Source organism: Cyprinodon tularosa, unplaced genomic scaffold (assembly GCF_016077235.1).
Source record: "Cyprinodon tularosa strain WSP-4 unplaced genomic scaffold, ASM1607723v1 ctg51, whole genome shotgun sequence".
Lineage (NCBI taxonomy): Eukaryota > Metazoa > Chordata > Actinopteri > Cyprinodontiformes > Cyprinodontidae > Cyprinodon > Cyprinodon tularosa.
Window position 1 is genome coordinate 3,579,925 of NW_024039241.1, and position 54,621 is coordinate 3,634,545.

The window sequence follows — 54,621 nt, forward strand, 5'->3', positions numbered from 1 at the left end:
AGGAAGCAGGCTCCGCTCACATACAAAGGCCAACCGATCTTCATCAGACAGGATATGACCGCTGCTGTGAAGGAGATGCGCCGGGCGTTTAACGGGGTGTGTGAACTTCTTATCAAGAAGGAGGTGAGATTCTCCATGCGATATCCGGCTGTCCTGTCCTTTATGCACGAAGGGAAAACCCGTTCGTTTCGATCACCCAAAGATGCACTTGCTTTCCTGGACGAAATGAACTGAGACCATCTTATGGTCTGGTTGAATACACGCGTTGGTCCATTCCCTGGAGGCTGATGCTCCGCTTTTTCTTTCCTTTTATCTTTAGTGCCGAATCCTGTTGTTACGGTATGTGACTAATTCTTGGACAGATGTTCCACAACTCGGATTTTTGTTTATTTTGTGCCTCACAGGGATGAACATGAGTTGATTATAATACATGCTGGTTGCTGGGATTTCTCACCAACATGTTTAAATTGTTGTGGCCCGGGGTGGGGTGGGGGGGCTTAGCTTTAGGGAGGATGTTTGATCTTCTTTTCTCGGCGGCGATTCTTCTCGGGTTCATGTGCCCCCGTTTTCATTTTGTTGCTACGGTTGGCGGTCTAGAACCGCACAGGGGAAAGGGGGGCGGCGGGTGGGGGTTAGAGGGTTTGTTGGGGCCATCGTTTGTTGATGGCCGTTCTTTTGTTCATGTTTTTTTTGTTTTTTTTCTTTTTCTTTTTTTTTTCTTTTCTTCTTCTCGTTATTGTTTATGCCAGCGTACAATGTAAGTTACCTGTTTTTCATGTCAGAAAACTGCCGTTTTTGTCAATTACTTTTCCTAAACTCATGGAGGTATACTGTTATTGTGACACTCGCTCACAGATAATAAAATTATTGTCAACTTTATTATGAGTGATCTCAAAATAGTCTCCCTTAACGTTAAGGGAATAAATAATGTGATAAAAAGACAAAAGATTCTAACATTCTTGAAAAAGGAAAACACAAAAATAGCACTATTGTCAGAAACTCATTTAACTGACAATGAGCACCTTAAATTGAGGAGGAATTGGGTGGGCCAGGTGTTTTACTCATCATATAACTCTAAGAGTAGAGGAGTTGCTATATTAATCCACCGGAGTCTTCCCTTTACTTTGGAGAAAACAATAAGCGACAATGACGGTCGTTATGTTCTTATATCAGGCTATCTTTATGGAGAACACATCTTATTAGGTTGCATATATGGCCCAAATATATACGAGGCTACTTTCTTCCCAAAACTGCTGTCGGACATTGCTTCAGTACATACGCCGTACATAGTAGTGGGGGGGGATTTTAATTGTATTCACGACCCAGACGTTGACCAGTCTCCTCCCAGGTCTACTACAACTTCAAGAAAAAGTCTGAGATTACAAGAGTTCTGCCAAGACTTAGAACTATATGACACCTGGAGAGTCACTAACCCTAGGGAGAGAGATTATACTTTTTTCTCTCATCCCCATCAAACATTCTCTCGGATTGATTTCTTCCTATCTTCAAGAATGGTATTGGATCGAGTTAGAAACTGTTCAATCAGCACATGTACAATCTCCGATCACTCTCCTGTTATTTTATGCATTAGCCCCCCCTATGCTGATCCTGCCTCTCGCCACTGGAGGATGAATCCCTCCTTACTGAGCTACCCATCTTTTGTTGACTACATTACAGATCAGTGGAATTTCTTTATGGATACTAATAAGACCCCAGATGTCAACCCTTCGTTACTCTGGGAGACAGCTAAAGCTTTTATTAGGGGATGTGTCATTTCATATACCACAGCTCAGAAAAAAGCTGCCATCAAAGAACAATTACACTTAGAAAGAATAGTACAACAAACAGAGCTGCAATTTAAAAATTCACCCTCTAGAGTACTGTCTGAGAAATTAGAAGCAGCTCGCTCAGCTTTAAATCAATTACTCACAAAACAGGCAGAATCAACCATCTCTTTTGCTAAACACAGATTATATCAGACAGGGAATAAACCGGGCCGGCTACTAGCAAGGCTAACAAAGGGCAGAATGGAAGCAAACACAATTTCATCACTACAAGACAACAACCAGGACAGATATCATAAAACGACAGACATTAACAGGGTTATGAGGGAATTCTATCAAAAACTTTATTCATCTGAATGCAGCTCATCCGATGCTAAAATAACGGAATTCTTAAGTGGCGCGACTCTACCTCGCCTGACAGATGAACAACAAGAAGTCTTAGGTGCTCCAATCTCTCAGATAGAAGTCAGAGAAGCCATCGCCTCCCTTAAGGGTGGAAAAGCTCCTGGACCCGACGGTTTCTGTCCAGAATTTTATAAGAAACTAAGCCACCTGGTGGTAGGACCACTTACTGACATGTTTATGCACTCGTTTGGGTGTGGAGGTTTGCCACCAACCCTTAACCTGGCAAACATAAACCTCATCCTCAAAAAAGATAAACCACCAGACTCCTGTGGCTCATATAGACCTATTAGCCTTATCGGGGTAGATGGTAAGCTGCTTTCTAAATTACTTGCAATGAGATTGGAGAAGCTGTTGATTTTCTTAATAAACCCAGATCAGACTGGGTTCATACAAGATCGCTTTTCCCTCACAAATATGAGGAGATTACTTAATGTAATTCAGTACGCAAGCCAATCGAACTGTAGGGCTTTTGCTGTGTCTTTAGATGCTGAAAAGGCATTTGACAGAATTGAATGGAAGTACTTGTTCAATGTCTTGGAGAGATTCGGGATAGGGGGTGATTTTCTGAAATGGATCAAGATACTTTACAGTTCCCCATCAGCCTGTGTCATGACTAATGGTGTTCGATCTCCATCTTTCACAATACATAGGGGAACTCGACAGGGTTGTCCTCTATCCCCGCTTCTGTTCGCTCTTGCACTGGAGCCCCTAGCAGTGGCTATTAGGTCACAACAAAAGGTGCATGGTGTGATGATTGATGGTAAAATTCATAAAATAGCATTATATGCAGACGATATTCTGTTATTTGTAACAAAACCTGACATCTCAATACCAGCTATTTTATCCACTATTCATGAGTTTGGTTCCTTTTCAGGTTATAAAATTAATTTTGATAAATCAGAGGCAATGCCATTAGGTATTACTACGGTACAGGACCTACCGTCTAGGTGTTCCCTGAGATGCTCCCAACATGGCTTCACTTACCTGGGAATTAGGGTGTCCCCTAACCTGTCACAACTATGGAAGCTTAACTTCTCTCCAATAGTTAGTAAAATAAAAAGGGACTTAGAAAGGTGGCATGACCTTCCTTTATCATTTATGGGGCGTATAAGCTTAATTAAAATGAATATTTTTCCACGGCTATTATACCCCCTCCAAATGTTACCTCTTTGGCTATCTAAAAAAGTCATTATAGATATAGAGAGAGCATTCTCTAGATTTATTTGGCATGGCAGGAGACCCCGACAGAAAATCAAAGCTTTACAACTTCCTGTTAACAGAGGTGGCCTGGCTTTGCCAAACATCTACTATTACAACTGGGCTTGCCATGCTCGTTTTTTGTGGGAGTGGTTACAGGCTCACCTTAACTCAAACTCTTGCCTTGATTCGTGGGCCTCTAAGCCTGCTTCTTTGTGGAGCCTCACTACTGGAGATAGGAAGAAGCTATCAAGAGATATTAAACATAATCCAATTGTTTACAACACAATTAGAGTTTGGCAGAGGATTTGGAACCATGCAGGAGGTGGCCTCTGCTCCTCACTCCTGACACCTCTCATAAGAAACCAGGATTTTATCCCAGGCCTTAAGCCCAACATCTTTGACCTGTGGCATGGCAGAGGAGTGAGAGTGATCGGAGATTTGTTTACAGAGAACGTACTTATGACATTTCAACAATTGCAATTAAAATTTGGTATTCCCAAAGAAGACTTTTTCGGTTTTCTTCAAATTCGCCATTTCATTGGCTCTTTGGGGCTTTCCCCTTCTGGCTTGGTCACACACAATGAGATTGAGAAATTCTTTGTCAACCGGGAAAAACTTAGGCACTTTATTTCTGCTTTCTACGCAGTGCTTTACTCTCTCACCCAAGGTGGTGCCGGGGACATTGCGCGGAAATGGGAGGGAGACCTTGACACAGTATACATCGAGGATGACTGGCAAGAAGCCATTAATGTAGTTAATTCAACTTTTATATGTAATACGCTCAGAGAGACACAGTATAAGATTCTACATCGCTTACATATAACACCCTTTATACTAAATAAGATGGATCGGCAGCTTTCTCCCCTATGTACCAAATGTGGAAGAGAGGTTGGTACATACTATCATTATTTCTGGCAGTGTAAACTGATTAAAAGATTCTGGGCTGCAATCTCTAAAGAGCTGAGTGACATGTTTCATGTAAAGATCAGATGTGACCCAGGTCTGTTTCTTCTTGGCCTCCCCTCAAAATCAGTCACTCTGACACAATCACACTTCAAGCTTTGTGACAAATTATTGCTGCTGGGCAGAAGATGCATTTTAATTAATTGGATTAAGAATACGCCACCAACTGTCACACAGTGGTACAGGGAAATATTTAGGGTCCTCCCTCATGAAAGGATTTGTGCGGTTCTTAAGGGTAATGAAAAACATTTTCTTGATATGTGGTCTCCTGTGCTTAGCTATCTACCTAAAGAGTTGACACAACTGCTGATGAGAGGTCAGAATTCTATGAAGTGGAAGGTTTCACCAGGTCTTAACTAAAGGACACCCTCCCTTCGTATCACTAGGCATTTTTCTTTTCCTTTCTCTTACCACCACCGCTAGGTATGTTTGTGTTATCAGGCCTTAAACATGTCTATTGGATACATGATATTACATAAATGTAACACTGGGCGCTGGTCTCCCCCCTTTGTTTTTTTTTTTGTTTTTTTTGTTTTTTTTTTTTGTTTTGTTTTTGTTTTTTTTTCTTTGCATACCGATGTAAGACTATAAGCAGTACATTGTATGATCTATTGTTTTTATTTGTGAAAACATAAAACTAATAAAAAAAATGTTTGGAAAAAAAAAAAAAAAAAAAAGAAGCACAATTTGATTTTGTTTGTAGCTATGTTGTTTTTTCCTGCACGCTGCAATAACCTGCTATTACCTTTGCAAACTCTTTTTTTTTCTAATGAAAGTACTTCCTAGTTAATGTTTCTCTATATGTTGTCTCTTGTCTAAAATAAAACTGTTACCAGTGTTATCACTGCCATTAATTTGTGCTGTTTTTAGACCCAGGGCTGTCATTAACAATGTGTACTAACTTTATTGTTCTTTGCCAGATAAATGTTTATTTAATTGATTCTGTGTTTATCAGTATCTCTTACCTAAATGAAGCCATGCAGCCTTTGTTGCCAGTAACTACTGTATGTGTTCTTGCTTCCTCGAGAGAACCTCTGATCCAGCGTTTTTATATGTTTAGCTGTGTTCTTTTTCCACTGACACAGCTATAAAAGCTATTAACTCTGTATGGCCACTGTTTTTATTTTGATTGACAAGATATAACTCATTACCGTTTGGTTGCAGCTATGATTTTTTTTTTTATATTTATTAAATCAGAGCCTCAAAACAATGCAAACAGTTCACCATCTGCTCTAAATACAGGTCAGCTATTATCATCTCTAAGGTGAAACCATATATCTGAGCAAAATTAAAAATGAACCTGTTCAAGTTGATAATAACACCATCACTGATGTTTCCTTGCTCATCGACTGGTATGCCTCATGAGTACAGATGCTAAGAGCCATGATATTCACCTGCAAAAGAAAAGGTCTTTTTGTTTTAGATGAAATCTCCAAGCATCCATTGCAAGTTTCATTTCCCCATCTACGCTGTCTTGTCCAACAAGCATATGCACTGCCCATTGCTTTATATCATTGACCTCTGAGACCAAAATAACACCTTTACTCCATGCAGTTTCAGTGTACCTCCTATCTCTATTTTATTCACAAGAATGACAGATTTTAAGAGTAACATAAATTTACATGGAGTTTTTTCCTCCAGGGGCTGGTTTTGCCCCTCAGCAGAGGCTTACCTTGAGCTAATCTGTTGTTGATGATGCAAATGTACACGCCCATATTTGCTTAGCTTTAAATGTAGACTGAATATATTCTACATTAGTCAGGTCACATGTTATTGGGATCAGGATATAGCCCTCACTTTGATACTCTTTGATACACTTTGATAAGCCGGAGTGCCTTTTTCTAAAATGTTCAGCGTTATAATAACAGTAAATCTATAGATTTCTTGTGCTAAAAAAAAGAAGATTTCCAGTTTTATTTAGGAGAGAAAATTTGAACCCAAATCTGTCACTCAATAGAAGGCAAAAATCGAAGTAATTTTTTTCCTGATTAACTGATGATTCAAATGTGCAATCCTTTCTTTTTAGTTTCTAATTATATTGGTGAATGTACTACATTCAATTTGTATTAAAGCTCAAGTAAAGGTTTGAATTAGGTTTACTCAGCAAAAAAGATATGATTATGCAGACCAGAGGACTTAGACTATAACGACATCCTAACAGTTTTCCTATAGTGTTCCTTGCCAGTTTATCCTGACTGTATTTACATAATTTTGATTTGTGAAACTTTTACATAACTAATGTGAATACGCATTTTAAAACAGTTAGTGGTTTTAAATGTTTGTTTAGGGGGCAGGTTCAGATTCTCAAACCAATGGTTTTCTGTAAAAATAAATAAATGCATAAAAAAATCCTGCACTTGGTGCAGCGCTCAGGATTGCTGAAGGTGCCAAGGAGAAGCTCAACAGAACTACATTGCATCATTGGAGCATAGATACATACATATGTATTAAATGGAAATAAAAAATGTAGGACCAGAAAGTGGGACCAAAGAAATTAAAACTGGGTAAGCAATTTATTACCACTTAACTGAAAAAGGTTAATCCCCTGAACGAAAGAGAAACAATACTTAAAAAAAAAAAATGACTAAGTAATGAGTATCTGATCCATTTCTGTAATCACCTCAAAAATCCGTTACGATTGTTTGATGCAAGTGTTCCTTCAAGTGGTGAAGATGATTTAATGTAGGGCATCCACTGTCTGGAATTGGAATCCATTTTCTAAACTTCCCTTGCCAGAAGTGGCAGAGGTGGACTTTTTGTTGGGGGAGGAAGGTAAGGTAAGGAAAGTAAAAGGTTATCTCAGGGGGTCCACATGCTTTAAGAATGGATTTGTTTCTCACTCATTTGCAACTGCAGGTTCTAAACGATAAATATGTTCAAGAACATATTAGGCATAAAGGGATACGATTTGTGTAGGTGATTTACTAAACAATGTAAGAGATATAAAAACCTTTAACACAACTTGGCATATGTCAGCTTATTTAAGAATGGGTGACTGATAGACGCACGGACGGACACAGACAGACAGAGACAGACAGACAGACAGACAGACAGACAGACAGACAGACAGACAGACAGACAGACAGACAGATAGTAGAGGTGCTACTCAAATATCAGAGGTGTCCAATCAATAAGCAGTGAAGAGAGTTGGTCAAGATAATGAAGACAGGGAAGTGAAACTTTCTATGGAGGCTTGAAGATGGCAGCGATAACAGAAAATCCACTTTTGCAGGTCAACGTTATGGCTCTGAGCATCTGCACTCGTGAGGCATACCAGTCCATGAAGGAAAGAAACGTTGATGATGGGCACATCATCAACTTAAACAGATAGATTTTGATTATTACTCATCCGGTTCACCTTAAATATGCTAATAAACAAGGATGAAATTTGTTTAAAATTCTTTGTATTATAATAAAACACCTATGGGCTCATACTGTTCTCAGTTTAAAAAGTTAGACCAATATAGATAGATAGATAGATAGATAGATAGATAGATAGATAGATAGATAGATAGATAGATAGATAGATAGATAGATAGATAGATAGATAGATAGATAGATAGATAGATAGATAGATAGATAGATAGATAGATAGATAGATAGATCTCAATAGAAAGAGGAAATTTAAAGTTGTTAAGATTACTTGGATGTTTCTGTATAATATTGTTTTTACATTTTAAAACTGGTAGTCATGGAGGTGCACCTAAAGTGACCATAGAATTGAATTAATTTCTTCCTATAGGGGAAGGTTGATAAATAATATTATGATTGTTAAAGAAGTTAATTTCTGTTTAGGGGGATTGATCAGCCCAACATCTCTGTATTTCCTTCATCAACATCATCATCATGCACTGTAAAGTGTTTACAGTGCATGTACAGTATTTCATTTTTTTAAACTAGTCCCTATCATGTATTTATTATACAGTTTTCTCACATGTTTTTATTCTATTCTATTCTATTCTGTCCTTTTTTTATTCTATTCTATTATTTTCTATTCTATTCTATCATATATGCTTCAGAAATTCTTTTAGTCTCACTAAAACTGCTCCTCACTCCTCTTAATATTTTTTCACTGTAAGAGGTCTATGTGATCAGCTCTCATCTTACCAAGAAAAAAATTCTAATAAAGATCTGAAAATTAAAAAAAATCTAAGATTTTTCTCTTAAAGTACGTGACTAAAAGCCACTTTTAGTCCTAGGATCCTTTAACACTGGCTCCGATTTTAAATTGCATAATAAATGTTTTCCAGGCAACAGATTCTTCAACCTGAGAATTAGATCAAATTGAGTCAGTATTGCTGTTAAGCTGATTACTGCTTAACTGGACTCCTTACCTTACTGCATCCGTTTAGGTAAAAAGCCAAGCATTGGAAGGTTTGCAGGTTTATTGTTTAATTTAACCCTGCTTTAAATGTCTTTAAAACTTTTCCTCTAACTGTCTACTGTGTATCTTATTCTTATTGATGATGTCTTGTCTTGTCACTTATGTTTCTTAACAAACTTCTGAGGTCTCCCAAGAACAGCTGGAGTCATACTAATATTAAATTACACCTTGGCTGTTCACATACACTTAGCTGACTTCTATAGACAACTGTCTATATTGAACTCTATGGAAAAGACAATCACCAAATTAAATTAAGCTAAATAAAAACTGATGACTCATTCTCTTAGATTCTTATGTAAAAAAAAAAAAAGCTTCAAAACCATTTAACAAGTACATTCAACTTTATAATGAGCCACTCCTTTGCATTGTCTGGCAAACTTAACATAAGAAATGACACTGAAGACTGGGGTTGTAAACCAGTGCTGTAGGTCAACAGTCACTATGAGAGGCAGATGTTATTGAATAAAGGACCTTTAGCACACTAATGATTGATTCACTGTCACTTCTTGCTGTGTCATGCTTAAGCAGCACTCTAAATGGTGTGTATTAGTTCATTCATTTCAATCAAATAAAACAGTTTAACAAACTGTCCTCTTATGCAACTAAAAATGATATGCTTGTAAAAAATGAATACCTCTGCTCAGAAAATACAATAACAAGCATTACACATCTTTTGCACAGTTATATTAACTATTCCTCTTGTTTCATTGAGGGGCCTTCACACAATTTGTAATGACTTAAGGAATTAGCCTAAAAAAACATATTCCCCCCATAACATAGGTTTGTCTGACATTATATAACATCAAAGGAAACAACTATATGTTGACCATGAGGAAAGATTTGTGAAGGCCTGTTTTTGTTTCAAGTTTTAAATAATTTGCCTTAAAATTATTTTGTTTCAGAGCAACTATTCACTTAAAAAAACTGCCAAAACAAATCAGTGGTTAATGTCGTACTGAGTGGGGCTAAGGTAATTTTTCACTTTCACTCAAAATTTTCGTTTGCAATTAAGAGGGAAAAAGGAGATTCTAAAGTATAGATTTTCTTGAAAAATTCTCATTTATATGGCTTAGTAAAACCCATAGCCTCAGACAGGTTGTGTAACTTTCTAAAGCCTATGTTATCCAAACAGAAAGTTTGTCTGACATGAAGTTAATATGTGAACATAGAGTTCATGAGCTGGCCAACGTGCATAACTACTCCTTGACATTTCAATAGCAGGGTATTCATACTCAGTCCTCCCATTCTTCAGTCTTTTGTGTTTCCTCAACCCCACCCTCCCTTTACCTTCTACTTGCTTTTCTCATCCCTCCTCATCCCTTCATCCAATTATCCCCTGTGCCCTTCCTTTCATTCCCTCATCTGCGCCCCTTTTCCTTACCTCCATCTCCTAAATGCCCAAGCAACAATCATATTAGAGATATGATTATTCCTTATATCCCTAACAGAGCACTTTGCTCTCAATCTTCAGGTTTACTAGCAGTTACTAGAATTTCTTAAAGTAGAATGGGAGCAACTACAAGTTTTGAGGCAGACACCCTGTCTAATTTGAAGTGTAGACTTAAAACTTTCCTTTTTGATAAAGCTTACTGTATAGTTAGAGGGGCTTAGGTTATCCTGGGCTATTTCTATAGTTATACTGCTATAGGCTTAGACTTCTGGAGGACATAGGGGCCCCTATTTCATCATTCTATCTCTACTCTCCCACTCTGTAGAATCTGTTAGTTCAATCTCTAACATTATGCTCTCTCTGTCTTTTCTCATAGTAGCTTCACCTCGTCTGTTCCTGTTTGGCTGTGACACCATCCTGGAAAGAAATATCAGCTGTGCTGCTGCCATAAACACCTTTGTTTATAGATATTGGAGATCGGCCTGTTTTTCACTGTAGTCCTGTTTCTCTGACTGTGACTGGCTGGATGTTCTCAATCATCCTCTGACATGGGAGCTGGTTCGGAGCTCGTCTGCCTGGCTGTGTGTTTCCTGGACGGGGCTGCCTTCTACAGCTGCTTTTTGTATCTCTGCTTCTGTTTCCTTGAACCCCAGTCGGCCTCAGCAGATGGCCGCTCACTTTAAAGTCCGGTTCTGCTGGAGGTTTCTTCCTGTTAAAAGGGAGTTTTTCCTCTCCACTGTCACTACAAGCATGCTTAGTGTGAGGGATTGCCTTCGAGTCAATGAGTCGATGCAACGAACTGGTTTTTCTTAGAGAACTTTGAATTAATTTGACTGTATGATCTGGTGAATTGTAAAGTGCCTCGAGATGGCATGTGTTGTGAATTAGCGCTATATAAATAAACTGATTGAATCTAAGAACCCACTGTTGCTCTTTTGTTGCAGGTTTCATCTGGGGGATCCTATGAGAGCTTGGGGAAAGAATAGATAATTTTTAACAAAGATTTTATCCCCATGCTGAATCTTCATTCCTCAAGCCCCCGTTTCCCCCTGAATGTCAAAGTCAGCCTCAGTCATACCTCTATCCATTTATCCCCTTTTCTACTTCTGACAATTAATCTTTAAACTTATATTTTTTGAGGAATGCTACTTACTTATGATTCTTCATTATAAGAAAGAAGCTTTCCAAAACAAACACCATACAGTCATCAACATTATATAGCATAGTTTTTATTTGATATCTGAAATCTGAGACTGAGAACTGCATGCCAAAAGAAGGGTAAGTCGTATACAACCAAAAAGTAAAAGGATAGCCTTCTCATGAGAATGATGGATGAGCAAAAGGTTTTCAGAAAAAAGAAATTTGTGTAAGCATTTAAAAAAAAATCCTTTCATGGTTAAACACATTAAATAAAATCCCATTCATTTATTCATATAGAGTATATAAATAAAAAGTAATGTTTGAGGTGATAACAGGATCAAATGTGGAAAAGTAGGATTCCTCTTGCAGGGCACTTTAAAAAAAGCTCAGCATTGATACGCTACATCTTTAAAATCACAATTTTATTCCTTTGATTAAAGATTACAGTCATCAATTTCATAAATGCTGTAAATAAATCCTATGAAAAATGCGCTGTTTTATAAATGTAGTCATCAGATGGTGTAGCATCATGCCAGTTGCTCGACAGGTCGCAGCACAATATCTCCAACCTGTAAAATAAGGTGGTAAAGGTCAGATAACTATGGATAAAGAGATAGGACAAAAGTAAAACAGAAAGTTTTAGAAACCATTAACTACCTGAACATGAGGAGGAGCACTTAGGACATAAACGACGGCATTAGCGACGTCTATTGCTGCCAAAGGCTGTAAAGTAAGATAAACATTTACTACCTACTTTATTCCTGAAAAAAAAAGTCTAGATCATATTAAAGCAGTGCAAAATATTAAGAATATAATTTTCTAAAATCTTTACCTTAAGCATAGAATAAGTTGCCTTAGCTTTTTCTGGGCTGTCGCTGAAAGCCCGATAAGCAAATTCAGTCTCAACGATGCCAGGAGAAATGCACTGCAGTGAGAAAGGGAAAATAAGTTGACAGTTGAAAAAAACAAAACACATCTAAGCTACAATACACTACAGAACCAGCTAGGCCTGACACATTGATGATAAAAGTAAATAAAGGTGAAGGAATAAGAAGTCTTATTCATCATCAGTCATGCATTAAAAAAATAATAAATAAAAACAACAAAATCTGTCTTTTTAGAAACACAGCAGCTTGAGTCATGAGGCTTTACTGCAACAAACGCTCCTTAATGTGAAGATGACTGATCTACTGTTTAAAATGTTTTTACTTCCATAATATTCTCAAAGAGGTCAATATGGGTTGATCTTAATCTGAAGCAAACAAGTACAAAGACTGTCTTAAATAAAAAAAGGAATGAGGACTGAAGCCGTACTGTGGATCTGATGTGAGTCTTGGCCTCAATGAGCTCCTGCCTCAGGCCTTCAGTCAGCGCCGACACAGCGTATTTGGTGGCCGTGTAGAAATGAATATCCCCACTGTTAATTACAACGTGTCCACAGATGCTGGAAAAACAAAACAAAACAGACATATAACCAGTGAGGCATTTACTAAATGAATTTGACTGTTTTATATTATGGTTTTAAATGTTTATACTAGGGCTAAAACAATTAAACAGATTAACTGTGATTAATTGATTATTGAAATAATCATCAACTAATTCAGTAATCAATGAATCGTTAACTGGAGTATAGAGTAGAGCAGTAATATATGGAAAATGTAAAAAAATATATACACATTTTGCATTTAAGGAAAAAACAAAACAAAATAGTTTCTATCTAGAACTCCTTAAGTGGGAAAGTTTTGATTTCACCTGGTTTCATTTCATAAAAATTCTTCTTTAAGGAACCTATGGCTATCCGATTATTAATCAAAAAAATAAACAGATTCATCAATTTGCAAAATAATCATTAGTTGCAGACCTAGTTTATATAATTCCCCAAGAGCTTCTGGAAAGGTATGATTGACATCTTGAATTAAATTAAACCTACAGCTTGATTTTAAGATTAATCACGGGTTTAATTCTGGTTTTAAAACATAGGTAACCCATTGTCTTTGACACCATTGTATATTTGAACATAACAAAGGGCATTTTTATGCATTTTCTAAAGGAATGCGATTCTGAAGTAAGTTCCATTCAGGTTTTATGCTGCAGCAACAGCTCAGCAAGGGTGAGGTACTTCGTACCAGTAATAGATTAAGATTTCTGGGAAGACCTGCTGCCTGATTTTTTTGTGCCACTAAATTCAGCACACAGTCTGCGTTTAAATCTCAAACACACCAGCCTAGTGTAAAACATGCTTTCGTCTAACTTTCAGGATTTTATTTCTTCCAGCTTACAAGAAGTGATGCAAAACTTTCCTTAATTTCTACCATAGGTATTCCTGTATTATATCCATATTAAATGTATGATAATCTTGCTGTAAATTTTCTGTAAACCCAGATGAAACAACATAGAACCTTGAATAGTTTTCATCTATTCAAATTAGATGTAAATTTTCCGTTGTATTGTCATGAAAAATGTCTCAGTTTACTTTGAATATTTAAACATTATCATTTGGATATTTTGAAATGAAGTCCTGGATTCTCATGACATTATTAGGGAAGTTTAGGATGTTGTAATTTGTATTATCAACTCAGCTATGAGTCAAATACAAAAGTTAAGTGGATGCCGGGGGTGAAACTGTTATAACCATCTAAGTTTAGCTTTTGTTAATCAAGAGTTAATATTTTTTTTTGTCTTTTCTCTATCTTTCATTTCACAAAGAGTTCTGTTGTTGTTGTATCAGCTCACATATAGATAGAAAATGCACTTTCCACGATAAGATTCAGTGCAGTAATGCCAATTAAGGCTTTGCAATCTGTTAAATTATGTAAATAAATGGTGACTGGAAATGTATAAGAAAAAAAAGAAAAGGATTGAAATGGCAGAAGTTGTAAACATTCAAAGATAATGAAATTCTTTGGATTTTTAATTGGAACTGATCAGCAAATATCCATCATGGAAAGTTTATTAGAATGTATTATAAATGTTCAAATTCTACAGTACAGATGTTTAATCTACTTGTGATCTATCTATCTATCTATCTATCTATCTATCTATCTATCTATCTATCTATCTATCTATCTATCTATCTATCTATCTATCTATCTATCTATCTATCTATATTGGTCTAACTTTTTAAACTGAGAACAGTATGAGCCCATAGGTGTTTTATTATAATACAAAGAATTTTAAACTAATTTCATCCTCGTTTATTAGCATATTTAAGGTGAACCGGATGAGTAATAATCAAAATCTACCTGTTTAAGTTGATGATGTGACCATCATCAACGTTTCTTTCCTTCATGGACTGGTATGCCTCACGAGTGCAGATGCTCAGAGCCATAACGTTGACCTGCAAAAGTGGATTTTCTGTTAATGCTTCCATAGAAAGTTTCCTTCCCTGTCTTCATTATCTTGACCAACTCTCTGCACTGCTCATTGTTTGGACACCTCTGATATTTGAGTAGCACCTCTACTTCTGAAACTTTCACAGTTTCACATTTTTAGATTAACAGTGAGCTCTTACATCAAGCATGTTCTTCCAGGCGCTGGTTTTGCCGCTCAGCAGAGGCTCGCAATGAGCCAGGCCGGCGTTGTTGATGCAAACGTCCACGCCTTTGTGTTTAGCTTTGATGGCAGCGAACATGGACTGGATCTCCTCCACATTGGTCAGGTCGCATTTGAATGGGATCAGGACCCCGCTGTAGCCCGCACTTTTACACTCTGCAGCCAGCGCCTAAAAAAATGACAAGATATTTGAGATTGTTATTATAATTTGTGCTGAAATGATCATTTATACATTCATTTTTGTTGAAGAAATTATTTGAAATTGCTTCTAAATAGAAGAAGAATGTGTCACCAACATCTGTGTAATGTATTTTCTGACATATTCAGGTTAATGGCAACAACAAAATAGCATTAAATTGAAGCTATTTTGTTGAAAAATGTTTCAATTCCTATCCAGGATATTATTTGTGAAATCTGGCAGCTCACACTAGAGCGACCTATAGATGAAGCACTAATGTTCTTAAGCACCTGGAGGCCCATCCTATCAAGCATATTGCAAGTCACTGAAGCAGTGACGGGTTCGAATCCGCAACAGTCCAACAACTGCAGGTTTTTATGGTTTACAGACATTAACACTTAAAAACTCATGGCTTAAATGTGGAAAAAAAGCTAATATAATAATTATAAAAGCTGTACTTCTAACTCTATGAATTTGATGCCTTTTTGCTTTTAATATTAAAAAAGTACCATCCTGTCAGAATCATTAACTGAAACACATGCGATCATAGTTTTTCCTAAATGAAAAACTTAATGACTTTCTGGCAGATGATTAAATATTTACTACATGTAGAAAGCCTAATCTTATGAGGACTTAAGCCTATACAGGAAAAGTAAGTGTGTGAGAGAGTAGGGCCCTTCTTTTCAATCAGAGCCCATTTATTCCATTTCTAATACATTCATTAAACATATTTTATTCCAGAATTTTGGATTTTGCTTTGATCCATGAAACAACAATATTTAATAAAAAAAACAAGTCTGTTGCAAACCAGTCCCGTTTGGATTTTAACTGGAAACTATTCTGCTTAATCTATTGCATAACAGGACCCTTGTGTAAACGGGGTTTTGTTTCCTTATGAAAAATGCCAAACACGCTTTGTTCTCCTGATTATGTAATCGCTGCAAGAAAAAGAAAAAAAGCATCTTTCTTAAATATTATCAGACTCAATCACAAACACGGCTCAATGTTTGAAATGTTTTTTTTTTAGATTAATTATATCTGAACGTTTTTTTCTTTTTTATTATTATAACTTTAAAATACTTTCTCAGCATTTTTAGATGAAATTGCGTCAAACTTGTAACTTTTTCCAAATTTTCTCCTAAGAAGGCGCTTAAAGTGGAGCAAACCTTTATTTTGTCCACGTTCCGTGCGCAGCCCACAACCTTCATGCCGGACCGAACCAACTCTTTGGCGATAGCCGCTCCGATTCCGACCGAGGCTCCGGTCACCAAAGCCACCCTGCCCTTCCAGCGGTCCATCACAGCTTCACAGGAGGTCGCTTCTACAGGTAAGGAGGAGGACAGAGGGAGAGAGAGCTACACGGTCTGAACAGGGAGGGCTTCTTTATACGGTCCCTCTGACTTCTACACCGCGGAGACGCCTCCTTCTGCGTGGTGCGTTTAAGGCCACTCCTCGCCCTCATGATTGATATCTGGTTGAAAAAGTGAGGGGGGAGTTAAAAGGTAAGAACAGCAAAGTCATGTTGTTTAACTTGATTTACCACAAGTCATTCGTTTTTATCTACTAAATAAACTGATATGAATAAGACAAAGGATGAAGGGAAAGGGAGGGCCCTCCTCTGCCCACTTTATAACACGAAGGGGTTGCATCCAGCCTATTCATTTTATACATGCAGAGGTTAACTAATGATAATAGAAAACAATAAAGTTATTATACCAGAAAGAATGAGCTTGATTAGAAAATGGGGATGTTTAAAAGGATCAAAAAAGGCTACATTTTTTTAATCATTACTCTGTTTATAGTTGTGTTTTAGGCAGGGGCAGAGCTAGATGGGGGGCCAGAGGTGGCCATGGCCACCCTTACCCTACCATTTTTTTCGCCCTCTAATACAGACTCTCAGGGGGAATGTTTATTAAACATTTAAATTTTTCATATATTGAAAATCACTTGACAACTAATAATTATGCACATTAAAGTTGATATATACAGAATTCATGCTCACTTCAGAACTAAATTTTGTGTTATATGGGGTAAAGAGAAAATTCTCTGCAAGTCATCTAGGAGTCTTCAGTGAAATCCTAGATAAATTCTATCAAAAACCCTTTATTAATTCTACAAATAATAATAATAGTAATAATAATAATAATAATAATAATAATAATAATAATAACAACAATAATAGCTTCAATCAATCTAACCACAATCAATTTAATGTAGATATTAGTACATATAGATAGTAATTTTATGCAGAACAATTTTTGATAAAAGTAGGTACCGGTAAATAATGAAAATGGGAAAGATGTTCGCCACAAAAATTTGTCCACTACCTTTTACTACCTTTTATTTAGACAGCATGGATGTTTAAATATAAATGTCTATTTGTTAGCAAAGGCTGTAGGAAAGTATAGATTGTCTTTATTTAGAAAATATGGATGTTGTGCTCGTTCCTGTCGGAACAGTGTAGACTGACCCTGAGGGTCTGGCACCTATCCACTTTCGGCCACCCCTCAGTGTGCATTGGTTTTTGACTGGCCAACCTTTTTAAAATTTTCTGTCTAATCCTCTGGATTTAGGCTTTGTTTATAAAGTCTTCCTAGGGACAAGTGCTGCAAATTTGCTCACATATCCGTCCCTATCTAATAAACTGAGTATAGATAAATAGATGAAATAAAAAGCAGGAGCAGAAAGAAGGAAAGATGAACAGAAATACGATTTTGAGATACAGTATATGATTATACACCTTTTAAAATACAAAAACCTAACATGAGTGAGAATAGAATGAATCAGTAGAACATGTTATATCGTAATGTCTGATACATATACATGAAAAAGATTTACTAGAAGAGAATTTAAAAAAACATACAGAAAGTTAACATAATAAGCACATTGCAAATGTGTTTATGGAGCAAGTATTGTCAAATTATAAAAAAAAAATATGTACAAAAACATTGATATAGATACACACACTTAAGATAGGTGTGTAGCCTATAATCTCTGATCAGTTTTTATACTTTTGTTATTTTAAAACTGTCATGAAGCCCTTCATATACAACTTTGTTAATTCAAAATTTTTATATTTCCATATTGACCCTTGCCAATAAGGAGGTATGTTTTTCGTAGAGTTTGTTTGTGTGTATTTGTCTTTGTACAGGATAACATGAAAAGTTATGAATGGATTTTAATTACATTTTTTTTTATCATAGGTGTCCCTCATAGAACAATTCATTTAAATTTGGTAATGGTCCAGATCATGTGTCAGTTTTAGCTGCAGGCGTAAGTCTCAATTTGGGGGAACATTTGCTGCTTGGTGGAGGTCTGTGCTTTCTGAGTCATTTTTTTTTATTTATTCATCCTACCTGTGTGTTTGCTTATCACTATAAACTCGAATAAGTTCAGAATACTTAAAATATTTGTGGAAACCAAATACCTCAAAGTTTTTGAGTAAGATAGAATATTTAAGTTTGAAGTACTTACACTATATTGCCAAAAGTATTTGCTCACCCATCCAAATTATTGGAATCAGGTGTTCCAATCACTTCCATGGCCACAGGTGTATAAATTCAAGCACCTAGGCATGCAGACTGTTTTTACAAACATTTGTGAAAGAATGGGTCGCTCTCAGGAGCTCAGTGAATTCCAGCGTGGAACTGTGATAGGATGCCACCTGTGCAACAAATCCAGTCGTGAAATTTCCTCGCTCCTAAATATTCCACAGTCAACTGTCAGCTGTATTATAAGAAAATGGAAGTGTTTGGGAACGACAGCAACTCAGCCACGAAGTGGTAGGCCACGTAAACTGACGGAGCGGGGTCAGCGGATGCTGACGCGCATAGTGCGAAGAGGTCGCCAACTTTCTGCAGAGTCAATCACTACAGACCTCCAAACTTCATGTGGCCTTCAGATTAGCTCAAGAACAGTGCGCAGAGAGCTTCATGGAATGGGTTTCCATGGTCGAGCAGCTGCATCCAAGCCATACATCACCAAGTGCAATGCAAAGCGTCGGATGCGGTGGTGTAAAGCACGCCGCCACTGGACTCTAGAGCAGTGGAGACGCGTTCTCTGGAGTGACGAATCGCGCTTCTCCATCTGGCAATCTGATGGACGGGTCTGGGTTTGGCGGTTGCCAGGAGAACGGTACTTGTCTGACTGCATTGTGCCAAGTGTAAAGTTTGGTGGAGGGGGGATTATGGTGTGGGGTTGTTTTTCAGGAGCTGGGCTTGGCCCCTTAGTTCCAGTGAAAGGAACTCTGAATGCTTCAGCATACCAAGACATTTTGGACAATTCCATGCTCCCAACTTTGTGGGAACAGTTTGGAGCTGGCCCCTTCCTCTTCCAACATGACTGTGCACCAGTGCACAAAGCAAGGTCCATAAAGACATGGATGACAGAGTCTGGTGTGGATGAACTTGACTGGCCTGCACAGAGTCCTGACCTCAACCCGATAGAACACCTTTGGGATGAATTAGAGCGGAGACTGAGAGCCAGGCCTTCTCGTCCAACATCAGTGTGCAACCTCACAAATGCGCTTCTGGAAGAATGGTCAAAAATTCCCATAAACACACTCCTAAACCTTGTGGACAGCCTTCCCAGAAGAGTTGAAGCTGTTCTAGCTGCAAAGGGTGGACCGACGTCATATTGAACCCTATGGATTAGGAACGGGATGTCACTTAAGCTCATATGTGAGTCAAGGCAGGTGAGCAAATACTTTTGGCAATATAGTGTATATTTGTTAGGGCATTTAAATCATGATGTAAATCCTAGTCACTGTGAGCAAATGTTCCTGCGATAGACTGGCGACCTGTCCAGTGTGTACCCTGGATTGATGGATAGATGTGTGCAAATGTGCACACATTCACATTCAAGAGCTACACTTACCTCAAATAAAGAAGCTTGTGTAAGTATTGTATGTTTCCAGTAAAGCTGATCTTGTCCTATACTTTTCTGTCTTTTTTATTAGAAGCCCAACAAAGTTTGTAGCTAAGTGGATAACTATGATTTTTAAAATCTCCAGTTGTAAAATATCTATGTTTGTTGCTTTGGAGTAAGACGTCTAGTTTTTTTGTCAGAATATCTTACACCAACACAATGTCTGGGTTGGGATTTTTGAAACAACTTGAACCTTTCTTTTGGAAAAGTATTCAGAACCCTTAAACCTTTTCAAGTGTTATAAGATGAACACTGCAATATAATGTGAGGAGCAAACACAAAGTTGGCTATTGTAAAAGAGATCACTCAAGACAAACTCTCTAAGTAACACTTCATAACTTATATGTATTAAATAACCAGAAGACATGACAACAGATTCTGATAGAAATCGAATTTTACTCAGATCAGAGAAATTGCTTAGAGTTTACAGAATGGCAGCTGCTCACCTCACCTATAAGGAAGTGGCCCTGATTAACAGTTAAAAAGGCATTTTACACAGTCTACTCCAGTCTGCCACATCATCATATCATTACATCATACACTTTTAGCAGATGAGGAGACATCCATGGCTCCAGCCTTATCAAAATATTACACTTTGTTCTTAGCTGAAGGACACCGCTCTCACTCCATTTCCAAATCTTTGCCACCAACAGAATGAAGATTATAACTTATATCCAGACAGAGGAACTGTCTTAATTAGATTAACTATTGTGGAAAACATCAGTTCTGACACACAACAGGAAGCCAATACCAAGGTTTAATAAACTAACACATCTTTAATGATAATTATCCTAACAATTCCCCCTGAAAAGGTGACATTTTTTATGTCACCTATAAACAAACCCATTAATGTCTGCTCATGACCAGGATATTAATCATATAATAAAACTTTAAGTGCTGCTTCTTTCAATATCATTCAATCATGGAATAAACAATCAACAATCCCCCTGATTATGTAGCATTATTCAGAGATCAGAAGTAATCACAAATGTATATAGGCTTATATTTTGTTTTGCTTTCTATTACAGGTAACATGACAATGTTACGAATGGTTCAATGCTGTAGAACTTTACGCTTTTGTTCAGTTTAGTTGGAAGTTTTTTGGGGTACGTCTCTACTGGCACTCTACTTGCACAGAATAAAAGCAACAAACTAAAATTAAGATTGTTGCAGTATCAAAATAGGAAACCTATTAAAGCCACTGTGAATGCATATCTTGATCTGTCGATTAAAGCATCTAAAGTGGTTAGAATACATAGTCATTTACTCTTTTTGGTCATTTTTAATGTAATCATTGAATAGGTGCCATTTTTCATTATCAACTATTAAAGGCAGCAACTCTGATTAAGTCCACAGCCTTTGCCACACATCCGTATGTTGATATCCTTAAAAGCTGAGTCATGCTTAAGCTACAGTCTAAAGGGTGTGTATGATCTGTTGATTCAATCAATTAAAACCCATTAACACGATCTCCTCCCTTATGTAACTGAAAAAAAATATACTGCTGCATGCTCTCATTTAGAATACATAGAAGTTTATTGTACTCAAAGATTTCTATTAAAAATGTCTTCCTTTAAGCTAAGATCTAGAGGCACTCTGTGGTTAGATGTAGTCTTGTGAGGTTCAGAAAAAAACACATACAGACAAAATTTGAGTCAGGCTCCAGATTTGTATGGCTCTCAGATGTCGCAGACTTGGAGAGAGAAAGATTCTGCATTTGAGAGATCAATGTCCTTACTTAGATCCATAAAAAAAACAATAATTTGCTTCCTGGGCAGGAAATATAACTTTCTTACTTTATGCAAGTAACCTTTGCCTCAGTACTTGTACCAAAACACACATCATTTGAACAGTTCAATCTGATTGTTGCATTTGTTTGGATGAGTGCCACATAGTTAACTATAATTTGAAAGAACTGAAATATGCGAAGCAAAAGTTGCCCCCATCCTGGCATCCCTTTGCTCTTCCTAATCTTTATGGTCTTATCTGTTTTTGAATTTTAACAACTTACATAATGGAGCATAAAAAAGATCTCTGGATATACTTTGGCTGTTGTGGTTAAATGGGTCATAGAATGTTTATATGGGGTATTTGGTGCTGGTCCTTAAGCTCTCTGAATAAGGTGTGTAACAATGGTTCGGCTGAAAATGGCATATTTGCTGTTCTATGCACCCTGGTTAAAAGCCCTAGAATTAAGCCACAGATTTTTTCTTCCTTTTATGGTATGCTCATGAATAGTTAGATAAGCTGTGAGCTGATTGATTGGTCGATAACTAGCGAAGCTGCCGAGCAAAGACGCATCATAGCAACAAGCACTCACTCACAGAAACATCGAAATTGTAGATATGGTACGGTGACCAGACATCCTCTTTTTCCTGGACTTTTCCTAGGTAAAAAAAAATTTCCGGGGAATTTCTAAATCATCCAGGATTTTCGTCCACTACAGTGCAGCACGTACCGGTAGTCGAAACACACCAGGCATTCGAACTGAGCCGTAAACTCTGGGGCTGGTGTGGGAACCCCGGTGGAAAGGGGTGTGTTGTTTATGAACTCAGTCATTAAACAGAGTAGGATCCACCATGAGCATCTGCTCAACTTTTATTAACTTCTTGACCAGCATTAACAACCGTTTTACATCTTCCATGTCTCTTGTTCTACTGCCTTACTCCAGTAGTTGACATTGTATTCATAACTCAATAGAACCATCTAGTGGGCATATCCGGAACTACTATTGAATGCATTCTGCATATCAGCACATCCTCCTTTCTGTAAATCTAATGATACACTCAATGCTTACTTTACTCACTTATTCAATCTAACATATTGCTACTTACTTTAAACATTGCTCAACACATAGATACGTACATTTATCAACACATGAACAGTTTTAAACAAGCATTTTGTTTGTTTGTTTGTTTTTGTTCTTTGTTTGTTTGTTTGTTCTTGTTCTTGTTCTTTTTTTTTTTTTTTTTTTACAATAAACCAACATTCATTTTAGGCTTTTACAAGTCCAGTCTATCAGGTTTTTTTCTCTTGCGTCCAGATCTTCTCAGGACAGGTAAATCCACTTGAACATTACTTGTGTCCTCCTGTAAATGGCCATAATTTTCAGCATCTGATGCTGTGCTTGCACTGAGTGGATCAGCATCAATCTCTGTCTCTGTGAAAGTTTTTATTTCGATTACAGAAGGCTGCTGCGGTTCCTCCTCAGTCCTTCCTCAGTCTTCACTTCCTAAGATCTAGGTCCAACCTTCTGGAGTAGAGTTGCTTTCCTGTTCCATCCATCTTGATCCTGGATTCGTACCACATCATCCTTGGCGATTGGACTGAGAGGTTTTGTTGACTTGTCATAGTGTTGTTTCTGTTTCCATTTCATGTTCTCCAATTTTGTCTGTATCCCTGTGTTGTGCTTGATATCTGTGTAATAGGGAAGAGTTGTGCGTAATTTACGGTTCATTAACAGTTCTGCTCGTGATAAACCACATTCAAGCGGGGCAGCTCTGTAATTTAGAAGAGCTAAGTAAGGATCTGACTTGCTGTCTGTTGTTTTTCTAAGAATCTGTTTGATGATGTGCACCCCCTTTCAGCTTTGCCATTTGCCTGTGGATGGTGAGGACAGGATGTGACGTGATTAAAGCCATATTGGCTCACAAATTGCTGCCACTCTTTGCACTTGTAGCAAGGACCATTGTCACTCATTACATTCTGTGGTATTCCATGCCGGGCAAATATAGATTTTACATGCAAAATGACAGTACTGGCATTTGTGCTTGACAGCAGGGAAATTTCAGGGAAGTTGGTAGTAATCAATTACTAGCAAATTGTCCTTTCCATTGCAATGAAACAGGTGAGTTCCAACTTTCTCCCAGGGTGCAGTGGTAAGGTCTGGGATCATCATGGGTTCCCTTGCCTGTTTGCTCTGATACTTGTTGCATGTCTCACACTGTCCTACCATGTTTTCTATGTCACTATCAATGCCAGGCCGATACACAGCGCTCCTGGCTCTCCTCTTACATTTTTCGATTCCAAGATGTCCCTCATGTAGCTGTCTCAGTATCTCTGATCTAAGGCTGTATGGGATGACTATTCTATAGTCTCTCAGCAACAGTCCACTCGCCACACTTAGCTCTGCACTTATGTGATAGATTTTTGGACAGGAGCTTCTGGGCCATCCTGTTAGCATGTTGTTGATTACTGTTTGTAATTCTTTGTCATGTATGGTGCATGGATCACTGGTTGCACATCCTCTTTCAGTTGAATTGTGTTTGTGTATGGAAGGCAGCACAATCCTTTAAATACATCAGGGAAACATTGTACTATGTAGTCAACTGTGCTGTTGTGTGCCCTCACATCTTCTGGACAGCTGATTTGGTGGACTCTTCTCACCAGATTCAGATTCTTTGAGGTGACCCCTCCTATCAGTGACTCACAACCCTCAGGTACTACAGAAAACAACACACTGTATCCTTTGCTCTTCACAGTTACTCTTAGTCTACACTGACCTTTGCTTTCTATTTCTTTTCCACTGTAGTCTTTCTGCTGCACTGATTTCTTGTATATTTTCGGCTTTTCTTTTATAGCCCTGATTTCTGTCATACTGATCAGATTGGCTTCTGCACCCGTGTCAATTTTCAGCGCTACCAAAGCTCCATTTATTGGCAGTGAAACTATCCAGTTTTCATCTTCTTTGTGCCTTTCATGTTCCTCTGCGGCTTGCCATTTCTTGGCATATTCACATGACACCATATCTATGAAGAACGTCTCATCCAGGTCTGTTTCCTCAACTACCCTCACTGGCTTTGATCTGTCCTTAGTCAGGCACTGTTTGGCAAAATGATTTTTTCTATTGCATTTTGCACATCTTTTGCCATACGCAGGGCACTGCCTTGGCTCATGCTTTCCACCACGTCGTTTGCAGCCTGTTGCGTTTTTGTTAATTTTCTGCTGGTCATGTCTTTTTATCTTATTTCTGATGACTGCTACTTTAGCACTCTTATACACGACAGATGCACTCATGTCTGCAAACGTTTTAGCATGCTGTTGTGTTACTTCCTTAGCATGCTAGCATATCTTCTCAGCCTCATTCAAAGTTAGCTTGTCATCTCTTAGCATCCTTTCCCTCGTCTTTTTGTCAAGTACTCCATAAACTATCTGATCACGAACCATTGAGTCTTTCAAATCTCCAAAATCATATGACTGTGATTTCAGTTTTAAATCAGTCACAAAGCAGTCAAATGTCTCTCCTGCCTGTTACATTCCTGACCGGAACCCACACCTATCGTATACAATGTTCATTTTTGGCCTCATAATTTTCACGGCCCTCTAAGGACCCACTCCAGGTAAACTGGGTCCTTCGGAGGACGCCATGGGCGTAGGTTTGCATAGGGACCATAGGGACATGTCCCTACCAAAATTTTGAACCGACCTAATTGTCCCGACCAATAATTGGATGTGGGCAACATGTTTATCATTTACAGCAGTAGTTGTTGCAGCAGTGGCTTCTTTTCCTCTCGCAGCTCCTCTGCCTGGTTTCTCCTGTCCCTTTCATGTAGCAGCGCATGGAACTGTGCTGCGCTGTTTAAATCAACTCTTGGTTGTTCTGCCTTAAGTTCCACCTTCTCTCTCCTTGATAGGCTGTTTTCTAGTCCGTGTGTGCTTGGAGCACAAAATTGAAAATTTATTCACACTAGAATGCAGCGGTTGCTACAATTAATATTAGGCTACAAAACTAGTCCCAATAAAAAAAATGAATATCATGTACACTAAAAAAAAAAAAAAAACTTTTTTTTTCTTTTATTAAACGAAATATTCTGAGTCAGCCAGGAGTTCTGAAGACTGCTGGAAAAATGGGCAAATAAAGGCTGTAAGCCATCAACATTTCTGATTCTTAGCCACAGCCAACTAAAAAAGAAAATGTGAGGGTTTCCTTTTTACCGATATTTAGTTGATATTACTGTTTTCATTTTTTTTGTTTTTATTTTTACAATTTTGATATAATAACTGATCTAAGTGGGTTGCTCTGTGGGGAAAGGCACATTTTACATTTATATTACTGTATGTTTTAAAGTCTCTATACTCCAGTTAATGATTAATTACATACTAAATTAGTTGACGATTATTGAAATAATCAATTAATATGATTCATTTTTTTCAGCCCCAGATGAAATACAAGAAATTGGTTACACAGAGTAACTACAGCCCAGATGTTCTACTTTTATAGTGAAGTTAATATTTTAATGAATGTATTATTTTGCTTGATACAGAGAGAGAATAGTAGGTACAAATATTAGAGTGGGGTTTAACTCTGCACAATTCTATATCTTCAAAAGAAAATACTGTATTTACCTTCTCTCTTAGTCGTTCAAATGAAACCGTTTTCAAAGTGGAAAACAGTCCTAATTCCACATTCATCAGAGCCGGTGATACTTCAAACATTGATAAACAGCATCTAATGAGTGTAGTGCTTATATAATTTTTAATAATGGAGCAAAATGTTGCTTTTCTCTTTTAACAATGAATTCCTCTTATCAGTACGGATGCTCACATCGAGCATAAAAAAGGGCATATTGCATAGCACCAATGACACCCGACCAATAGTGTCCCTACCAAAGTTCAAATCAAACCTACGCCCTTGGAGGACGCAGCCACTGAAATCAAACTTAGCCTGTGTCTCTCAGCTTGGATGGAGTGCCTTGAGCTTCTCCAAGAGGAGATGGAAGTGTCAGAACTCAGAACTTTGGACCCAGAATCTCAGGCAGACAGACTGATGTGATTTAAAATAGCGTTTATTGACAATACGTCGAGTTTGTGACTGAGCAGCGGGGACGGAAAAGGCCAGAATCTCTATAGAGGGTAAAACTCAGGTTAGTGACGTAACTCTGATGATTACGAGTGTGAGTCACTAACCTGGTTTTAAGGAAGAAGGAGTGGAATCCGGCCGGATGATATCCCACAGGATGCGGCAGATGCCGCCCAAAGAGTTCTAGTTCCTGAAGACAAAAAGACTGGGTTAAGGAGACAGATCCAGGGTCGAAAGCAGGCAGAATCCAGCAGGAGTCCAAAGACAAGTCAGGCAAACAGATCAGAACATGGTCAGGCAAGCTCAGATGTCCAAGGGCAGAAACTGGTCCGGATCAGGTAATCAGAACAACACAGAGAGAACTCTAGAGAATGCTAGATAACTCTCACCAACAGCTTGAGTAATCTGGCACTGATAACTGGGGTCAAGCAGCTTAAATAGACACAGGAGAAGGTGAATGAGATGAACACTACTGAGAAACTGGGCAGAGCTAGGCAGGTGAATAGAATGAACCATTAAGCAATTTATCAGCGCCATGATCCTGACAGGAAGAGGTTTCTGGGGTGTGGAAGTCTTGGTCGCTGGATGAAGCAAAATACCAAAAGTATAAGAAATGATATTCACTCTTATTTTAAAATTCTTTAGACTTAGCTCATAAAGGAAGACTAATGTTTCAAATAAGGCTAAATGCCCTTAAAGGAGAAGTTCGGTTTTTAACACTTTTAGCCCATTTTCTGTAGTGTCCAGGATGAAATCGAATGATCGACACCAAAATTTTGACAATTGGTCCTGTCTCTGCTTTTTGGCTCATTTAGAATCCACCCCTGGCTGCTTTAGAATGGCTTCCATAGAGCATGTCCGATAATGTCCTTAAAACAACCTTAAACGTTCTTTTTTTAAAATATGCTACTCACCGGGTCGTCAGCGCTGTTCAATGACGTTCCAAAAAAAGTTTCGTGAAGAAAAAACGTTCCTGTAGTGTTTTATTTAGCATTTTGTAAATCCCATTGAGTTCTGTTGGAATAGTCAATATTCCCCTGCCACCGGAAACGGAAATGGGGCCTGTTTACACAGTTGTAGTCTTTTCGCTTCACTCTGTGTACTCCGACGTCGAGGTGCTAACGTCTCTGTTAAACACTTTAAAAAACTCTGAAAATGGAATACGAAAGGTGGATTCTTGATTCTCGACGTCGGAGTACACAGAGTGAAGCGAAAAGACTACAACTGTGTAAACAGGCCCCATTTCCGTTTCCGGTGGCAGGGGAATATTGACTATTCCAACAGAACTCAATGGGATTTATAAAATGCTAAATAAAACACTACAGGAACGTTTTTTCTTTACGAAACTTTTTTTGGAACGTCATTGAACAGCGCTGACGACCCGGTGAGTAGCATATTTTAAAAAAAGAACGTTTAAGGTTGTTTTAAGGACATTATAGGACATGCTCTATGCAAGCCATTCTAAAGCATCCAGGGGTTGATTCTAAATGAGCCAAAAAGCAGAGACAGGACCAATTGTCAAAATTTTGGTGTCGATCATTCGATTTCATCCTGGACACTACAGAAAATGGGCTAAAAGTGTTAAAAACCGAACTTCTCCTTTAAACTTAAGGAGAGAAATCTGCTTCTTATGCTATTGCATAAGTCTTTTCCCTTGCCTGATTCGTGTAACCTCGTTATTTTCGTCAAAAGCTTAGGGCTCCCTCGTATACATGTATCAACTTTTAGACAATAAAGTACTGTTTCAGCCGGCAGTACATCCTCCATGTGGCTCAGAGCAACAGGATTGGATGCATGACTTATTTCTCAGTTTCTCAGTTGTACATTTAAAAATAGAGCTTAACCATTCAGTTTTATTCCTTTAGCCCCCTGGATATTCTGTTTGTTTTTATCACATTAGGAGAAAGCATGTTTACAGGCAAACAAGAGTTGTGAGTTTAGACCTTAAAGGAGTTTAGATTAATATCTTCAAACAAAGTGGTTTATCTAGGCAAATGACCCATGGTCCAGTCAAAGGTGAGCAAATGGACCAAATTGATCTAGAGTGAATGGGCTTAAACAATTATCTTCGCGAAAAAACTGGTTGGTCAAAGGTCAGAACCGATAAAAAGAATGGGAATGATGCAAAACAATCACTGAAGCGCTTACTGTGATACAACACCAAATATAGATACTTTTAAAGAAAAGAGTCTATAAATTTATTTATTTTTTCAAAACAAGTCAATTGTTTTTTTTTTCCTTATCAGAGTTTATGTTGTGTCTGAAACATACGACGGAGTATTAGGGCCACACATGAAGAGAAAAAATATTTTTGCCATGACGAGATTAAACTCGACATGTCGACTTTAAACTCGCCCTGTCGACTTTAAACTCGCCATTTCGAGAATAAAGTTGAAATGACTGACATGTTCTCAAATTCAGAACTGCGAGCCTGGGTAAGCATAGGGAAAGACGTTACGTTATTATTGGTAGGCCACCGCTTCCTGTGATGATTATACAGTTGCAGCACGTCAAAGACTACCTTCACTCATAAAAAGCAGACTGCAGCTGTGGAGCGCGGTTGCTCTTTTCTCCAAACTTTGGAATGTCGAGATTGAAGTCGCCACGATATATCAACTTTATTCTCGAAATGGCGAGTTTAAAGTCGACAGGGCGAGTTTAAAGTCGACACGTAGAGATTAAACTCAACATGACATTTCAACTTTATTCTCGAAATGTTGAGTTTAATGTCGACATGTCGACTTTAAAGTTGACATGTCGAGTTTAATCTCGTCATGGCAAAAATATTTTTTCTCTTCATGTGTGGCCCTAATACTCCGTCGTAGAAACATCACTCCCACTTCTGCACTGATGCATTTTAACAAAAAGTTTTATTTCTGCTGGCAGGGCAAGACTAAAATGACAAAACAATTTTTGGTTATAATGGAAAAGGTGATATGAAGTTTTTCTTATTTGAAACGGCACTGCCTCTGTGATCCGAGGGAAATACCTTCTAATTTACAAGACTCACCACCAGATGGCAATAATAGACAAAAATTATAAAGCTGGATCACCTGAGTAATTCCATTAGCTTCGGGCTAAATATAATTTTTAAACAGTCTGTATTTTATTTGGCATTGTTTAGTTTTTTCTTCAGTTACTACAACTTTAAATTTGTTTTTAAAATTTCAGTTAAACATAAATCAAGATGGAACAATAAAAATAAAGAGCCTTCACTGATATTGGACAGGTTCAGAAAACTCCCTCAACACAAGATATATGAAAATCGTGTGTAGGTAGAGGGGCCTGGATATGCTGAGTCCTGGCCTCATAATTTCACTTTTGAAAATGTCACTTCAGTGGTACAACAAGGCTGAGCATTACTGGCAATATATTGTTGAACTCACTTCCAGACAAAGCTTGTTTGGTCAAGACTAGTTACTGGTAATGGCAGACATCCCAAGTCTCCTGGAAGTTCCGGGAGTTTCCCTGATATCGATAGTTGTTTATTGATGCCCGTGAGTCGGATAAATTATCCCGGATTTTAGACTATGGAAGGTGGTGTTTTTTAATGCGAGTGAGAGCAGGCAGGTAGTACAATAATTCATTCACTGGGGATAAGAACTACTGTGATTACGCAGACAAAAGAGAGAGAGGAGTGGGGAGGAGGTTGCTGGTGAAACCTGTGCTAATCTTTCCAAAGCAATGCTCTGTTCAGTGATCGTTCAAGGCGACTAGTTGTCAGAGAGCTGATTGGATAAGTCCGATAACTTTAAGCTGTGCATCCTGTGAAATGGCAGAGGTTGAATCCTTGTGTACAAAGCGAAAAAATATAGGACTAATTTTAAAGCAAAATATACTAAACTATATCCACGTCTAGTGAAGGGGAGGAACAGTGGTGGATCTAGACCAAATGTACCAGGTGGCCAGGAGGGGGCCAGAGTGTTTTCATGGGAACACAGAAAAGCATGAAATAAAAAACAGAGCAAGGGATTAAAATATATTAAGAGAGCTGCATGAAGTGACATTTCTTTTCAATTAGGTTCAATAAAAATTATATTTCTTATGAGGTCAATATGCATTTATAATTTAGGAATTTTACATACTTTTGACTTAATTTAAGTTACTACCATTTTCTATAAAATTTGAATTAGAACAAAAAAACTGTTAAATTCATCTGTAAAAATTAGAGCATTGTTTTTATTTGTTGTGAAAAAAAAAAAAACATAACAGATGAAAACTGGCATCCTATCTTAGTACCACTGAAGCTATCACCTTATTGTTTTTGAATAATTAGTAAAACAGAATTTTTAAAGAAAAATAATGAAATAGATCCAAAGGACCTATCAGTAACCATGTCTGGTTATCATCATTAGAATTTCTTTTAAGTATTATGTCTTCAGTACAGGGTCCATAACAGGGGCCAGGACATGATCTACAGGGGCACTGGCCCCCGTTGGCCCCTGTCTAGAACCTACCATGATGAGGAATGATGACACCGTGGCGAGGTGCACTGTATGCTGAAGTTCCATGAAAAACAAGTACAACCGGTGTTCAAGGCTACAAGATTGAAAGCATTGAAAATAAAAGACCAATACTGTTCTGTTTTACTGTATGTTTAAGAATTTACTGTTAGTTAACAAACATGGGGTATGATAAGCATCTCCCTGAAATTAAATGAGTTTTTGGAACTTGGGATGTCTGTAATGGGCTGGACCTTTCCTTCTCCAGTGAGGAGTACAGTAAGAGGGGCTAAGCTTGTTGACATTGGAGTTCTTCCTGGTGAGAGAAAGGGTTCCCTCTCTGCCTTTGAGTTGCAATGGAGAAGATTCTGATTGTTATTTGTTTCATTAGCAAAGATTATAAAAGGTGAAAGCGGCAAGCAAAGTTTCCAGAATAAGACTCAGCTCCGCCAAGCCCAACCCAGCAAACCCAGAACCTGCTGGAATAACTACAGAGACATAGGGACAGGAATGTTAACATTTTGTCATGATCTGGCCTGTTTGCTCTCCCTTAATTAGTCTTTCCTTTCACCTGTCGTTTTCCCTCCCTGCCTCAATTATAATTTATTCCTCTCACCTGTTTCCTCTTGGTTATATTCAGTTCAGCCTGAGCATTCAGTGCCAGATTATTATTTGTCTTTCTGTTAGCCTGTCTGTTATTTTTATTTAATGGTTAATGTCCTGGATCCTGGCAGCCAGTGGAAAGAGGTTTTTTTTGTCTGTCTCGTCTCCTAATTGTCCACTGTTCCTCCCCCACTGAGTCCTCTGGGTTTTTGACTCTATATGCGGGGAGGTTCAGTTTTTATCAAAGTAAGCCTGGCTCCATGGAGGAGACCAGTTTAAAGGTCCTTCATCAAGTTCTGGTTCCACGTCCTGTCTTGGCTACCCTCTGCCACTGAGCCTGCCCGTCTGCACCTGATCCTGTCTGCTCCTGTGCGTGACCACCTGGTCACGCTTTCAGACCCTGTCAGACTCTGAACCCGCCTGGGAGCTCTATGATGCCTGGAAGCCTGGATCCTGACACCTGTTCTGTTCCTGCCTGATCTGGATCCTGCCTGTGCTGTCGGTTCCTGTCTGTTCTGGATCCCTCACCAGGATCGGCTTCCAGCATGACCTCTGGGACTGCAGCACTTGGGGAGATTCTTGGTCTGGACTGTTAAACCCGAGTGTCTGAGATTAGACGCAGCCCAGCTGGGTGCTGTCTGAAAAGGATCATAATTGCTAGCTTTTTCTTATTTGTTACGTATCATTTTCAGTTTTCAAGAGAAAATAAACCAGGATTAATCTAGCATTTAATGAGCCTATTGTGTTTGCAAATAACACAGAGGCCAAAAAAACTAAGCCATAAATCTTACGGAGCTGAGAATTTAACTTTATCAACCAGACCAGGTAACAGGAAAATACCATAGTTATCAGAGGGTTAGCATCAGCTAAACGCTAGTAGATATTTAGCAAGATATTTACATTAAATAACTGTCATTGTCCCTCCTTCATCATGTAAACAGAGCACCTCAGCAGCCCTGTTCCTTTAACCCCCCACACCCCTCCCTCTCACAATGACAGGTGAGCAACATAACAAACATAACACTGGGAAAAGTCAGTTTGCATCAGCACAGTCGTTGGGAATATCCCTCTTTTTTACCATTATATATATATATATATATATATATATATATATATATATATATATATATATATATATATATATATATATATATATATATATATATATGTGTGTGTGTGTGTACAAACAAATTAAAAAGCAGATATTTTTTAAAATAAATAAAACTATATAATGAAATAGCCTACAGTTTTTTTATGGAGTATCCTGGACAGCTGCGGTGCATGTGGTAGCCTCCTGCACCCTGTATTAAAATCTGTGTCAATATTAACACAGTTTAGTTAGATTTTTATAGTCAGATTAAATTACATCCATTAAAAGACATCTATAAATCATGATCATTCTCATAAGCCGCTTGAAGCAGACACATAAAAAAATACATGGGAATATATTTTCACAATCCTAGACCTATTTTCTATTAATGTGTACAAAGATACACATTCTATGGCTCCCTCAGATACTGCCTCCAGAGATAATCCATTCTAGTTAGTGGAGCACTAATGATCCAAATTTTAATAAGATCAATCTTATTTACAGAATCCCATAAAATCATTACTGCTAAGAGCAGGTGGAATGGACGGTTAAACAGAGCTATTAAAAAGATATCTAGGACTATTCTTATTCTCCTCTATTAATGAGGAGAAACATGCTACTCTCATACAGCAATAAACTATTTTTCCAGGCTAGGTAGGATTCCTGTAGGACTGTGGAGCGTGATTTCTGTTTCAGAGTGCACTGCTCTGCATCAAACCGAGGAGCCAGCTTTCTATTTTTTCTAAGTTTTTCTTTTTCAAAGGAGCTGCATTGTCTGAGGTAGTAAGCAGAGAACTACTAAACCCATCAACAAAATCATCAACCCGTGAAGGGGAATAAACTAAACTTTTCCTTTTCCCTCTGCAGCACTGCTCAGCAATCACAGAGGAGACAGAAAAGGAAACAGATTTTAAAAAATGTATAACTGCGCCACTATCTGATGATGATACGTCTCTGTTCTGTTACACCCAATTCAAATTAGGGCTCTTCTTCTGCAATAAAGTACTGCAGAAGCTTGTTAATAATCTATTCTTGTCCGGTATGATGCAACAAGGAAACAATTAAAACATGCAGGAATGGAAGTGGGAACCACTGCTCTATCCCATAAGGCACTTCAAAAATTGTAAAAGCTTGTGATGTTGTAGTTGAAATATCTGAAAATGTAAACGGAATTAGCTGATAGCATCGACTTGGTAAGTCTGAAACTTCACAGCAAAGTCTCTGACTCTGACCTCTTAACATATCTATGTGAACATTGTTTGAATGCATAATGTAGCAAAACAGATGTCATTCTTAATTTCGGCTGATGGCGTCAGTTAATCTGGTGCCTGAGAACAATCATTCATTTTAACGTTAGAAGTCTCCTTCCAAAAATGGACATGCTAAGGGTTGATGCAACGGATATGGACATCATGGTCTTATCAGAAACCTGGTTAAAATCTAAAATTACAGACAATATGATTGCTATTGATGGCTATAATATTTTCAGAGCAGATCGTTTAGGTAAAGGGGGCGGAGTTGCTATGTATGTGAAATAAAAAATTTTAAGCTCAGTGGAATTGTCAGTAAGTAGAGCCAAACAATTTGATCTACTGGCACTGAAAGTACATTTATACAAGGACACACACCTGACTGTTGTTGGCTGCTACAGGCCACCCTCCACTATAAAATAAACTATTTCTTCTCTCTATGATGTACTACTAAACCTTAAGGACTCCGAAGTAATTCTAATGGGTGACCTTAATTGGTATTGGCTTTCCCCTGCCTCTGAGAATATTAAAGACCTATCTGTCTCTCTAAATTTCACACAACTTACTGACACCCCAACACGTATCAACCCGAGAGATCATAGCACATCAACACTGTTGGACGTCATTCTTACAATTATGCCACATACAGGTGCTGGTCATAAAATTAGAATATCATGAAAAAGTAGATTGATTTCAGTAATTCCATTTAAAAAGTGAAACTTGTATATTATATTCATACATTACATACAAACTCATATATTTCAGATGTTTATTTTGTTTAATTTTGATGATTACAAATGACAACAAATGAAAATCTCAAATTCATCATATCAGAAAATTTGAATATTACTGAAGACCAATAAAAACAAAGGATTTATAGAAATGTTGGCCAACTGAAAAGTATGAACATGAAAAGTATGAGCATGTACAGCACTCAGTATTTAGTTGGGCCTCCTTTGGCCTGTATTACTGCAGCAATGCGGCGTGGCATGGAGTTGATCAGTCTGTGGCACTGCTCAGGTGTTATGATAGCCCAGGTTGCTCTAATAGTGGCTTTTAGCTCTTCTGAATTGTTGGGTCTGGTGTATTGCATCTTCTTCTTCACAATACCCCATAGATTTTCTATGGGGTTAAGGTCAGGAGAGTTTGCTGGCCAATTAAGAACAGGGATACCATGGTCCTTCAACCAGGTACTGGTAGCTTTGGCACTGTGTGCAGGTGCCAAGTCCTGTTGGAAAATGAAATCTGCATCTCCAAAAAGTTGGTCAGCTGCAGGAAGCATGAAGTGCTCTAAAACTTCCTGGTATGTGGCTGCGTTGACCCTGGACCTCAGAAAACACAATGGACCAACACCAGCAGATGACATGGCACCCCAAACCATCACTGACTGTGGAAACTTTACACTGGACTTCAAGCAACGTGGATGAAGTGCCTCTCTTCTTTTCCTCCAGACTCTGGGACCTTGATTTCCAAAGGAAATGCAAAATTTACTTTCATCAGAGAACATGACTTTGGACCACTCACCAGCAGTCCAGTCCTGTTTCTCTTTAGCCCAGGCAAGACGCTTCTGACGCTGTCTGTGGTTCAAGAGTGGCTTGACACAAGGAATGCGACAGCAGAAACCCATGTCTTTCATACGTCTGTGTGTGGTGGTTCTTGAAGCACTCACTCCAGCTGCAGTCCACTCTTTGTGAATCTCCCCCACATTTTTGAATGGGTTTTGTTTCACAATCCTCTCCAGGGTGCGGTTATCTCTCTTGCTTGTACACTTTTTTCGACCACATCTTTTCCTTCCCTTCGCCTCTCTATTAATGTGCTTGGACACTGAGCTCTGTGAACAGCCAGCCTCTTTAGCGATGACCTTTTGTGTCTTGCCCTCCTTGTGCAAGGTGTCGATGGTCGTCTTTTGGACAACTGTCAAGTCAGCAGTCTTCCCCATGATTGTGTAGCCTATAGAACTAGACTGAAAGACCATTTAAAGGCTTTTGCAGGTGGTTTGAGTTAATTAGCTGATTAGAGTGTGGCACCAGGGGCCATCAATTTTGAACCTTTTCACAATATTCTAATTTTCTGATATGATGAATTTGAGATTTTCATTTGTTGTCATTTGTAATCATCAAAATTAAACAAAATAAACATCTGAAATATATGAGTTTGTATGTAATGTATGAATATAATATACAAGTTTCACTTTTTAAATGGAATTACTGAAATCAATCTACTTTTTCATGATATTCTAATTTTATGACCAGCACCTGTACATCGTCTGCTGTTTTTTGTAATGATGTCATTGATCACTGTGTTTTAAAACTTTTAATGAACGGGCTTTTATTCATGATTTGTACAATTGTAATTTGGAAAATGTCTGTCAGATACCTGATGTAGAACATGCCTGGGAATATTTTCATAATGCCTTTTCAGCTATCTGTAATAAGCATGCTCCTATAAAGAAATTTAAGATTAGCGGGAGGAACAACCCTTGGTTTACTGAAGAGTTAAGTCATAAGATCAGAGAAAAAAATGTCGCATGGGGAAAAGCTCAAGCCACAAATTCTACTGCTGACTGGACTGCTTTCAGAACTTTAAGAAATAAATGCACAAGCATTACCAGAAAAGCTAAATCAGATTACTATCTAAAAAATGTGTCTGAAAACCTCAATAACCCCGCTAAATTCTGGAAGCAAATTAAGTCTCTGTCTAATTCCAATTCTTCGTCTGCAGGTCTCACACAACATATTTTTGTAGATTCAGTTGAAATTAAAAACAAAATTGACATACCGTAATTGGTCATTTTAACAATCACTTTGTATCAGCTGGCTGTATCTTCAATGAGTCCAAATCTAGTTATCAGTGCTCAAACTCCAGCTCTGAAACACCATCGAAAACCTTTGTTTTTAGACCCATTTCTAAAAAGGATGTCTGTATTGCTCTTAAAGCCATTGACCCAAAAAAAATCAGCAGGACCAGATAACCTAGAACCTTTCTTATTAAAAGTTGCAGCTGAATTTATAGCTAAGCCTATAGCATACATTTTTAATTGTAGTCTGCAGACCAATTCAATTCCTAAAATATGGAAAACAGCCTATGTGCTTCCTTTGTTAAAGGGTGGCGACCCTTTAGATCTTCACAATTATAGGCCAATTTCCAAACTCTCTATTCTTGCAAAAATTTTGGAAGCTCAAGTAAACTGTCAATTAAAAGACTACTTGGCCGAGCACAACATTCTAACTGATGTACAGTCAGGTTTTAGAGCTGGACACAGCACTGTTACAGAAACTTTGCTACTATTAAATGACATTATAAATGCCTTGGACCAGAAGCAACACTGCGCTGCTTTTTTTGTGGATCTGTCCAAAGCATTTGACTCTGTTGACCATAAGCTATTACTAGATAGATTAATTAACATTGGCATAGGAAACACAGCTATTACTTTGTTCAAAAACTATCTTACAGAGCGAACGCAATGTGTTTCTATAGATGGTCTTAAATCAGACTTTTTAGAAATTTCTATGGGTGTTCCTCAAGGTTCGATTTTAGCCCCCATCTTATTTTTTATATTCATAAATAACATTGGAAAGGACGTGCAAACTGCTAAACTGCATCTTTATGCAGATGACACTGTGATTTATTCAGTTGCCTCTTCACTGAACCAAGCCATGCATGACCTTCAGTTGGCCTTTCAGCAGCTTCAAGTTTCTCTATATGGCCTTAATATGTTAGTGCTAAAATACTAGGAAAACCAAATTTATGACGTTCTCAAAGGCTCGTTCCCAATCCCCAGATAATATAACTATTAACACATTAAATGGAGACTTAATTGAAAATGTTTCTTCAATAAGTATTTAGGTTTTTGCCTGGACAACAAACTTTCTTACAAAGTTCATGTTGAAAAACTTGTAAAAAGGCTGAAACTACGGCTGGGGTTTTATTTTAGAAATAAAACTTGTTTTAACATGTCAGCCAGAAAAACACTTGTGCAGGCTACTTTTTTAAGTGTTTTGGACTATGGTGATGTTGTCTACATGCATGCTGCCTCTAGTACTCTCCACCTGTTAGATTCTGTGTACCATAGTGCTTTGCGCTTCTTAACTAACTCCTATTCCCGTACTCATCATTGTACGCTGTATGAACTGGTAGGCTGGCCGTCACTAAGTCTACGTAGTCAACTTCATTTGTATATTTTTATGCCATGTTGGGTAAACTGACCCAACATGGCATATTTATGTAATCTCCTCAAGCTAAATTCCAGCCATTTTCATCTCCGTTCCACCAGGTGGCGCTCTTACCAGGTTCCAATGGTTTTTAATGAGCTGGGGAAGAAATCCTTCTCTTACTTTGCTCCATGGTCCTGGAATAATTTGCAAAACTTGCTCCATTTAAATGATCTAGTCCCATTGAATGAATTTAAGGCCATGTTAAAATGTCATGTAATTCAAAAATGCAACTGCCCTATGTGACCTGTCTTTTCCTCTATATGAGATTTTGTCTATGTTGTATTTCTGTTTGTATTTTAACTGGTGTGCCGTCTTGGCCAGGTCTCCCTCGAAAAAGAGATTTCAATCTCAAGGGACTTCCTGGTTAAATAAAGGTTAAATAAATAAAAATAGAGAATCCCACAGTCATCAGGACAAGCAACATATAGTTTGATGAAATTTTGAAAAAAAAACGAGATCTGAAAAGTTCTTTAAAAGACAGTAAAGTATGAACTATAAATATATCACCTTTAAAGATGAGTCTTCTCTCACACTAAAAGCTGTAATCACTAAAGCATAAGGCCATGAAAGGCTGAAGTAGAAGTAAAAACCATGGTGGCACTCACAGCGTTGGATGAGACTCGATTCCAGAAAATTAAAGTGTAAAAACATTTTAAAATGTTCTCATCTAATAGATTTTATCCTCTGTTAAAAATATATATATATATCTTTGAAATTACTTTTATTTTTCTTGATAAGAACATGAATTGCCATTATCTCTCTTAAGATATTACAAATCCGGTCATATAGCAATCCCTGCTCTGTGGGAGGGGTTAATAGGTGGGCCTACCCTACCTATAATAAAGCGCTGGACGTATTGTGTCGAGCATCTTACTTCCAAACTATTCAGAAAAGGTTGAGAAACGGTCAGTGGATTTCCACTATGGAGCTTGCAGTGGTTTTATCTTTGATTGCACTTTCAATGAAGTTTGTCTCAGCTTCAGGTATGTCCGTTACAGAATTATAATAATTGCTGCAGATCTTTAGAATTAGACAGATTGTTTCTCTTTACCCTGGAAAACAAATTGTACAGGGTTTTGCATTATTGCAAATTATTTTGTGGAGTACAAAATGCTCATCTGTCTCATCGTTTTTTCAGTTATCTACTTAAAAACATATTTGAAGGAATTTGGCCTTCTTAGATTCATAAATGCACTGCTCTATGGGTTAGTTATAAGTTAAATAATATTAGTAATAAGACAAAAGCATCTGTATGTACTCAATGCAAAATCTTTTTTTTTTTTCCAGAATGGTGCTACCAGTCACAATTTAGCTGCAACAACACCTGTACAGGTAACCTTGAAACAGTCCCGTGACATCAAATGTAAACAGGGAAAAAAAATGTTGATCTATTAACCTTTTTTCTTTCTTCTCCATACAGGTCCAAATGTGTGGCAAGAGATCTCTCAAAACTGCAACGGCAGATCTCAGTCTCCAATCAACATTGTGACAAGGAAAGTGCACCGAGATGAACGCCTTACTCCGTTTCAATTTGAGGGTTACCAGGCCACATTTCATGGCCACCTCATAAACAACGGTCACACAGGTAAGTCTTGAGTTAAAATGCCTTTATCTTGGAAAAAAGGTAAACAATTAGGAGGCCACTGAGTTGGAGGAGCAGTAAAAGTGCTGAGGGTAAAACGTTTAGCAGTAAACTATATAGGCGAGGATATAAAAAGGATCGATAATCAGCAGGAATGGAAAAGTACAAAATTGAGAGCAAACTGTTTAATTGTAATGTTAGTGTTAATTTTATAGATGATGTGTGAGTCTTTTAAACCCTAATATTACTCCACTATTGCATGTTAAAAAAAAAAGTTTACCAAAGTAGTTTATCTAATCAGTTTATCTAATCTTCATTATTTACTTGGCAAAGATTTGGGAATGGGATGAGAGAGGTGTCTTTGATCTAATAACAAAGTCTAATATTTTGATAAGGCTGGAAACATGGATGCTTCCTCATCCGCAAGTGAGGTAATGATTTTTATGATGAAGCATCATGGAGTTGTATAAAAGTGCTGAAATCTTTTGACTTAAGGAGCTTCCCTGATCTGAATAAAATTACAATTTCTGTCAAAATCTGTTGCCATGTCACCCGGTCAATTAATACACATATTATGAAGTGTTATCTAAAAAGTTTGTCCAGAGGGATCTCTTCTAAGGAAAAGAAGCGGCGAGAGAAATCTTCAAGGTGTAAACATAAAGCTTTTCCTAATTAATGGTGGTTCCACCTGGTTTTTAAAGAGTACTTTTGAGGAGAATAACTGACTTTTTCTATTTTTCATCTTTATGATTCTTTCTCCCTTAAACATACTTAGACATGTTATTTTCATTTTCGGCTTTATCCATTCAATTTTTTTGTTTCCAAATGTAGTATTATTATACATTTTTATTGTTCAGTGGGATTTTTGGTCTATTATTAAGATTGAATGGAGGAATGCTTGTTGCAAATTGCATTAACCGCCTTTTGTATGAACATCTAATATTTTTAAGGTATTTATTATATTTTGCTCTAAGGTTGTATATTTTTTATGTTTAGCAGGGAGCTTAGCCAAAAGTTTTTATTTTGTTACATTTCAATTTCCTTCTCCTGAAAACCATAAAATTAGAATCTGTTTTAACTATTATTCTCTTTTTTTTTTCTCATATCAGTTCAACTGGAATTACCTTCTGGTATTAGAATCAGTGGAGGACACCTGACTGAAAAATATAAAGCCGTTCAATTCCATCTGCATTGGGGCAAAGAGGGAAAACCCGGATCAGAGCACTTGATTGACGGCGAGCAGTTTCCCATGGAGGTCATCATTGTAACATGAGCATATTTGCCTTTTTTATGACTTCTGTTTAAACACAGTAAATACAAATACAACTATGTCTTTCATCTTACCTGTAGATGCACATTGTCCACATCAAAGAGAAATACGACTCTTTATCCCAGGCTGCGAAAGACCGCACAGGAGTTGCTGTCCTTGGATTTATGTTTCAGGTAATTTTCTTTATCTTTGTTTCATCATAATATATAAACATCTGCAAATCATTGTAACATGAATTACCCAATATGAAAAATACCCCCAATTTTTTTTTGTTGAGAAAAATAATGAAAAATGTTCCATCAAATTTTGCTCAGATTCAAAAACCATAACATTTCTCCAAGTAAATGCTGCACCACAGAAAGACACAAAACAATTCTACACAACATTACTCTACCATAAACAAGTTAATGAGTAGCTGTGAGGTAGTTAAAGGTTAGGAGTCATCAACAAGGAAGCTTAATTTTAATGGTTTATGAACATGGAAACAAAGTCTTAAAAATTTGGCAAAAGAAGCACGCGATTAGATTTTGATGGGATTACAACATAGAAGCAGGTCTATTTCCCTCAGTTATGTAATGGGGCGGGCAGATATAAGCCACCAATAAAACGCATCACTAGAGTTTATTTTAAGACTTTAAAGAGCTTTAAGTGTAATTCTAACTTGAGCAACACCAATTTATCATCGTCTGAATTTTTCCACATTCTCAGCTTTCTCAGTTGTAAAAAAATGACAGTTTATATATAACCTTTTTCTTCATAAATTCTTAACTCATATGCTCTGCTGTATATTTCCCCTAGTTTTTCATTAAACCTTTTTTATTTGCAAAGTGGCACTTGTGTGTTTCAGGAGTCAGAGTCTAATAATGAGAAGTACTCTCCACTGGTTGATGCTCTGAAACGGATCAGTGAACCCTGTAAGTTTGCTGTGATTTCAAGGAATAAGAACCTAATCACAACACATTATCTGCAAGCCAATTTGTCTAATTATCTCCTGGGTCAGCCGAAGGGCAGCAGTTAAATAATACCATAAGCAATTTTCTCTGATATTATATATAAATAAAAAAAGGATTTGATTTATGGGATCGTCACGTTGACCTTATCTAATAACCGATTGGTTGCTGACCTTTCTGTATCTTTTGAACTCCAGCCAGCAACACCACGCTAACAGGCGTCTCCCTGGAAATGTTCATTCCGCCTCAGAAGAGCTTGACGAAATACTTCCGATACGACGGCTCTCTTACAACTCCTGACTGCGCTGAAGCTGTTGTCTGGACGCTGTTTGAAAGCACCATTCCTATGAGCAGGAATCAGGTGATGCAGGCCTTTTTGTTATCAGTAATGGTTAAAGACTGCTTGTGATGACTGGTGTTATTCTGATTGTTTTTTATTTTTTTCCCCAAAGGTTTATTCTGACACTTCCACTGATCATTTAACCTCTTATATCAATCATTTGTACAGAGCTAATATTTACACTCTTCTTACAGTATATTTTCCTTTACTGCAGCTCTCTGCATTCTACCAGCTCCGGTTTCCTGATGGGAAGCATATGGTTCAGATCTACAGGCCAGTGCAACCTTTGAATGGAAGGGTGGTGTATTATTCCAACGGATACATCTCTTTGGCCAGCTGGGTGCTGCTGACCTCGTCAGTGCTGTTTTCCAGCGCTGTCCTCTAACACTGATGATTTAAAGCGTCAGAAAAAAATTCTTAGATAAAAAAATTCAGCTTTGATATCCACCCAATAACTATATTAAGGCTTTCGGCTTTTTACTCTCTACCTTTTGTCATTTATTTTATTAAAAGGTTTACTGACATTTTTAATCATGGTTGTGAAGTTACATCGCTTTTTTTATGTTTTAGATCTCTGAGATATTTAATTCAAAGCTGCCTTTGCGCCTTGCCCTCAATTTATTTTGTCTATTTCTTAAAGTTACTCTTTAGGTATTTTCTATGTTTTTCATCTGGTTATATCTATATGTAATAATAATAAAAAAAGATACAAATAAAGAAAATATATAAAATAAGCGCTTGGGTCAAAGCTTTGTGGATTTCCATCATCAAATGCTTCCCCTCCCTAAACAGGGACTTGATTTACTGAATTAAAAAATAAAACCATTTGAGTTTTATTCCTCAAACTCAAACTGCAACCTTTTTCACTTTAGCAATAATCACCCTCACATAAATTTGTGCATTTTTTTTTGTTTGTTTTGTATATAATGCTACCTTTTTCATAATGGATTTTTTCAGCAATAGTTTTAAAATCATAAAGGTGGAAGCTCAGTACAAGACCCAATACTAGCGTTGTACCGATATGATACCAGTATCGGCAGGGCCCCAATACGGCCCTAAAATGGTGGTATCGGTATCAGCGAGTAGTGTACCAACAAATACGGCACCGATACCATTTTGAGAGCCAAAAGTTTATGCAACCATTGTCACCCATTCCAGGTAGGCAATAAAAAGTTCTACTGGATTTACTTTGTTTCAGTCTTTTTCCTGCTTCACAAAGGTAGGCAGCAGCTTGACAAAGCCATGATGGCCATCATATTACATCCAAGGAGTATGCAGTTCTTCGTACACACACACTTATCAGTTTCAAACAGATGGTATCGGTATTGGCTAATACTGCACAGCCAGGTATCGTGTGTCAGGGCCCAAAAATGGCATCGGCGTAACACTACCCAATACCAAGGTGACAAACAAAAGTATTGAAGCTGCCCATTGAATGGATTATTTACAACTTTTTGGATTATTTACATATCACAAGTAGCAACTATAATCTGAATTAAACATTGATTCTTTACACCACAACATCAATTAGTCCAATATGACGATAAGTTACCTCACCACTACACCAGAAGTTACAACACAGGTTCAAGACAGACAATCTGTGGACTGGTGTCCATATACAGCCTACAATCAGTGTAAAATAGATAGCTCTACAAACAGGTTTATTTCTAACAATTTAAATCTAATTTAATCTTATAATTTTGTTGTGATTCTAAAGTTAAATTGTATTCCCAGCCCGCTGGGAATTTATGTTTCTGATATTTTAAGATGTTTATTGCCCTCCCCTGTAGGGGTGGTAAAATATCTTATTTAATCAGATATTATTTCAGCTGTTATATAATGTTTATGACACACAGTCCTACTAACTGTGTGTTGGAACAATAAATGAAAGAGTGATTCGATGACTAATCATGGTCAAACAGTCATTTCTGCACATACATGGAATAAATTCACCACAACTTCTGTTCAAAATATAAGATTTTATTAACAAAATTCATTCAGCTCCAAGTCAAACGTATTTCAGTATAACACTCTCAACTAAGACTAGTAAAACTCAACTAAACTAAACTAACTACTATGTACAAAGAGGAAGGGGAAAACGGTTGAAGATGGATTCTGTGTTTGAAACCAAAGTTTATCTGGAAGAATTTGGGATATGATCAAATTAGCTTTTCACTAATTTTAAAGAAATTGGAATGTTTTCAGACCAATTCACAATGCAAATCCATGAGGTGAATAAAACATTATTTGGCCAAATAATGTTCTATTGAGTGATTTGCTTAATCAAGAACCAAAAACCTTTAGTTAAATGATTATTTAACCTCCTTGAAATAGCTAGCAGCGAATAGACATCAGGATTCCACTAAATGACTCTTGGTCATACTTGGTAATGGAAATGTAATGAGCATCTGAAGAACACATGAACACTAATGTTATATCAGTGTTTAAATCCTTAGTGAATAAAGCTTGTCTAAGCTTTAGCAACAGCTCAACACATATTCCAGTAGCATAGCGTGGCATGCAGTCTATTCTTTAGCATCAATTAGCGTTGTCTTTACTCAGCAGTAAACACACGATATGATTAGCATCATCAAAAGACACATTGCTTGTTCTGTCCCTAATCATGCCAGACCTGCAAACCTTTTTCCATGTCCATTTGGAAATCTTGAGTTTCATCCAGTTTTGCAGCTCTGCAGTCAGGGATTCTTTGTCTCAGTCTCACACCAGGGCATGCTCCTCATCCAGTTTGGCTCTGTAAGTTCTGAAACTCAAGAGAAATGTGTTGCAAAAGTTCTGTTTGCAGCAGTTTGGTTCTTAAGGGTTCGACTTATCCTCGATGGTTCTGGGGATCTGGTTCCCCTGGGGCCCGCATCTCCACTGTGGGCCACAGTGGGCCCCAGCTTTGAGCGCAGGAGCAGAAGGGACCAGGAGAGAGGTGCTGGAGCAGAAGAGCAAAAGAGGCAAAAGAGAGTGAGGCCAAAAGAGGCAGAATCCTGTGTGCTCTGTGGTTTTCTCTATCTTCACAGGGAGGGGGGTAGGTTTTCACACCTCTGGTGGCTCCCATGGGACTTGCTTTGGCTGAAAAAGGGGGGCTGCAGAAGCCCCCGAGCTGTTATTCACCAAAGCTGCGTTTTCTTCTCTGGTCATCCAATCAGGATGAAATATGGACACTGCTTCCCAATGTCCAAAAAGTATGATCATGGCATATGGCATAACAATTTACAAATGACAGAAATTTTATAGATGGATCAGAAACGTTGCCTTTTTAATGAAAGCTGTTACCTGCTCTCTTTAATGACAGAAATTAACTCTTGCAAATTATCCTCTGACAAAACGTTCAATATGCAAAACCACAATTCCCAGAAACTTCCTTAATAGCGCTTACTCAACTCCAGTGATTAGAGGTCAGGGATGGTGAGTATTTACAAACTAAATAGTAGTGGACCATAAACCCAACAATGACAGCCCAATAAATAGAGAGAGAACTGCCCTACCCATATAACCTTACCCTTCTAAAGAAAAGGTGTCTTGCAATCCAACAAGGAATTTCATTTATACCTAATTATCAGCACAAAGCAATAACATATGGTATATGTGTTAAATATCCACAGATTAAAGTACATTTTGCAAACAGCACGAACCCTAGCACCAGAGGTTACCTTGACCAACAGGGCTGAGCTGAATTTCACTGTCTGATCAGCATGCACCAAAAGATTTGTTCACTGCCTGCTAAAAACCTCATAACTTATAAACCTTATAACCTTACACCTATCAGACTCAATATGCATTTTACTTGGAGAAAAAAAACCCATAAGCTTTCTATTCGTATAAAATCCAAAAATGGCCTGTCAACTAGTGTTTGTGATTGAATTCCCCTCTCCCTTCTGCTCTGACTGTTCATCTGTCCCTCCTGTGCTGCTCAGCCTATTACCACTGATTCCTATTTGCCAGCCTTGTTAAGCAGGCCTCGGACTAGTAGAAAGTGCCAGATTGCCTGAAAGCTTTGGTTATTAAGCATCCAGCATTTTTCCCCGTCTGTTTACCTGATCCTGACCTGTTTTTGCCTCCTGATTTCTGAGTCTCCCTAGCCCCTTTTTGATCTGTTTTTTGTGCCGCCTTGTTCTCTGACCTGTTGCTGTGCCCTTAATTTGTTCCTGGATTCTGTTTCGGATTCTCTGAATATCTGATCACCTGGCTCTGACCTGGACCTTTGACCACGATTACCTGCCGAGCCTCAGTGAGAAATAACTGTCAAGGAACCAAAGTTTCAGGAACCAAGACACCCTGCATGAATATTAAAGAAGGTTAGTGGCTTAGCAGCCTGAACTTTTAATCATCCATCACTAACCTGTTCTCTCTCCTTAAGAGGCGCTGGTTCCCCTGATCCTGAATTACCTGCAGAGATTCTTCAATAAATCTTTAGCCGTTGTATTTTGGTTGTATCTGGGTCCTCAGTCTAAATCCCAACAAAAAAACTAAAAAAAAAAAAAAAAAAATCACTCATAGGCCATAACAAAAATTGAGACACACCATGTTCATAGATGTCAAGAATATGATTTCATTGAGTTCATTCCAAAGTTAAAATTAAAACTCTCAACATCAGTTGCTGTGGTTTGAGCTGCTGGAAATGATGGATAGTTGTTGAAAGGTTTTCAAATATGCTCTGGATATTCTTTTTTGTTCTGAAACGACATGAAATCTGTTGAGAGTTAATTAGAGGATGAAACGCAAGGGCATCATGGAGCGATAATGATTTTTTTTATGCAGTCTGTAAAAGACTGTGCCAAAAATTCACTTAAAGGAAAACATACAGCCAATACAACAGCAGGAGATTTTGATCAGATGCTCAGGTGTTAGAATGGCCCAGTCAAAGTCCAGAACTCCATTTAAATCTTTGTGATAAGGGATGTGACTGAGATTACTTCTGCATGGATTGTATAAAGCTGTTAAAAATATTCTTCAGACTATCAGATGTATTCACCTAGCGGGAATGAACAAAAATGTCACACATCTCTAAATCCGTAATTGCATATGTAAAAAAAGAAAAAAAAAAACAGACAAAAATGGTATCTTTGTTCAATGCATATGTGAGGAAAAAAGGCGTTTTCTCCTCTTTACATTTTCTGCCTAAACAAAACAAAAACTTTTCCCCCTTGAGGAAAAAAAAAAAAAACGAAAACAAAAAAAAGCACAACTGTCAGGATTTCTCCTCGCAGTTCTCTCTACAGCCACTAGATGGCAGCAATTTACCAATAAATATAGTGCCAATGTTTTTTTTATGTGTTTGTAAGAGTACTGATTAGTTTTTTGTTTCTTTCGGGTATTAAGATTTAATGTAAATATTTTTTGTGAAAATCAACATAATCTATTGTGCCGTAAGGAACGTTTCAGTTTAAGATAATGTTTATTAATTATTTTAGGGGATCAACTTACTGAAATCTTGAAGAAAAAAAACCCTAGTTATATTGCTTGTGAAAGATTCAAAATTTGTCACATCACAGTTTTATTGTGGTTTATGTGGATTGCGTAATTGTGTAGTGGAGGGAAAATTAGGTATGATTTTCCCCAATGTTTTATGTGACACAACAAAAACAAAAGAAAAACAAAATATGGTGGAGACAACATCAGACTGTGGTTATACTTTTCTACAGAAAGAGCATGAAAGCTGGTCTAGGTTGATGGGAAGATGGGATGGAGCTGCAGTGGAATGATTTACATCGTTAGCTGGACACCAAACCTTATGAATTAAAATGGCCTAGTCAAAGTCCAGACCTACCTGCATTTAACAACTCCAGTTGTGCTGGGTCATTTGCAAAGATCTCAGGTCCTAGATATTTAAAGCTTTCACTGAATTAAATTATTAATACTCTGTTCTATTTGTATCAAATAATATCAATGTGAAACCTTTTAAAGTAATTAAATTAATCCAGTTTGTCTGGATGATGTGATTGAATGCTGCACCCTAAGGCTATCCATGTCCTGTAAGTCACTGCAAGGATCTTTCTGGATGCAGTCCCATGTTGCACAGGAATAGATGTGTGACGCAAGCAGAGCTCTGGGTGCAACAGTGCTGACATAATCTGCAGGCTGCGCAGTCATGCTCCCCTACCCGGGTTGATTCTGAACACACAGATGCACCTTTTATCTAACGGAAACACATTTTTGCTTCTGTGTTTGCCCTTTTGGCTCTAAGTTGTGTTAAATTGATTCTTGGTTCATGCACTTTAATTATGTTTAGTATCACAGCTTGCTTCTTCTAACCTTTTAACTTCAGTAACGAGGCCATCTTTTCTCGGTTTGAGTTTGCCGCCCATCCCCCACTTCCTCTTATTTGTCTTGGTGTGACTTTGAGGTTTTAGGTTGTTGTGACAACGGAGGACACAGGCCATCCCTGCTCCGTTTGCAAAGTTTCTGTTGTTGCAAGCACTTGCAGAGCGCACTGTCTCACTGGGATGGGGAAGCCTCTGCAACACCATCCCCCACCCACACCTTGTCACAAGCAGGCGAGAGCAAGTTCTCAGAAAAATGACAGAGATATGAAGACCTTCCTGTAATCTAAAACACAAAATGTGGCACCTGCACAGCTGAACTCCCATTTTCATCTTTTTACTTGAGCTCTCTTGTTTTGATCGTTTCACATGAATTAAGATCTTTAAGCAATTTGCTGCAGATTTACCGCAAATGGAGGCTTCATCTCTTCATTTTATTTTCTTAACTTCCATAAAACTGCATGCAGCTGCAGCAGTGATGCATTTTGTTGATGCTTCATGGGTTTACATTTTGAATTTGCATCCTCATCTATGCATGAGCGAGTCTTCTGTAATATTAAAACTGACAAAAAGACCTATAGTTTGAATAAATTGACTACAAGACTTTTCTAGATTATAAAAGGAAATCTAACTTTTCTAATCTAATGTCTTTTGATTATATGAAGAAATTTAAAAACGGACGACAACCAATATATTAGTGTCTGAAACTTCATCAGACCCAGGTTAAAAAAACCCTAAAAAATAAAGATTAGTGGTAAAAATGTAGCTTTTTTTGGCAATTAACTTTTAGTTTATCTTTGAGGATATGTTCACACATTTGAGCGTGCTAACCACAAATGTGTGTGTGTGGGTGTGTGTGTGTGTGTGTGTGAGCTTTTCCTGTTGTAACCACGTGTCTCAGACAGGGTTAATAAAAAGATGAAGCTCACTTCTGGGTTTCTCTCTTCTCCGGCGTCCAAACTGGTAAGATCTTCACGACAAGTGACTTTGTACATTAATCTGTTAACTGCTGGTTGGAATTGTTTTGAGTTTTGTCATTAATTAATTTTATATTAAACCTCAATGTTTTTTTTTGGGCTATAAAGTTGATGTTGAAGTTTTGTACCTTCACTTAAGCCGTCGTTCTTCAGTGTTCGAGCCAAGCACCCGGAAGCCACTGATATACAGTGTTGTCACCCATAAAGTAGAAAGCACTACTAAACTTCTCTACACAGTGTAGTGTTTCCTACTTTATGGATGAGTATACTGTTAGCTGCAGAGGAGAGTGAAAGAAGACCCAAGCTGCATGGTGTTAAAGTTAAAATGTTTGATTTAACCTTATTTCTTCATCTTGTTTCCAGAATATTGTAATAACCAACAGATAACCGTTAATATTGTCGACTTTTATTGGAAAAATGCCTTTTACTACATTAAAGGTCTGTCTTGCTTTACTATTAACTTTCCTGCATTAAAGTTACATATTTTTTATTTAATACCTCCTGCATTAGAGATGAGCATGTTACAGAAAGCAAATAAACACATTATTATAAGGCAAACTATATTTATACACTCTGGTCTGCACCAAGCGGAGACTAAAAGTGTATCCTTAAGGCTATAACTGAAGTTACCTGAAAAACATCAAGTAAATTCCCTGGAAATACAAATGTTGTTTGATTACAAAAAGGTAATACATTCTTGAATAAATAAAACATGGTTTGTAATTTGTTTTTACTGTATTCATAATGTGAGTGGCATTTTCTTTCTTTAAAATTATTAATAAATAACCTTTTTCTAAAAACTGACTATTTCTTTTCACTGTTCCTTATCTTGATTGATAATGAAGAGCTGTTCGTCCTCGTTTAAAGGCCAGCTACACCTGATAGTGTGCCACGCTGCTATAAAAAATTAAAAATATACACATTTTTGACACATATTAACATTTCCTCAAAGCTGCAGATTTGATTGTGTCTGAGACTTGGCATTAGTATCAGATGTGTAAGCTCGGCGTCTAGTTCCAGGGTAAGGGCTGAAGAAAGTTTGAGGGAACCAAACCTCTTCTTCCATGAAGGTCTCCCTTTAGAAAAAAGGAGAAATGTGAGCGTGTATGCAGATATTAAATCATAAATGAGTCACAGAGGAACAACACAGTTTCTACTCACATAGTAAAACCCTTCTTGATCCATATCACCCAAAACATAAATGATGTCTCCAGCTCGAAAACCCAGTTCGACCTAAAATAAAAGGAAAGCCATTATAGGCTTTAAAAAAGATAAATAGAATTTTAAAAAAGGAATGCATGTGACTGCTTACATCACTGTCCATGTTGGGTGAATTTTCCCATGGATCGTAGTCAAATAAGGCCACCATTCTTCGAATGATCACATCTTCACGAATACTGCCAGTGTCACTCAGATCAGGTGTTAAACCCATACCTGCTTTGTACAAAATTGCAAAAACACTGTTAAACTAAATGAAAAATGAAAAACAAATTAAATATTTTAATATTTAAAGAACGAAGTTAAACCTGCCTGAAAGACCCAAAAACATAAGACGTTAAATTATTGCAAAATCGCAAAAGAGATCCAAGAAAAAAAAAGGTATTGTTTAGCTCTAATGAAATCTCTTTTACCATCTTAACCATAACGACTGTTTAGTATAGAAAAAGATTTATCTGATATGGGTTCATTTCCTCAATATATATATATTTTTTTGTCAGTAAATCACAAAACAATATTCTGATGACAACCTGCATGATCCACAGGCAGGAAACCCTGCTGCATCAGAACGTGCTTCAGGTACTCGTCATCCACTGGGATTTCAGCCACCATGTTGCTTGGCACATAACCAGAGAGACCACCAGATTCTCCATGGTAGAAGCCATCAGGGTCCTTATCTCCAAATACCTAACGAGAAAACAAATGGCGCATCTATATTCATGTATATTTCCTCCTTTGAGCCCTCTCTGGTATAATCACTAGCCCTCTAAAGTATGTGATGTGGTGGAACATCGTTGTGTGTATTTTTTTTTTTTTTTTTTTGCTTTTTTAAAAACATGTTTCTCTTTATCGTAAAGTTGTGGCATGTACAAAACAAGAGCCAGAACCCCGAACCACACCTGGTAGAAACTATTAAGTTTGGCATATAAGAGGCCTGATAAAGGTCAAAATATCAGTTAAATCATAAAATATGTTTTTTACATGCGATTTTTTTCTTCTCATTCAAATATAAATAGATTTATTTTTCAAAATTGATTGTTTTTTTTTTTTTATTGAGGCAAACCAATTAAAGTATATTTTTTTAGTAGCAAGAAAGGAGAAAATGAACTTAATAGGAAAAGTGCATTTATGCATTTGCATAAAGGTAATTTAAATAATTTATAAACATGGATAGTTAAAGAGAATAAAAATTAACAATCAAAATATGTAAATAATAAAATAAAATATGACACTAAAATGAAAGAAAAGTTTGACTGCAAACGTAAAAATGTTTAGATTGTCACAGACCATCTCAAAATTAAACAAAATCTGTTTTTATGTTGGCTTAAAGCAACTGAAGGTTTTAGCACTTGTAAAGTTTTTTGGGTGGAGTTTTACGGATGTGCGACTCATTTGCAGTCGGAAATAAAATCTCTTGGTTGAATTAACCTCATTTCCAGGTCCAGAAAATAAAGGCCCTGCCAAGTTTTCTTTATCTTGTTAAGTTAACCAGGTGACTGGCCACAAGTCTGTGTTACAGATAAATGTTGGAACTAATCTCCCTAAACTGTTTTTACTTTCAGGACCTGGATTATCCAGCTCTGCAAATTTCAAATCTAAATCTGCCAGCAGTATGAATCATCCATCCATCTTCTCCCGCTTATTTCATCACAGTCATTGTGGGGCCTGTGCTTATTTCAGGCAGTGGGCGAGAGTTGGGGTACACCCTGGACAGGTCGCCAGCCTGTTACAGGGCAACACAAAGACATCCAACCATGCAGACTCACACTAAGGACAATATAGAGAAGCTAAAAACCTCATATTCATGTTTTTGGGTTATGGGAGGAAGCCAGAGGGAACCACACATGCACAGGGAGCACATGCAAACTTCATGCATAAAGACATAAAGACACAGGCTGGGAACCGAACCTAGAACCTTCTTACTGAAAGGTAACAGTGCAACAAATTATAACCCAGTATATCAGTTTGGTCTTAATTTACCTTCCTATTAACAAAAAGGCTTATGGTGACCAAAACCTGGTGCAAATGTGATGGAACATAATTAGTCAGCTTAGGCATAAGAAGAAAGGGTAAATTTATTTCAGGAAGGAGCTCAAAGTCTAACAATAAGGCTAAAAGCAGGGTGGGTGACAGTAGATCTGAATAGAATCTGTGTAGGGTGGGTGTGTATATATAGAGTGTAGCTCTTAATGTTACCTATAGAGTATAGGATCTTTTCTGCTATATTTACTAACCTTCTGAAGACCGACGGGCCTTATGGAGACCAAAGTCTGGTCCTAATGTGGTGGAACCCCATATTTCATTTTAAAGGGTCGGTTTAGAGACATGTTGTGAATTAACTTGAGGTTGAGATTAGGGTTAGGAACATACTTCATGATAATGGTTACGGTAAATGTCAGGGTTAGAAATAAATACTGTAACTTACACAAATGTCAGTCAAGGTAAAGACTTAACATGGGTAGAAATGTAAACTTTTGTGTGTGTGTGTGTGTGTGTGTGTGTGTGTGTGTGTGTGTGTGTGTGTGTGTGTGTGTGTGTGTGTGTGTGTGTGTGTGTGTGTGTGTGTGTGTGTGGGTGGTGCCGGGGGTTTGCAGCAGTCTGAGTCAAAAAGGCGGCAAATCACATAAATGAGCTGCAAAAAAAAACAGTTACAGGAAATCAAAAGAAGAGTTCGTCTCTACATGTTCAGCGGGCCTGCACAAACAGGAAACAGCAGCGTGTAATTTCAAAGAAACTTCTCAGCAGATTAAAAATGAGGAAGCACAACATGTTTTAGAGAATCGCTGAGGTATAAAGCTTTTGAGATGCTGAAGTGTGGTTACCTTGATGATCTGACCCGGCACAAAGGGCAGCTCCTCTGCAGCCGTGTCCAGGTTGGGAGACATGGCGGCAGGGTTGTAAGGGTAAAGCGCCACAAAGAGTCGAACGGTGGGGATGGACACCTGGCTCGCCGTCTCAAGCTCCCACTCCTTGAGATCCTCTGGGGTGGCCACCCTCACCTCGTCTGGGTATATCAAAACATCCAGCTCGAGCCTGGTCTCCATTGGCAACAGTGCCAGCTCCTCACTGTCTACTGGACAGACAGATGGCGGATGTAGACAACAGCCCTCTCCTAACCTTTATCCCAATCTGAGGTAACTAAGCTAAGCAGGAGCTCTAATCCTCTTTGAAACAAGTAGAGGGATTCGTTAGTTCAGCAAAGACTGTACGCTGTAATACTGCACTTTGGAAACAATCAAAAGGAATATCTCAATTTAAACAAACAAGTCAATAATTTTGCTTTTTAACTGTGCTTTAAATGCTGCAAGGAGGTAAATGAGGAGCCTGTAGTGACCTTTCTTTAAATTAACAATAACCCAGATTCCCTCAATTTAAAAAAAAAGCTGCGATAGGAGGAGGTAAATGTAACAATTCTATCTAATATGATTATTTGTATTAAAACAGAGACTGTGAGAGATTTGATTTTCTTAGGGCCATTTGTCAGACTCACCCTCTTCAGCATTACATGACTAGACCCACTTCACTGGCCAGTGAAATCCAACGCTTCCTGTCTTGACCTTTATTGGCTTGAAATTAAAAGCAAAGAAAGTACCTAATAAAACTCCATAAAGTGTTAATAAAAATGAAGTTTTAAGTTAGAAATAACTAAGTGCACCCCCTCATGTCTAGTTTAAAAAGCAAAATTACACAATTCA

General features: G+C 37.7%; 3 protein-coding genes across 4 annotated transcripts; 1 reads left to right on the top strand and 2 right to left on the bottom strand.

The window, feature by feature from the left end:
- Positions 1–11,658: 11,658 nt before the first annotated feature.
- LOC119795338 (dehydrogenase/reductase SDR family member 11-like) lies at positions 11,659–16,397 on the bottom strand. Its single transcript, XM_038303280.1, has 7 exons — positions 16,163–16,397; positions 14,778–14,987; positions 14,509–14,603; positions 12,581–12,710; positions 12,099–12,191; positions 11,924–11,989; positions 11,659–11,835 (listed from the first exon to the last, which is right to left on the bottom strand). The coding sequence occupies exons 1-7, from the start codon at positions 16,292–16,294 to the stop codon at positions 11,794–11,796; spliced, it is 768 nt and encodes a 255-aa protein (XP_038159208.1). The 5' UTR covers positions 16,295–16,397; the 3' UTR covers positions 11,659–11,793.
- Positions 16,398–28,722: 12,325 nt separating this feature from the next.
- Positions 28,723–43,215, top strand: ca4b (carbonic anhydrase IV b). Its single transcript, XM_038303273.1, has 9 exons — positions 28,723–28,737; positions 39,087–39,303; positions 39,608–39,652; positions 39,741–39,905; positions 41,012–41,157; positions 41,253–41,345; positions 42,020–42,086; positions 42,320–42,483; positions 42,677–43,215. Exons 1-9 carry the CDS (start codon positions 28,723–28,725, stop codon positions 42,845–42,847), a joined length of 1,083 nt encoding a protein of 360 aa, XP_038159201.1. The 3' UTR covers positions 42,848–43,215.
- A 6,877-nt stretch (positions 43,216–50,092) lies between these two features.
- On the bottom strand, positions 50,093–54,054 carry si:ch211-105f12.2 (RIMS-binding protein 2-like). Of its 2 annotated transcripts, none has more exons than XM_038303345.1 (5): positions 53,749–54,054; positions 51,457–51,613; positions 51,021–51,142; positions 50,870–50,941; positions 50,093–50,784 (listed from the first exon to the last, which is right to left on the bottom strand). In XM_038303345.1, the coding sequence occupies exons 1-5, from the start codon at positions 53,968–53,970 to the stop codon at positions 50,719–50,721; spliced, it is 639 nt and encodes a 212-aa protein (XP_038159273.1). In that variant the 5' UTR covers positions 53,971–54,054; the 3' UTR covers positions 50,093–50,718. The 2 variants fall into 2 exon arrangements, with proteins under 2 accessions (XP_038159273.1, XP_038159271.1); XM_038303343.1 differs by having other exon boundaries at positions 51,021–51,145.
- Between the last annotated feature and the right edge of the window lie 567 nt (positions 54,055–54,621).

Excerpts from the sequence above, each read along its gene's own strand:
- si:ch211-105f12.2 (XM_038303343.1), bottom strand. The coding sequence starts at position 53,970 with ATGGAGACCAGGCTCGAGCTGGATGTTTTGATATACCCAGACGAGGTG. Across the intron at positions 51,614-53,748 it reads TGCCGGGTCAGATCATCAAG|GTATTTGGAGATAAGGACCC; the intron begins GTAACCACACTT and ends TTTTCTCGTTAG. Across the intron at positions 50,942-51,020 it reads CACCCAACATGGACAGTGAT|GTCGAACTGGGTTTTCGAGC; the intron begins GTAAGCAGTCAC and ends CTTTTATTTTAG.
- ca4b (XM_038303273.1), top strand. Across the intron at positions 39,906-41,011 it reads CATAAACAACGGTCACACAG|TTCAACTGGAATTACCTTCT; the intron begins GTAAGTCTTGAG and ends TTCTCATATCAG. Across the intron at positions 42,087-42,319 it reads GAAACGGATCAGTGAACCCT|CCAGCAACACCACGCTAACA; the intron begins GTAAGTTTGCTG and ends TTTGAACTCCAG.
- LOC119795338 (XM_038303280.1), bottom strand. The coding sequence starts at position 16,294 with ATGGACCGCTGGAAGGGCAGGGTGGCTTTGGTGACCGGAGCCTCGGTC. Across the intron at positions 11,990-12,098 it reads CAACTTATTCTATGCTTAAG|CCTTTGGCAGCAATAGACGT; the intron begins GTAAAGATTTTA and ends CTTACTTTACAG. Across the intron at positions 11,836-11,923 it reads GTGCTCCTCCTCATGTTCAG|GTTGGAGATATTGTGCTGCG; the intron begins GTAGTTAATGGT and ends CTTATTTTACAG.